Source organism: Choloepus didactylus, chromosome 25 (genome assembly GCF_015220235.1).
Source record: "Choloepus didactylus isolate mChoDid1 chromosome 25, mChoDid1.pri, whole genome shotgun sequence".
In the NCBI taxonomy this organism is placed as follows: Eukaryota; Metazoa; Chordata; class Mammalia; order Pilosa; family Megalonychidae; genus Choloepus; species Choloepus didactylus.
The window spans coordinates 1,557,855-1,623,417 of record NC_051331.1 but is presented as its reverse complement, the minus strand read 5'-3'; the positions used below and the strand labels follow the sequence as shown (position 1 = coordinate 1,623,417).

General features: G+C 62.2%; 8 protein-coding genes across 13 annotated transcripts in view; 6 read left to right on the top strand and 2 right to left on the bottom strand.

The window, feature by feature from the left end:
• Positions 1-3,034, top strand: part of LSM4 (LSM4 homolog, U6 small nuclear RNA and mRNA degradation associated) — a 6,710-nt gene extending 3,676 nt beyond the window's left edge. For 2 of the 3 annotated variants that reach the window (XM_037818040.1, XM_037818039.1), the window contains exons 3-5: positions 865-963; positions 2,008-2,191; positions 2,569-3,034. In XM_037818040.1, the coding sequence (XP_037673968.1) occupies positions 865-963; positions 2,008-2,191; positions 2,569-2,660 (375 nt within the window). In that variant the 3' untranslated portion in view covers positions 2,661-3,034. Of the gene's footprint in view, positions 413-864; positions 964-2,007; positions 2,192-2,568 lie in introns of all 3 variants that reach the window. The other variant, XM_037818038.1, reaches the window with a different exon arrangement.
• A 9,453-nt stretch (positions 3,035-12,487) lies between these two features.
• Positions 12,488-14,325, top strand: JUND (JunD proto-oncogene, AP-1 transcription factor subunit). Its single transcript, XM_037818002.1, has one exon. The coding sequence runs from the start codon at positions 12,633-12,635 to the stop codon at positions 13,680-13,682; it is 1,050 nt and encodes a 349-aa protein (XP_037673930.1). The 5' UTR covers positions 12,488-12,632; the 3' UTR covers positions 13,683-14,325.
• Positions 14,326-27,320: 12,995 nt separating this feature from the next.
• On the top strand, positions 27,321-39,369 carry IQCN (IQ motif containing N). The gene is given in 7 exon segments (XM_037817906.1): positions 27,321-27,596; positions 29,571-29,659; positions 29,661-34,899; positions 36,391-36,585; positions 36,766-36,927; positions 37,007-39,098; positions 39,100-39,369. Coding segments are annotated over 7 exon segments (8,004 nt in total). The 5' UTR covers positions 27,321-27,583; the 3' UTR covers positions 39,314-39,369.
• Positions 39,370-39,947: 578 nt separating this feature from the next.
• LOC119520202 (leucine-rich repeat extensin-like protein 5) lies at positions 39,948-43,787 on the top strand. Its single transcript, XM_037817905.1, has 5 exons — positions 39,948-40,053; positions 41,544-41,740; positions 41,798-42,392; positions 43,311-43,471; positions 43,577-43,787. The coding sequence occupies exons 1-5, from the start codon at positions 39,948-39,950 to the stop codon at positions 43,622-43,624; spliced, it is 1,107 nt and encodes a 368-aa protein (XP_037673833.1). The 3' UTR covers positions 43,625-43,787.
• Positions 43,788-47,338: 3,551 nt separating this feature from the next.
• On the bottom strand, positions 47,339-50,286 carry LOC119520201 (collagen alpha-1(I) chain-like). Its single transcript, XM_037817904.1, has 4 exons — positions 50,197-50,286; positions 49,599-49,725; positions 48,203-49,480; positions 47,339-47,647 (listed from the first exon to the last, which is right to left on the bottom strand). Exons 1-3 carry the CDS (start codon positions 50,284-50,286, stop codon positions 48,675-48,677), a joined length of 1,023 nt encoding a protein of 340 aa, XP_037673832.1. The 3' UTR covers positions 47,339-47,647; positions 48,203-48,674.
• A 2,129-nt stretch (positions 50,287-52,415) lies between these two features.
• Positions 52,416-54,129, bottom strand: LOC119520295 (atherin-like). Of its 2 annotated transcripts, none has more exons than XM_037818047.1 (2): positions 53,759-54,129; positions 52,416-53,533 (listed from the first exon to the last, which is right to left on the bottom strand). In XM_037818047.1, exons 1-2 carry the CDS (start codon positions 53,760-53,762, stop codon positions 52,941-52,943), a joined length of 597 nt encoding a protein of 198 aa, XP_037673975.1. In that variant the 5' UTR covers positions 53,763-54,129; the 3' UTR covers positions 52,416-52,940. The 2 variants fall into 2 exon arrangements, with proteins under 2 accessions (XP_037673975.1, XP_037673974.1); XM_037818046.1 differs by having other exon boundaries at positions 53,939-54,129.
• PDE4C (phosphodiesterase 4C) lies at positions 52,603-61,401 on the top strand. Of its 2 annotated transcripts, XM_037817986.1 has the most exons (14): positions 52,603-52,852; positions 55,009-55,185; positions 55,771-55,924; positions 56,038-56,086; positions 56,309-56,421; positions 56,507-56,600; positions 57,145-57,308; positions 57,471-57,569; positions 57,937-58,101; positions 58,187-58,286; positions 58,602-58,756; positions 59,333-59,455; positions 59,662-59,844; positions 60,168-61,401. In XM_037817986.1, exons 1-14 carry the CDS (start codon positions 52,737-52,739, stop codon positions 60,408-60,410), a joined length of 1,935 nt encoding a protein of 644 aa, XP_037673914.1. In that variant the 5' UTR covers positions 52,603-52,736; the 3' UTR covers positions 60,411-61,401. The 2 variants fall into 2 exon arrangements, with proteins under 2 accessions (XP_037673914.1, XP_037673913.1); XM_037817985.1 differs by having other exon boundaries at positions 58,187-58,756.
• Positions 61,402-64,074: 2,673 nt separating this feature from the next.
• Positions 64,075-65,563, top strand: part of RAB3A (RAB3A, member RAS oncogene family) — a 9,016-nt gene continuing 7,527 nt past the window's right edge. Inside the window, exons 1-2 of one of the 2 annotated variants that reach the window (XM_037818050.1) lie at positions 64,075-64,234; positions 65,204-65,431. In XM_037818050.1, the coding sequence (XP_037673978.1) occupies positions 65,204-65,431 (228 nt within the window). In that variant the 5' untranslated portion in view covers positions 64,075-64,234. Of the gene's footprint in view, positions 64,235-64,501; positions 64,539-65,203; positions 65,432-65,563 lie in introns of those variants that run through there. The other variant, XM_037818051.1, reaches the window with a different exon arrangement.

Here is a 65,563-nt window from a genome sequence, read left to right as displayed (position 1 = left end):
TCCTGCCCACTGGCCGCCTCCTCCCCCTCCCCTGCCAGCCCCCAGCACCAGCTTCCTGGGGCCACTCAGGCCCTGCCCCATGCTGCAGGGTCCCCTCTGGCTGGCCCTGGGAGCATCAACCCAGCATCCCCGGTGGAGTCTCACATGTCACACAGTGTCACGGGTCCCTGTGTTCACCTGTCTGGAGGGAGTGGATGGCGGCATCCGTGTGTCCGCCGTCTCCTTCCAGAACTTTTTCCCAGCCCAGACAGAGACCGCAGACAGACCCTGCGCCCCTGCAGCCTGTCTCCTCCCCTCTGGGAGAGCCCGCCCTGGGTGTTTCCTGCCAGCGGGGTCACGTCTTGTGGCCCTTCGCACTTGGAGAGCGTCCCTGGGGGGCAGCCACGTGGGTGCGACAGCTCCTTCTGCTCCAGCTGAGTGGTGTCCCCGGTGTGGAGGGACCCCTGCCCCGGCCCCCTGTGTGGAGGGACCCCCACCTCTGTCCCCCGTGTGGAGGGACCCCCGGCCCAGCCCCCCGTGTGCAGAGACGCCCTCCTCGGCCCCTGCCTGCCGCGGGGATCCTGGGCCAACGCTGTGTGACCGTCAGGGCCGCAGGTCTGGTGCTTTTCCACCCTGGTTCTGCCCTCGTGGAGCAGCCCTCCTGTGTTTCACCACAGGGGCCAGCACAGCTCCCAGCCCAGCAGCGGCATTCTGGAAGGACTTGTGTTTTTATTAACGTTTTATTCTAACTGTGAGAAGCGCCTGAGAAGCAGCAGGACGGGGCAGAGTGCGCCGCTGTGGGCGGGAGGGCGAGGGGTTGGGGGTGCACCCCATGGGGGGCTGTGTCCCGGGGCAGGCGTCCCTGCTGACCCGGCCTCTCCGCAGCTGGTGGAGCTCAAGAACGGGGAGACGTACAACGGGCACCTGGTGAGCTGCGACAACTGGATGAACATCAACCTCCGTGAGGTCATCTGCACGTCCCGGGTGAGCCAGGGCGGGGCCAGCGGTGGGGCCACCGGTGGGGCGGGGCTGAGATAGGGGTGGAGCTGGCTGAGGGGCAGGGCCGGGAGGTGGGGGTTCTCATTCTGGGGGTGGGGGCGGCCTTGGGGGACCCTGGGGAGGTCTGGGACCTGCTCCCCAGCGCTGCCCCCTCCTGTCCCCACAGCTCATGGAGGGAGGGGCTCCGGCACCGTCTGTCGGGGAGCACTGGTGGGGGGTGGTCATGAGGGGCCTCCCTGGCAGTAGGCACCTGGCGGGACCCTTCCCCTCGGGACCCCAGCTCCCGGCCCTGCTTTTCCCTTTGGAAAGTGCCCTGGGGTGGGTCCCCTTCCCGATGGCAGCTGGTGGTCCCCAGCCCCGAGATCTGGGTGACAGGAGGTCCTGGGACGTGGTTGACCCTGGGTGGGGACGGGAGTCCGGCCTGTGCTGCCAGCAAGACGGTCCCCTGGAGCCTGGGCCTCCGGGAGGTGGGCAGGAAGGGCCGGTGGGGGGCATGTGAGCAGGCCCAGGGCAGCCCCCCGTGCAGAGTCCAGTGTGTCCTCGGCAGGGAGGGCGTGCGGGGGGAGGGGCTGGGGGGTCGGTGGGGCTGGTCTGGACACAGCCGGGGGGGTGACAGATGGGGCCTGGCTCGCCCCGGGCATTGGCCGTGGGTCCTGACAGGTGAGGGGGAGTGGAGGGTCCCCGTTTGTGGGGTGAACTGTCGAGGGGCAGGAGGTGATGGGGCTGGCGGGGGTGTCTCACAGACGGCGAGCCTGGGTCCTGGGAGCGGGCTGCACGGATGGGAAGGGCTGAGGGGCGCTGCCCTCTGTTCCTTGGTGCCTGGCCGCCCTCCAGGCTGTGCCCCTGCGTCCCCTGCTGACCAGGCCTGGGGTGTTGGCAGCTCCTGGGCTCGGGAGGCCCCTGCCCCCGGCTGTGGTCTGCAGAGGGTCACCCAGGCCAGGTGGGGTCAGGTGCGGCTCCCAGCGTGCGGACGGGGGGTGTGCGGCCTCCAGGGGCATGGCCCCGTCCCCTCACACGCGGCCCCTGCAGGACGGGGACAAGTTCTGGCGGATGCCCGAGTGCTACGTCCGCGGCAGCACCATCAAGTACCTGCGCATCCCCGACGAGGTCATCGACATGGTCAAGGAGGAGGCGGTGGCCCGGGGGCGCGGGCGCGGGGGCCTGCCGCAGCAGAAGCAGCAGAGGGGCCGCGGCACGGGGGGCGTCGGGCGAGGTAGGCAGGTGGGCAGGGCCGCCGGGGGCGGGGCTGGGGTGGGGGGCGGCGGGGGCCTGGGACTCCGGTGCTTCAGTCACTGCCAGCCCTGCTGCACTCGCCAGCCTCGGTTTCCCCCTGCACGGCGGGTCTGGCTCGGCTGGTTGCAGGCCCTCTCCCAGGGGCCCTGCCTGTGGTGACGGACCCCGTGCCTGACAGGGTTGTCATGTGGTCAGTGTGGGACCCCCGGGCTCCGGGGGCGGGACTGTCCTCGTCAGCTCCCCGGAGTCTGCACAGACAAGGACACAGGCTGGGGCTGGGCGGTGGGCGATCGAACTGGGACCCCCGCCCCGGGCCCCCCGTCCTCCCAGGCTCCTGGCAGCTCCTCCCTCCTGCAGGTGTGTTTGGCGGTCGCGGCCGAGGCGGCGTCCCGGGCGGTGGCCGAGGGCAGCCAGAGAAGAAGCCGGGCCGGCAGGCGGGCAAGCAGTGAGCGCCCAGGGCTGCGGCGCCCCAGCCTCGGCGGAGCCCTCCCTGCCCGTGGTTGGAGGCGCACCCGGGACTGTTGGCTGGTGGCGGCTCCAGCCGCGCAGCCTCGGCTTCTCGAAGGCCCGTCTCGCGGCCCTGGGGAGCGGGGTGCTCCTTGCAGGTTTGTTTCACATTTAATGCCAGATCTGCATGGCGAACAGACAGAGGTTTTTGTTTTAAGCCGCAGGCGCTGAGCTGGACCCTCTTGAGGGAGGCTCCCCTTCAGAACTGCTCGGGACCTGTCCCCCGTTAGGCCATGTCCCAGGCCCCCTGCCGGGCCTGCCCCTCAGTGCCCCCCTCCCACCCTGTGTGACAAAATAAAGACGAATGCAGCTGCCACCGCCGAGCCCTCCATCATTGCAAGGGGGCGCCTGGGCAGTGGGGCGGCTCCCAAGACCCCCACACCCCCGCGAGGGAGTCCGTGCAGGGTGGGGGTGCTCCGATGGGGCCTGGGCGGAGCTCACCGTGTCGGGACCACCGTGTCCTAGAGGGTGGGGGGTGTGGCCCGGGTCAGGGACTGGGTCTATAGTGCCTGGCCTGGACATGTCCACGCTTTCTCACTTGTGACCCTGTTGAAACTTGTTTGGAGTGAAGATTTGAGTCTCACAGTTATAGCCGCGTCGACCTGCTGACTGGGGGGCCACTCCTGGCCTTGCAGCCTCTTGGGGGGTCCTGGTGTCCCACCCTGGGTGTGGTGGGGGGCACGTGGCAGGATGGAAGGGGCTCAGCTGGGCGATGCCCCCTCCCTGCGGGTCCCCTGGCTTCGGGGCTGAGCTCTGCCCCTGCCCATCTTTCAGCCCAGTGCTGACCCATGGGTGGGAAGCAGACGTTCCCCACTCAGCGCCCTGCGGGTGTGGGCATGGACCGGGGGCTCAGCCCGGACCCCGGCAGGGGCTGCGTCATCGGGCTCTGACCTGCCCAGTGGCAGCAGTGGGCTTGAGACCAGTTCCCTCCTGAGGGAGCTGCCCGCCTCCCCGCAGGGGCCCCGTGCTGGGGGAGCCCCGCTTTTGACACGTCTTCCTGGTGGATTTCAAGGAGCCTCTGCCTCAGCCCCTGAACCAGAAGAAACTGGAAGCACCCGGCTGAGTTCCTAAATGCAGGGCTTCCAGATCCTTCTGTGCTTTTGATGGTCTGTGGGCTGGAGCTGGGGAACCTGCCCCTGAGAGCAGTGGGAGCCCCCAGCTGCGGATGGTTCCCCCACTTCTCCTCCTGTGGAGTTTGCTCCAGCCCAGTTAGGCACCCACACTCGGGGGACACCCACGCTTTCGAGGCGACTGCTTTGGCTGTGATGTGACCCAGCCTCTGTGATGGGCCCTGAGACCCCTGCCAGCCTGGCAGCCCTGGGCCACTACTGGTACTGGCTTGGGGGCGGGTATGCAGCGGGCAGGACCCAGGTGGGCTCAGGGTTCAGAGGAGGGGGCACTCAGCGGGGGCCGGGGCGTGGGGGAGGCTCCTAAGCCCTCTGCCTCGGTTTCCCCACCGGTTCAATGGGCATTACTGCGGGCTCTGCCTCCTGGGGTGGGCTGAGGTTGCCTGAGGGGGGTCCCTGTAACAGTCTCGGGACAGGGCCTGGTATACAGCAAGTGCTCGATAAGTGCTTGAAACTAGCTGAGAGCACAGCGCCTGGAGCCTTCGTGTCCCATCGGCTGGGGGGTCAGCAGGTCCCGGACCCGGCTGGGGGCGTTGCCAGGGCACCCCACTCTCCCCAGCCTGCGGTGACTCACCCCTGTCCACCTCCTGCTGGAGCCAGGCCCCAAAATAGTCACCCACTCACAGGGGAGCGGCCCTGGAAATATCTCCGGGCTGCGATCAGCGCTTAAAAATACCCGGCGTGTCCTTGTGCCCGAACCCGCCCTCACTGCTCACTTGGGAGCACCCCGGGTCTGTCCTCCCGCACCCCCACCCCACCCCCAGTGGATCGGACAGCACCCGGGGTGGCCTCCCTCCCCGTTGCCACGGAGATGCCGATGCTGCATCCTCAGGCCAGTGGGGGGGCAGCCTCACCGCTCAGCGCTCCCTTAAAACATGAAAAAAACAGTTCTTGGTTCGTGTGTGCAACGGGGCCAGAGGCAGGCCCGGGACGTCTTTTCCCCACCCAGTGGGTGGGCCAGGCCCACCGGGGTCGCCTCCCGTGTCTGGGTCCCCGGAGCTCTCTGGGCAGCGGATGGGTGTGAGGGGCCTGTGGCACGTCCAGGCTCCCAGCAGGTGCTGGGGACACAGCCCCCCAGAGGGCGAGTCACGGAACCGCGCCAGGGGCCGCCTCCCCACCCCACCCTCACAGCACGTGTTTCTAATTAATTCACATCCCTGCTTTATTCTGGTGTCCTTAGCTTCTCTCGTGTCCTTTTAAGAATTGAGGTAAAATTCACATAACACGGAAGCACCCACTTTACACCTCCTTGCCATCTAGTTCAGTCACTGTCCAGTTCCAGAACTTTCTCGTCACCCCGCAGGGTCCCCATCCCAGTTCGTGTAAACAGGATCACACGGGACGTAGTCCCCGTGTCCAGCCTCTCGCCCTCGGTGTCATGTCCTCAGGGTTCCATGTAGCCGCGTGGGTCGGAACCTCACTCCCTTTCACGGCTGAGTGATACTCCACGGCACGGTGCACCTTGTTGATCCATCGTCTGCTGACAGACGCTGGGGTTGTTTCCAAGGAAGCATCTGTGGGTCTGAGCTTTTACTCCGGCCAGAGGCTGCTGGGCGTGCCTGGCCCCCGTCGAGGTGTGTCCCCAGCACTGGGCCCGCTTCACCTTCCACACTGGAGGAAAAGGGCGCAGGCACCAGCGGAGGCCCTCGGGCCAGCTCTTAGGCCTCCACACCCTGGAGACAGAGCAGGGCAAGAGAATGGGGAAACCGCATGGAGCGAGAGGAAAGCCAGGGAGACTGTTCCAGGCAGGGAACAGACCGTGCAGAGGCCCTGAGGTGGGGCGAGGGGCTGGGAAACAGCAGGGAGGCCAGTGTGAGCCAGGGGGGCGGGGACAGGGGCTGCCTGGGGTTGGGGAGTGTGAGGAAGGGCTGGGAGGGAGACCCCAGGACAGGAAACGGGGCATCAGAACATGGGCCCAGTAGGGCCTGGTCTCCCCCATCTCTCCCCACCCCAGACCCCTGGGTGCCCCATAAACAGGGACCAGGTCAGTATGTGGGATGAAGGGATGGACAGATGGGACAAGCTAGTCGGTGGGCCTGGGGGCCTGTCCCACCCCCCACCCTCAGGAGATGCCCGCGGTGCTGCTCCCCCACCCCCCAGGGCACAGGTGCAGTGGGTACCAGCTGCCGCCACTCCCTGCCCCTGCCCTGAGTCTGTCACCATGGCAACACGGGCCTGCTGGATGCTCCTGGGCACATCCCCCTCCCCACACCCTGGCTGCCCACCTGTCACCTTAGCCTCCCGCGGCACTGTCCTAGGACCCCCCCAAGCACGGGCCTGTACAGCCTGTACGGTGGGTTTGGGGCACTGAAGCCCCTGCCCCCGGCCCGCCCCAGCCCTGCCTCGGAGTCAAGGCCAGGTGTGGGGGCTGCCAGCCCTGTTCTCTCACAGTAATTTCAGTCCTTCCCAACCAGAGGGGTGGCGTGGCCTGTCCCATGTGACAGTGGCTAGACAGGCCCAGAGCAGGGCTGGGTGGGGGCCCAGGGCCTGTGTCGAGGGCACTGCTGTTGACAGCCCATGGGCAAGGCCTGGGTGACTGGAGGGGGACAGAGTTGGGGGTGACAGGGAGATGGGTCACCGCCGGGAGCCTCGGAAGGTGTGGAGGCCAGGGTGGCACTCACAGCGGGCTGAGCTGGGGTCCCAGGGAAACCGAGGCAGGAGGGCCATCTCGGCTCCCTTGCCCCTCCCACAGCCCAGCTCCAGCTGGTTCTCCTGCCGTCCTCCCTGCAGGAGTCGGCTCAGGGGCCACCACTGCTCCCCATCCTCTGTCCCTGCCTGATGTTACAGCCGCTAGTTAGGGCGCTGGGTTGGCCTCCCGGCTGCACCCCACCTCCGGTGCTCAGTTTACCCTCGGCACTGGTAGTGGCCAGTGTGCAGAGGAGAGGGGCCAGCTGGGTGGGGAGTGCCAGGGGCTGGGTGTGACCAGCTGTCCCCAGGCCACAGCCCATGAGCAGTCAGCATCAGGCCAGGAGGGTGGGGACCCTGAGGCTGCTTGTGGGCCGTGTCACCCCCAGAGCTGTGTGGCCCATGCCCCGGGAGGTGAGCTGGGGTGGGGGTGGGGAGCCTCAGCCCCTGACCCTGCTGGACCCCTGTCCTGCACACCCTGGGAAGGGGTCGCTTCCTCTCTGCAGGGGGTATTTGTAGGGTTCCCCCCCCCCCATCTGTGCCGCCAGGCAGGCGCAGCCCCCGCCGGGTCCTGGGGCGGGAGAGTGTTAGCTGGGAAACTAGGGTCCCAGCGGCTGCCCCTCCCCACCCCCGAGATCTGGTCTGTGTCTGTCTCTGGGGCTCGGTCTGTCTCCCCTCTTCCTCCTCCTCTGCCTTCCCCTCCCTGGTTTTCTCTTCCTCTTTCCGTGCATCTCCAGCCACCCTCCCCTCTTCTCTCTCCCTCCCCCCAGGAACCCCCTCGCGTGCGGGGCCTCTGGGTTTGTCCTGGGCCCAAAGCCGGGATTTGGTTGAGGGGGTGCGTCCAGGCCGCGGGCGTCGGTCTTCCTCTGAGCTGCTAGGGGCGGCCCCCCAAGGCCCCGGCGGGGAGGAGTTAACCGCGCACTCCCCTCCCCTCCCCCGCATTTGATTAGCGGCCCCGGAGGGGTTGCAGGGCGGGGGGGGGAGTGGGAGAGGGGCGGGACCCCCCACTAGCCCGCTGGAGGCCCGCCAGGGTCCTGCCGGGGAAACCGAGGCCCGCGCAGACGGGGTGGGGGACACAGCCGAGGCGTCTACTTGGGCGGTTTCGCGAGGGTCTCTCCGCGCGCGGGAGGAAGGTGGAGCAGATCCCGCCACAGAGGTCCGCGGCCTGGGGTCGCGGCCGAGGCCTGGAGGCCGACGGCCCGGGTGCGAGTCCCGGCCAGGCCCCGCCCCTCCGTGCCTCGGTGTCCCTCTCGGTCAAACCGGGCCGCCGGGCGCCAGGGAAGCCCTGGACTGGCCCCCCCCCCCCGGCTCCGCGTCTACGCGGACCCGCCTCCCTGACGTCGGCGCCGACGCCGCCCGCCCCTCCCCGCGGGGCGGACTCCCCCGCCGCCGGCCATGGGAGCGCCCCCGAGACCCGCGCCCTGGGCGTCGGCCCGCGCGCCCCCTCCTCCTGGAAGCCCCCTACCCCCAGCCAGGCCCGGGCGCGCTGCCTCCCCACTCCCGCCGGCCCTGCCCCTCCTCTGGCTCCCGCGCCCGGGGCGGGCCAGCTTCATCCGGGCGCTCGGGGTCAGGGGCGCTTTCTTCTCCCCATTTTCCAGAGGGGGTCGCCCCGCGAGGGGCCGCACCGGCCCTGCACAGCGCTGGCGGCTCCCCGCCCCCGCCCCAGGGGAAGTGAGAGTGGGGGTCGCCCCCGCATCCTCACCACTTCCTCCGAGGAGAGGCGGGACCAGCTCGCGAGAGCAGCCCGGGTGGGGGGCCCGGGAGGCCGAATCCGCCGCCTGCGCGTGGGGGCCGCGCTTCCTTCGCGAAGCTCTGCGCCTCGGTTTGTCCGTCCGCGAAATGGAGGCAGCCACCCCCCCCCCACCCCGCCCCCGGCCTGGCCGCTGCGGGATGGGAAGGGAGAAGGGAGGGTGGGTTTCCCGTCCCTGGAGTCGGGGAGCTTCTGCTCCTTCATTAATTCGCTCCTTCGTTCATTTGCTCATTTTCACGCACATTCAGTGACCCGCCCTCAACTCCGGGCCTCTCAGGAAGGTCACCGTGGGTGGGGATTATCCCCAGGCCGCCTAGCGGAGGAGGGAGCTTCCGCTCACCCGAGCGGCCGGGAGTCCCCCCCACCCCGTCTCGGTCTGTCGCCTCGAGACGGGTCAGTAGCTGTCAGGGCTGCGGGGAGCAGGAGCAGGTGGCGGAGCGGCCGCCACTGAGGCTCAGGGTCAAGCCAGCATGCGGCCTGTGGGGAGCCCAGAGCGGGTCCCCGCGGCCTTCCTGCCCCTCGGTGCCCAGCCCCCGGCTCGGGGCTCCCCTGCAGCACACCCCAGCCCAGGCCCGCTGAGGGCCCCTGACGATGGAGTGCCTGGACTGGTTCTCATTTTGGAGTTTTTCGATTTCCTTCTCTTTGTGGCGAGAGAAACTGGTTTTCCATCGTGGTGAACGCGAAAGTTCCCTTTTGAAATATATTTATTGAAGTAAAAACAGAAAAGGGGGGTTGACTTAAGGGATATGAGTGACGTGTGTCTTTGGGGTCTGCTGCTCATGGCTGACTTTCCTGATACCCCGCCCTCACCCCGGGAGCGTCAGCTGGTCCCCCACCCCCAGGACACAGCACAGGGAAGGGGCTGCTCCCGAGGGCCGGTGCCTGAGGTGAGCGAAAAAGAAAACCACAAGCCAACCTCTGAAGTGGGTCTGACGGGATCGAACTCAGGACCCTCTGATCATCAAACCGGGTTTCTCCTGATCAGCGCAAAGGGCCCAGCCAGGCTGGGCAGACAGCAGGTGCCGCCCAGGGCTGCTGGAGGACTGCCGGGGTGGGCCTGTCCTGGGGTGCTGGTGGGGTGTGGGGAGTTCTCATTTCCCCTCTGTGCCGAGGCTCTCACAGGGACTGACAAGTCAGTCAGCAAGTCAGTCAACAAACCCTAGCCTGAGTATCCCTTCTGGGCCTGCGGGAGCCTGGGGAGGCCACCGTCAGCCGGCTCCGCAGGGTGTCAACACAGTTCCATCAACTCGTGACGGACCTAGGCTGGGTCTCAGTTTCCCCATCTGTCAGATGGTTTGTGCGGCTGCCCAGAGGGCTGGGCCTGGGTTCCCGCTGTGCGCGGGCTCCCCGGAGGCCCCGGCTGCGGGCCGCTGGACAAACACCTGCAGCTGGACGGCCCCTGCGCCAGGCGAGGGCGGAAGTGGGGGCGCAGGGGAAGGGCCTCCGCCTTCCCGGGGAACCTGATCCCCAGGAATGCGCCGGAGCCAGACGCGCCCCCAGCCCGAGGCCCGCGCCCCTCCTCTCGGCCACCCCCGGGACCGCCCCTGGCTGGCCCCGCCCCCCTCCCCTCCCCTCCTCTCCGCTTCCTGCTCAACTCTCCTTTCTTTTTCTTCGGGGCTTTCCCCTTTATCAAGTGGATTTTGTTTCTGAGTTTTCAAATAAAGTCTAAAAACTAAACCAAGTTGCAGGTTGCTTTAAACAAGAAAAACAATCGCCTGGCACTGCAGGATGGGGGGTGGGGGAGAAGGGGCCAGAGCCCCACTCCCGGGGAACTGCCTCTGCGCCCAGGGCGCTGGGTTCGCTTCCACCTGGGCTGTGTGACCCCGAACAGCTCGCACACCCTCTCTGGACCCCGCTCTGGGAAGTGAGATAATGTCCCGGGACTCCCGTTGTGAGGATAAAATGGTGCCGAGCCGCCCTGGGGGCAAACCTACCTCCTCCGCCTGCGCCACTGCCTGCCTCATGCCCTCCTTCAGCGGCCTGCTTGTCGCTGCCGCCGGGGACTCTGCCCTTAGCTTTCCCTCCCGCTCACCCTTCCTTCAGCATCACCTCCTGGAGACCTTCCCGGATTACCCGAGACTCTAAAGACCCCCCCTTCCCCCGTTCTCAAGCAGGCTCATCTGCCTCCCCGCTCAGGCTGTGACCCCCGAGCACAAGCACCCCCATTTGTCTTGTTCACGTGGGGCCCCAGCTTGGCTCACAGTAGGTGCTCAATCAGCGTGATCGAATGAATGAGTTTTCCCTGGTTTATTTCATGGCCCAGGGGTTTAGGCTCCCCCTTGTTCTGGGAGGTCTCAGCACCACCCCCAAGGAGCCCCCAGTCTGGGGGACAGGACAGGACACAGCTGCCCCCAGCCTGTGGGCAAGAGGGTCCCCACTCCTCCTCTGGGGTCAGGAGTGAGCCAGAAGGGTCTTTGGGAGTCTGGGGGCACATGGTCAGGGAAGGTTTTTTGGCTGAGGAACAGGTGAAGTGGGTTTTGAAGGATGAACAGGAGTTTGCCAGAAGACAAAGGAAGGACATTCCAGGCTGAGGGAACTGCAGGAAGTTCAAGGGAACTTTGGCCAAATACCAAAGCAAAACAACTCTAACCAACCTATACTGAGCCCTTCCTATTTCTTCAAATCCTCCAACAGAAATCACTATGCTCCTTGATGGAGGCATGGCTATTCTCTCCATTGTCAGGAGGAGGAACCTGAGGCTCAGAGACGCAGAGGCACTGGCTCAAGGTCACACAGCCAGGAAGTGGCAGAGAACCGAAGGCACACGCCCTGGCTGCCGCAGCCTCAGTTTCCCAAGGCCTGTCTGCGGTGGGGCCGTGGAGATCAGACTGCTCTGCCCACAGCCCCCACCCGTCCAGGCCGAGCCCTGAGGGCAGGGCTCCGTGCCCACACCTTCCCACCTCCGGGAGGTGCACACCCCCATCAGACACGGGGACCCACACAGGACAGACACCCACCCAGAAGCACACACACAGGCACCCATGCAGACGGGCACACAGGCCCATGGACGGACACAAGGACACACGCGGGCACACAGACACACATGGCACAAATCCCCCTTCCCCCAACAGACACACAGACACAGCCCACACCTGTCTGGTTGCAAAACACCCCAGCCCTCTGCCACCTGCCCTCTGCCCTCCAGCCTCCCCTGCACCAGAGTGTGCCGGCCAGAGGACAAGTGGGCACAAAGGCCCAGAGTGAGCCGGACCTTGGGCTGGGAGGCCTTGGGTGGGAGAGGGGATGTGTGGGGGTCAGAGAGGAGGTGAGGCCCCCCCCCGCCTGGCTGAGGAGTGGGCTCTGTCACGAGGGCAGCAGGGAGCCCTGAGGGGTGAGAGCAGGGGTGGCAGCCAAACCCCAGATCCCAAGAATCCCTGAGGAGTCCTGAGGGGGAGCCCAAGCCTTTCCCTTCCCCCAATCCTTCCCCCACCCCTCCATCCACTCTGAATGGCTACTCCTTAAGCCCTGAGAGTCTACCCTGAAAGCAGGTAGCAATTACCAGCCCGGGACAGTGAGGCAACGGGGGCGGGCCCCAGAGAGGGGGACCCAAGCCCGGGGACCCCACAGCAGGCGCCGGAGGACTCAGGGTTAGCCCGTGAGCGCCTGGAAGAAGTGGCTACCTAAGGGCCTGGACGCCCGGGTTCCATCGGGTGGCTAGGAGCTCGGGCCCTCCCCGCCTCGCCGGGCCTCAGTTTCTCCACCGTAAAGGCAGGAAGTCAGACTGTCAGCACCAAGCCCCGCCCAGGACAAACTACCAGGATCCAGGCGCTTCCGGCAACTTGGGGCGGCCCCCGTCCCCCTCCCTCGTCCCTACGGGGCAAGCCCAGCGGTACCCCAACCCCGGCAAGCCCCCGCCAGCGCGCGCCGAGGGAGGCGCCAGGGAATTATTTATCGTCGGGGACCTATACCCCGCCTCCCCCGCCCGGCAGGGGCCCCACGCGCGGGGCGGGGTCTCGGGGCGGGGCCCGGGCGCCGGGTGGCTGGACCCATCACGCCACCCGGAACGTGCCTCGGCGAGAGGCGGTGCCCGGGGCCGCGGCTCTAAATAGCTCGCCCGGGGCGGGGCGCCCGGGCCGGGGGGCGCGGGCCGGCCCCATGACGTCAACCCACAAGGCCGCGCGCTGTTGTGCCGTGTACCTCGCGTCGCCGAGGCAACGGCGGCGGCGGCCAGGCCCCGCCCCGCCATGCAAATGAGCGACGTCACCCGCGCCCAATGGCGAGCGGGGGCGGTGAGCTCATCGCGCCCGGCCGAGGCCATAAGAGGGCGTGTGGGCGGCGCGGCGGCAGTCGCCGCCGCCAGCGGAAGGCAGGGCGTTGCGGCGCGGCCGGGGCGGGTGAGGCCGAGCGGACGGGGGGCGCGCGCCCCCGGCGGCCACTCCCCTCCCCCGGGGCCTGCACGGGGGAGGCGGAGGATGGAAACACCCTTCTACAGCGATGAGGCGCTGAGCGGCCTGGGCGGCGGCGGCGGCGCCAGCGGCGGCGGCAACTTCACGTCCTCGGGCCGCCTGTTCCCCGGGGCGCCCCCGACGGCGGCCGGCAGCACCATGATGAAGAAGGACGCGTTGACGCTGGGGCTGAGCGAGCAGGTGGCCGCGGCGCTGAAGCCCGCGGCTGCACCGCCCCCGGCCCCCCTGCGCGCTGACGGCACCCCCGGCGCGGCGCCCCCCGACGGCCTGCTCGCCTCGCCGGACCTGGGGCTGCTCAAGCTCGCCTCGCCCGAGCTCGAGCGCCTCATCATCCAGTCCAACGGGCTGGTGACCACCACGCCGACCAGCACGCAGTTCCTCTACCCCAAGGTGGCGGCCAGCGAGGAGCAGGAGTTCGCCGAGGGCTTCGTCAAGGCCCTGGAGGACCTGCACAAGCAGAACCAGCTGGGCGCGGGAGCCGCGGCCGTGGCCGCCGCCGCTGCCGCCGGGGGACCCTCGGGGCCGGCCGCGCCCCCCGCGGCCCCCGGCGAGCTGGCCCCGGCCGCGCCCGCTCCGGAGGCGCCCGTCTACGCGAACCTGAGCAGCTACGCGGGCGGTGCCGGGGCGGCGGGGGGCACCGCGACGGTCGCCTTCGCCGCCGAGCCCGTGCCCTTCCCGCCGCCACCCCCGGGCGCGCTGGGGCCGCCGCCGCCGCGCCTGGCCGCGCTCAAGGACGAGCCGCAGACGGTGCCCGACGTGCCGAGCTTCGGCGAGAGCCCGCCGCTGTCCCCCATCGACATGGACACGCAGGAGCGCATCAAGGCGGAGCGCAAGCGGCTGCGCAACCGCATCGCCGCCTCCAAGTGCCGCAAGCGCAAGCTGGAGCGCATCTCACGCCTGGAGGAGAAGGTGAAGACGCTCAAGAGCCAGAACACGGAGCTGGCTTCCACCGCCAGCCTCCTGCGCGAGCAGGTGGCGCAGCTCAAGCAGAAGGTCCTCAGCCACGTCAACAGCGGCTGCCAGCTGCTGCCCCAGCACCAGGTGCCCGCGTACTGAGCCCGCGCGCGGGGCGCATGCGCGGCCCCCCACCCGCAGGGGCGGGCTCGGGGGCGGGGGGCGCGGGTGCCCCGGGCCCCCGGAGGACGTCCAGGACTTGGAGAGGGCGCGGCCCCGGGAGCCTCCCTTGGGGGGCGCCCCGGACTCGGAAAGGGCGCCCCGGATTCGACAAGCTGGCCCCCCACTGCCCTCCGGGGGGCGAGCGCATGACCCCTCTGCCCTGGCGCTGCGCACCCCCGCGCTCCCCGCCGCCTGGGCCGCCTCGCTGCGGAGGGGGCTCCGCGGGGGTGCAGCCTGAGCTCCGCGATTCCTTTTCTTCTCCTTGTTTTTCTTTTTTTTTTTTTTTTGCCTCTGGAAGAGAGAAAAGAGTGTCCGGTTCTGCCCTATTTATGTTTCTATTCGGGAACAAACGTCGGTTGTGTGCGTGTGTGGTTTTTTTTGTGTTGGTTTTTTTTAAAGAAATGGGAAGAAGAAAAAAAAAAAACACCCTCTCCCCTCTCTCGCCCCCCCAATCATCTCCCCCTCCCCGCCCCCTCTCTTTTTGTTCTGGATCTTTTGTTGTTGTTTTGCTACGAGGCCGCATTCCTGTACGTAATCCTTGGTTCGCCCGGTTTTCTGTTTTCAGTAAAGTCTTCTTACGCCAGCTCGGCTCTCCGCCTCCTCCTTCCCCCGACGCGCGGGGCGGGGCCTGTCCGTGCCCCCCCCACCCCCTCCTCCCCACAGCTGGGGGGCGGGGCGCGCGCATCTGGCGCGCAGAGAGCGCCCTCTAGGGTGGGCGGGGGCGTCGGGAGCCAGCCAGCGTGGGGAACCAGGAAGCCCCTGGGGAGGAGCGCCTTTGTCTTTTGAGGAGGGGGCGCTTCGAGGTGGGAAAGGGACAGCCCCGGGCCGAGGCAGAAGGTTCTCGAGCCTTTTAGCCATCGGCTGTAAAATGGGAGGTCAGTTGTAATCGGCATCATAAATGGGGAGGATTAGAAGCAGTGTGTAGCAGCTTCTGTTCTGCTTGGGCGGGTGGGGGAAACTGAGGCTCAGAGAGGGGAGTTGGGTGGCCCTGGACCAGGAGGGAGGTGGCTCCCGTGGGAGCCCCCCAAGTGGCCCTGTACTGGGGGCCTCCCCAGATACGGGCTCAGTCCAGGGATTCCCGACACCTCCCTGAAGCCCCCGTGCCCAAGGTCCTGGTCTCCCCACTTTGAGGAAACTACAGTTCAGAGAGGCTCAGCAAGTGCTGGGAGGCCACACAGCATTTTTAGGGGGCTGTGCAGGGATGTTTGAGCCCCAGACTTCTCGTCACCAGGCCGCTGTGACCCCAGCAATGGGCTTCTGGTTCACTTGGACTTCCGAGGGATGCGTGCACGTGCTGAGCTCCGACTGTGTACCTGAGGTGCTGGCTGAATTGTGCCTGTTCTACAGATGAGGAAGCCGAGGCTCCGAGATGGGCCGCTGTGTGCCCCCCACTTCTTCCTGGAGCTCCTGGCCTCCCCGCTTCAAGAGGTGCTGTGACTTCTCTGAGGGCGGGGGCAGCGGCAGGAGACAACCTGCACGCACACGAGAGACTGATAGCCACATTTTGGAGGCAAAACCTCACATGTTGGGCAACGGTCTCCACTCGGAGGCCAGCCTGCTGCCTTGGGACCTCGGCTCCATCCTCGTCCTGTCTATCCTCTACCTGCCACACTGCGCAATGGGTGTGTTTGGGTCAGGGGCAGCATCTCCTGGTGAGAAGACCCTCAGGTACCAAACTGATGGAGTTAACAACAAGAAGCCGACTGCACCCCTGGGCAGCCTCCCAGGGTGGGGCCAGTACCCCCAATTCACAGAGAAGGGGGAGGCCCAAAGAGGTTGCAAGATTTATCCCCAGTTGGTGGAACAGGGTCCCAAACCCAGGTCTCTGTGAGGGGCCTGCTCGTCTTCCCGGCATTTATTGCCCCCTGCGAGCAGAAGCTCCCAGTCAGATGGGGGAAGCAGGCCAGCCTGAGCGGTCAGCTGAGGGGTTTTTCCAAAAACACAGCTCTGACCCCTCCTTGAAACCTTAGGAGAAAACATCCTTGACCCTCCACGGCTTGGGGCGGCTGCTGTCTGCTTCTGGCACTGCTCTCTCCACCCAGGCTCCAGGTTTCTTTTGCTCCCTGCCTCAGGGCCCTTGCATGGCTGCCTGCCACCTGCCATTGCCCCGGCCATCCCACTGAGTGGCACTTCAAGCAGTGGCTGCTCATGTCCTCAGAAGCCCTTCCAGGACTCCCCCAAGACAGGGCCAGAGCCTCCTGGGGCTCCCACAGTGCTTCGGGGTCCCCTATGGCCCTGAACCCTGGGGCTTTGCTGAGGGTACAGACAGAATCTGCTCTGGTCAACGCTGAAACAGAAAAAGACAAGACTTGTCCAATTTCAGCTTTCCTGGGTGGGGAATGGAGATGTGGGGGAGGGGGCAGCTGGGAGACCCAGGAGAGTGGAGAAAGACGGGGTCACTGCCAAGGGAGGCCTGGGGGCCCCACTGGCCTGCTGGGAGCCCAGGCCAAGAGGGCCCCCAGTGTCCCTGCCCCGGGGAGACCTCCGGGCTGGGCCACTTGGCCCCTGCCCAGCCCCTCTGAGCCGAGGCCAAGGTTTATGTCAGCCCTGTGCGGCCGGCGTGACTCAGCCGGGCCCCAGCCCAGTCCGGGAGGTGACCGGGGACAGCGGCTGTGCCTCCCCCTCCAGGGCTGGGGCTGGGCCAGCCGGGGAGCCCGAGGACCCTGGAAAGAGCTTGGCCTTTTAGGGTAGAAGACAGGCCCTTCCTCTCTTGCCCCAAGCCCTCCGTGGCTCCCCAGTGCCCTCTTTTCAGAACCCCAGCTCCTCAACTCTTCTCAGAGGCCTCAGGCCCCACCGCTGCCCCGCCCTCCCCTCCGACCCCTGCGGTCACACCAGCCCCTCCTAGTTCCCCTTCGGCTGCCGCCTCCTCGGCCTCCAGCTCTGGGCATCAAAGTCACCTCCTCAGGAAGGCCTCCCTGATTGCCCCATCGTGTCTCCTCTTTGGCACCTTCCTAGCAGTTTCCCAACCTGGAATTATTTGAGGTTCTGGGGGCAGCTCCCCGCCCAAGTGGTGACAGACCAAGGGGGTTCCCCAGACAGGTGGAAGGGCACATTTTGGGGTCCCCTCCATGTTCTGAGCGCTCACTTCCTGCTGAGGATGTAGGAACGGTAGGTGCCGGCTACCCGGACCCCCGGCCCTGCCCCGGCTTCTGCCCCCACCCCCGGTGCTGCCTTCTAGAACCCCCTCCCGCCAGGGGCTGGCCAGGCGGGCGGGCGGGGATTGGCTGGAACCTGGCGGAGTCACAAAAGCCTCCGGGGTGCCCGGGCTCTAGGGCTCACCATTCAGGCTGGTGGGTTCAGCGTCAGGGGCAGGTGAGTGGGGTACGTGGAGGGCCTGGGAGGGTGTTGGGGGTCCCTGCTGTTCTCCCCTGGCCCCCGCACCCTGAGGGTCCCCTGGGCCTTCCTGGCTGCTCTGAGCCATGAGCTAGCCCCTTGGCTCCTCAGAGAAGGGGATTGGGGGACCCCAAAGTCCCAGAGGTGGGTTTATTTTCTTGGGGAGACCCACCCTGGAGGCCCCGTCCTGTCTCTTGGGAAGCCTGGGGACGCAGTCTTAGCTCAAGTGGCAGGTGGGGAAACTGAGGCTCAGGGGGCATCTGGTTTACTCGAAATCCTTGAGCCAGCCTCTGACTTGTGCCCCGGGGGACCCCAATCCTCCTTCCCATCCCCCACAAACCGGGTTTCCCTCTCTCCGTTCATTTGCCCACTTGCTCTAGTTGCATCCTTCGAAAGGGTCTTGCTGTGTGGTTGCCCCTGCAGTGGACTGAGAAAATCCCGAAGATGTGTCCACTCGTTTATATAGTCATTCATTCATTCATTCATTCACCCACAAACATTTATCGAGCACCTACTGTGTGCGCTGTTGTAGGCGCCGGGGATTCAAAGGGCAGCCGGAGACAGAGGTCTCCACCCTCAGGCAGCTCATAGACCAACAGGGCAGGCAAATAGGAGAGCAGGAAACAGCATGAGAAGTAAAATGCACCAGGGGTTGGCTTCTCTGGGGGACAGTGGTTTGAGCTTCTGCAGCCTCGAGGCTGGCATTTGCTTGGCACCACACGAGCACGTCTGCTGTTGAGATTTGCTCAGATTTGTTTGGATGCACGTTCTGAACAGGCCTGGCTTGGGGCAGGAGGAGGCTGCACGTGCAGACACAGGGCAAAACGTTTACCGTGAGGGGGTCGGGAGAGCCCGTGGGGTTCTGTTGACGCTGGGGTCTGCGTGCACCGAGACCTGGAGGTGGCCGGGGAGCGGCAGGGAGAGCGGGAGAGCGAGCTGGCGGTGGGGCCTGCATGTGCAAAGGCCCTGAGGCAGGGCCAGTCACGTCCAATGGAGGCTGGAAAGGGGGCCGGTGTGGTGGTGAGGAATGAGGGAGGGGGACAGAGCCCCACTACCTCTCACCCCCCTATTAGAGCACAACCACCAGACAAATACATCTCATGCCTTGTCTGTTTACTGCCTGTCCTTTGGCACACACCCAGCAGGTGCTCCTCAAGTGTTTGTTGAATGAATGAGCGAGTGTAGAGTCCCCTGGACAAATGGTCTTTCGCCAAAACTCCTATGGGGGAGAGGGCACAGCCGGCTCTAACCCAGGCTGGCACCTCTAGCTGCCTCCCCTGGGCTGGAGTCCCCTGGGAGGGGAGCCACCCCCACATCTCTGGATGCCGTGTGCTGGGCGAGCCCCTCTTAGCACCCCAGATCCATTTTCCAGGTGGGGAAACTGAGTCCTGAACAGGCGTGAACTTGGCTAGGGTCGTGCAGCCACCTGGGGCAGAGAAATGATGGGGATTTTTGACCTCTTAATTATGAGATGTTTCAAATAGGGAATAACAAATGCTACCCCATTACTCAAGAGCTTTTAAAAAGTTGAGGGCACTGTGGAAACCCTGGTCAATCTCGGAGCACATTCATCTGTCTTTGATTTTGGAAAGCTCTCCACCGTTGGCTCTGTCCCTTCGTCACCCACAGCCAGGCGGCCTGTGTTGCTAACCACCGAGAATCACTGAGCTCTGTAAAGTAGACGCTCACCAACTGCTCAGGGCAGCAGATCTGAGCCTGCATGTGGCTCTCATGGAGACTGGCTGTCCTGTTACGAGCGTATGCTTCCATCTAGCACAGCTCCAAGAGTTGCTTTGGAATCACTGTCTGCTCTCTCCAACATGTGGGACATCTTGGGGTGACCCTCTATTTACTGCTTTTTCTCTTGAGAACGAGTTGCATTTTCCTGTTTACTCACATGTCAAGTAATTTTGGATTGTGCCTGGACAATGAATGTTACGTTCTCAAGGCTGGGTTCTGTTATATTCCTCCGAAGAGTTTTGATGTTTCTACTTTAGCAGGCAATTCACTTGACTGGACTCAGTGCAAACTCTGTCCCTTGGAAAGCAGCTCCAACCCTCCTTGGTTCTTTTGTCTTCTCTGGGCTATTTGGAATCTGCCCCACCTCATGTGAGATTTGAGCAGAGTTTATGCACAGAATCTGGGGCTCCCCATTGCTGACTCTTTGGGGATTGCCCCCCTCACAACTTCCTGGCAGCTGTGTTTGCTGCAACTTCTATTCTCTGGCTCTCGGAGCCAGCAAAGGAAAAGGGTTTTCTACCAGAGATTTAAGCTTTATGTGAGAAGCTGACTAGGGCCTGCCTTTAGGATAAAATCTCTGAAAAATGGGAAACTCCAAGTGTCAACTCCCTTAAGAATCTGCCTTTTTGCTCATTCTCCTCCTTCAGGTAGTCACTGTTTGCGTTTTGTCCAGAGTTGAAAGTGATCATCCATAGGAGCCGGCTCGGACACTCCCTCATCCCTTCAAACTTTCAGGACAGTTGCAAAAATAATACAAAACCCAGAGCACTCCAGCATACCCCCATCCAGATGCCCAGATCCACTAACTTTTAACATTTTGCCGTATTTGTCAATCCATTTCAATGGATTGACAGGTCCATCCATTGATCTAATATCTATCTGTCCATCCATCTATCCATCCATCATCTATATCTATCCATTCATCCATCCATCCATCTGTCCATCATCTGTCTATCCATCTATCCACCTGTCTACCCACCCATCCATCCATCATCTACATCTGTCTATGCATCCGTCTATATCTGTCCATCCATCCATCCATCATCTATATCTGTCTGTCTGAGTATCTATCCATCTATCCATCAATGTATCCAGCCATCCATCCATCCATCCCCCATCATTGATCTAATATCTGTCTATCTGTCCATCCACCTATCCATCCATCATCTATGTCTATCCATCTATCCACCTATCTATCCACCCATCCATCCATCATCTGCATCTATCTATGCATCCGTCTATATCTGTCCATCCATCCATCCATCCATCCATTCGTCTGTCCATCGATCCATCCATCATCTGTATCTGTCTTCTGAGTATCTATCTTTCTATCTATCCATCTATCCATCAATCCATCCATCATCCATCCATCATCTATATCTGTCTTCTGAGTATCTGTCTGTCTATCTCTCTGTCCATCGATCCGTCGATCCATCCATCCATCTGTCTGCCTGTCCATCCATCCATCCATCCCCCTATCATATCTGTATATCCACTCATCTATGTGTATCTGTCATCTGTATCTATCTTCTAATCTTGTGAGAACAGGTTGCCCACACCATGCTCCTTGAACACCTGATGTTTCCATGTACATTTCTCAAGGACAAGGACATTCGCTTATATACACTCGTTAGTAAAGTTATCATTTGTTTTAGTTTCCCAGCTGCTAAAACAAGTTCCATCTTACAGGCTGCCTTACCAACAGGGATTTGTTGGCTCCCGGTTTCAGAGACTGGAAGGCTTCCTCCTGGGGTTGGTGTCTTCTGGCCTCGGGGGTTCCTTGGCTTTCCCGTCCCGTGATGATGCACACGGGGCAGCGTCCTCTCTTCTCTCCTCTGGGTCCTGGCGACTTCTCCCAGCTACTTACGGAGGTGTCTCCCTCGGTGTCCAAGTTCCTTTTCTTATTGCATCCTTCTCTCAGCTGCGTTGATTTAGGCCGACCCTTACTCAGATTGGACGTACTTACCTCGTGTCCTGAAGACTGTTTACAAACCAGCTCCACCCGCAGCACCAGGGTTGGCACTGAACCTGCCTTTTGTAGGGACACGACTCAGTACACAGCAGCGTTCAGCGACTGTACCATGGCTATGAATTACAGTCTGCAGTCCACCTCTTCCGTATTTCCCAGTAGTGCTCGTTTGAGACATCTCTCCTCGGTGGCTGGGTCTTTGCAGGGCTGTGTGTGTCATTCGATGCCTTTGTCCCTTTACTCCCCCTCTCTCCCTCCCACGACACCCCGACACCCCGTGCTCTACTTTCCGCCTCCATGAACTCGCATATTCCAGCTGTTTCCAGAAAGTGGAATCACAGCTCTCCGTCCTTTCTCGTCTGCCTTGTTCCACTCACCATGACGTCTTCAGGGCTGTCCACGTTGCATGGATCTGAACTTCATTCTCTTCAGGCTGAGTCGGATTCCGCTGAGCAGAGGAACCCCACTGTTCACCCACTGTCTGCCGATGGACAGGGGTCGTGTCTGCATGGGCTGTGGAGAAGGCACCACTGGGGACACCGAGCGTGGGTCTCCGTCCAGGCCCTGCTGTCCATCCTGCTGGGTCCACCGCCGGGAGTGGGGCTCGGGGCACGTGCTGGCTCCACACTTGACTTCCCAAGGGGCCACCCGGCTGCGTCCCACCCCTCTCAGGCTGCCGGGATAGAATTTACTCCGTTTTCCATAGCCACCCTGTCCCATCGGTTCAGCCATCTCCCTGCGATGGACCCACCTTCTCTCCACTTTGGCTCGTTATCTACCAGAAGGCGGCAGGAGCAGGTACAGGTTCTGTGTCCCCTGCGCTCTCGTCACCACGGGGCCGGTTCCCACGGGGGCACAGCGGGGCCAGGGGCCGTTCGAATTCTAAATTTTAGTGGGTATTTTCCGATCACTTCCCCGAGCACGGAGCCAAGAATATTTCCTCCAAGCCTTTCCCGTGACTCCACGGACAGCGTGCAGGCTCGATGCCAACCCATCGCCAAACTGTGAGCGACAAGTTCATCTTATCACGGCTTCGGTTTTCTGTTTCCAGAACCTTCCAAGACAGAGCAATCTTCCCACAATGCATCTGACATTGGATCTGTCTGTGAATTCTCCATCCGGGATCTTTGTCCACATTTGCCTTCCTTAGGCCATTCGTAGAAACTTTTCTGTTCGCCGTTAACGCTTTATCACACACTTTGTGACTGTTTCCTAATCTTGGGTCTTTTGACCTTGTTTACAACATCATTGGCTGTACCTTTTTTTTTTCTTTGTGCAAAGTCAAAGAAGTGTATCTTTTTCAGAGCCTCTGGGTTTTCTCTTTCACTTTTTAATTTTTCCAGGCTTAATTAATTTGTTTATTTTTCCTGCATAAACCCCTACGTGGTGGCCCCAGCAGGCCCTGCTGCGGTTCTTTATGGGATGCTCGGTGACTCCCCGACGGGAAGACCCGATGCGCACAGCTTCTCTCCGTGGGTCTCGGAGACGGCCTCGCAGGTGGCCGTGGGAGCCGCCTGGGTGGCTGTGCAGCACCTGGATGAGCACTGGCCGTTGTCTGCACGAGGCAGCAGCAGCTCCTTGGATGCAGGGGACGGGGAGGAGGCCCCAACCCAGGGCCCCAGGAATGGGGCTGGCCGGCCTTGTCCCCTGGTACAGCTGCTGCCCCACGGATGTGGCCGCTGGTCCCCGACAGTGACAAAGGCTTGAGGAGTCTGCCTTTGCACGGGCGGACATCCAAAACCTCGTCACCAAGGGACGTCCCCGGGAAAGGCCAATGCCTTCGACTCCTTGATGGGCACATCTTCAGGAGCTGATCTTCAGGTCCTCGAGCGGGCAGCCAGCTTGGTGGCAGGGGCCACCCCTTGCCCCCGACCCGTCCTCCCTGCTGAAGCTGCCTGGAAATCGCCATGACCTCCCGGGCCCTCCTGCAGCCCTGGCGTCCCCTGCCATCGCCTGTTTTCTGGAAGAACGGGTTCTCTTTCATTTCAAAAGAACCGTCCGGTATACAGGGACATGCACCGTCTAATCAGGAGCCCGTCCTTGTACATTTAGGCATTTACTCTTTCTGGAATTCTTTAGTAGTCTGTGGCGAGAGTGGAAGGCCTTGGCAGCACTGGCTTGAACGCGTGATTTTTTCCTCTGAACAGAAATCCTGCGAATTCAGGGACGTGTTCCTGCTGTCGGGTCCTGGGTGGCGGCTGTGTTGGGGTGACCCCTGCAACGCTGGGGATGGCTTCACCTCCGCGGAGGTCAGCGGCTCCTTATGCTCCTTTGTTCATAATTTCCTTGGCTTTTCTCAAACATTCACCCTTTCACGTGCACACGCGGATCATTGCATCCAGGTTCAGAAAGCTCCGTGCCGCGCCTACCGGGGCACATCTGCCTTCGGAGAGTTTTGACATCTGTGCCAAAGTGGTGGTAGTAGTTTTTCCTTCCCAACACGGTGACACGTCTTTCCAATGTTTTTTGTCCTCTTTCGTGGCCTTTCTGTAGCTCCACAGCATTTGTGTAAAATTCGTTCCAGTGAATTTTATAGTTTTTGACATTACTCGGAATGATGTGTTTTCCCCATTTGCATGTCCAGCTGGAGTTTCCTGGACTACAGAAATGCTATCACTGGATTACTTTTTGTTTTGCTCAAGAAAGTAAATTTAAGCACCACATACCTTGGTTCAGGAGCAAACAATATTAACATCCACATAATATTGAAAATAATGGAATATGGATTTTACAAATAATGTGGTATAACTAAAAAAAGGGGACAGGTGAAGGGATAATTCATATCAGAACTAAAACCCACATCTGCCCCAGCAGGATGTTAGCAAATAAGTCCCAAAATGGATCAATCAAGACAGAATAGTATATGATTTAGAGATTATGGAGGCAAAACGGAAATACCAGGGTTAGAATAGAGAGCAACTATTTTTGTTGTTGTGAAAAGCTATTGGTTTTTGTTGCAGGCACTTTACCGAAGTGCTTTGGGAAAGATGGAAATTTTTAAATTTTTGTGTATTTTTTGTTAGTTTCTTGAATCTGCTGGTGAACAAGTGAGATGAACGCTCCTTTTCTCCTATTTACGCCGATCACCCGAGGTCCTGTCATCCAGATCTGCCCTCTGTGCTTAGGTACCGCCCTATCTGGGTTTTAGGGTTTTTAAGAGAAATAGCTACTGGATTCCAGAAAGTGCCATTTGGACACGATTTGAAAAGCAGCAGAGCTTTTGTCTAAACTGCTACATATAACGAATTCCCTTGGAGAGTTATAGATGTAGAGCCGTTCCTATCCCCCGGATAAATCCTGTGTGGCCATCACATTTTCTGTAGAATATTGGCACTGATATTGTCACTGAGCGCCAGATAGGGCCAAAGTGTCGGTAAATGTCCGGTTCGCTGTTTCTAATGTCCCTTATTCCGCATCCTTGATGGATCCCAAACCCCTAGATTCACAGGTTAACATTTCGTTTATTAAAGCCTCCCTTGAGCTCACCCCTCCCTCACACCCACTCGCACACAATCACACGCAGCTACACATGGTACACACGTGCACACACACACACACATTTTTCAAAACCAGGCCCATGGTGCATAGGGCTTTACAACCTGCATTCCTCTCGTAAGACCAAGCTGTGGTTGTGTCCTCACAGCACCACATACTCCTTGACAACCCTTACAAGTGTTTTAACCTCTTTTTTTTTTTTTTTTAGAATTTTCAGCCACAGCGTTTACTTCATAAATATTTGCAAGTACATTGAGAAAAACTTTGACTTCCTTGCCTACAACTCATTAGAAAATTCTGCATTCAGCCCTCCCAGATCACGTCACAACCCTACATTTCAATTTATTTTTCATTGATATTTTAGTCAGCGAAACCCTGAATTCATGGTTGAATTGCGTTGGGTTCTAACATTCTTGTTAGATGTTTTTCCAAGTCTGATAGTCCTGATGTGTACTCCAGCTGAACAATTTTTTATTTGATTTTAGGATTGACATTTCCTCAGTATGAGAAATGAAACATAGATGAATAAATTCAAAGCCACCAAATATTTTTCTTTATTTTACATATATACAGAGAATATTTTATAGAATGTGAAACTTCACGTATCTCCCACACATTGCCCTGTAAATAAAAGATTTCACACATTTCTTCATTGAATAACTATTCCATCAGTAATTATCTCCTGTTCTCCTAGGGTTTCCTACTACTGATAATGTCTCTTCTATCCAGTTTTCTGGCTTAGGAGTTATTCCTACTCTGAGCTATGCTTGTATACACCAAGGCTGGAGCCCAGCTGAAAACAGACATAGAGCTCCTCCCAGGATAGTGCAGTCATGTTATTTAAGGATCGATTGTAAAGAAAGGCATTTACACATTGGTTACATTGACAGAGATTTACAATCCTATGTGTTTTTTTTAATTTTTTAAAGGTAATAGCTGTGTCTGAAAACTCTTTGATATGCACAACGTATTTAATGAGTTCCCTGATGTTGCTAATGGCAGAATTATGTCTAAAAGTTTTCCCACATAGATGGCAGACATGTTTTCTCCCCAGTGTTAATTGTCTCATGTTATCTGAGGATCACTCTATCAGTGAAGTCTTTCCCACAAAAAAATGCAGACATACGGTTTCTCCCCATTGTGAGTTCCCACGTGTACTCTGAGCTTAGAACTACCAGTGAAGATTTTCCCACACTGATGGCAGACATGTGCTTTCTCCCCAGTGTGACTCCGCTCATGTTCCTTAAGGTTACCACATTGACTGAAGGATTTCCCACATAGATGGCAGAAATATGGTTTCAGTTTCTCCCCAGTGCAAGTTCTCATACTGTCTAAGGACAGAAATATTTCTGAAGGCTTTTCCACATAGATGATAATCATGTGGATCATGCCCAGTCTGAATTTGCTTATGTCCACTAAAGAACGACTGGTAATTAATAGCTTTTTGAAATTGTTCGTTCAGATAGGGGTTTGTTCTCATGTCAGTTAAAGCGGAGTGAATGAAACCTTCTCCCAGATCATTACTTTCAAAGGGATCCTCTCCAATGTTAGAAATCTGCTGCTTTGACTGGATGGTATATTTGTCCTTATTGTTGATATCTGGCGTGAATTATCATTTCTTCTTTTCTATGGCCATTTTCTCTGCTTGTACTCTGCCCTTGGAGAAATCCTAATCCTTCTCTCCACAGTTCCTCTCCTTGTTCCAACTGGGAAACCAATTCTGATTTGCAGAGCTGATACCCACAGACAGCAGATGATTGACAGTCTCCAGCATAACATGTCTGAACAGGTTTCTCTGGGTTGTGTCCTTCATTAAAGGTCACTGGTTCCTCCAAACTATGGACAAATCCAGATGGTTTCACAGGTGAATGTTCCAAACCTTCGCAGAACACATAATTCCAATTGTATGCCAAATTTTCCAGGCCATGTGACATCAGCATAATATTGATATTAAAGCCTGTGATCCACAGGTGGGTGCTGCAAGACCACTCCCACCCTACCCCCGCCCCCACTCCTGTCCACACAGCGGCCGCTCAACTGGGGGACTGTCTACACCACTAGTTGAGCCCATGACCCGCTCCCTCCAGCTGAGGGAGGCCCGCAGAATGGTGGACTCACATTGGAGAGCTATGATCACCGTGGCCATCTTGCCTCCATCTCAGCTTCCTTGCGACCCCCCAGGCTGCCACTCCCTCTGCAGTTTCAAGGCAATCAGGACGGTGGCAGAAGCTCCCGGGAGTATCTTGACCTCTTTTTGAAGGTCACGCATCGAGCAAAGCACCCAATTTGCAAGTGTGATGCATTTTCCCAAACCTGAGAGACTCACGCATCCAGCCGCCCGAAGCCCCTTCCCCACCCGGCCCCACGTGTCCCTCTCCTGGGCACCCAGTTGGGTGCAGCTTCCATCCTGAGATCCAATCTGAGCTTACTTCTCATCTGCTCTCTAAATTTTTAGTTTCCTATAAATAGAAACGCCAGTCTCTCCTTTTCTATGTCCAGCTCCCCTCTCTCAAAACGGTGTCTCAGATTCCTCCACACTGGGGGGCACCTGCTCCCTGTCGTGTTCCTGAGAGCCCACGGGGGGCCCGCCCGTTCCTCCATTGAGGCGCACTTGGGCAGGGCATTCTTCAGCGATTCACAAACATCCATGTTTTTCTTCGAACGGGCATGGCTGCCTTCCCGGGTCAGCTTCTGTGGACACTGCCCGTTTTGCAGAGTGGTTGTGCCACTTTGTGCTCTCACCAGGTGGGCTGGAGATTTCCCATTATTCCACGGCTTTGCCAATGCTTGGTGTGGTCTTTACTGGTCCAGGCAGCGTTTCCAAACGCGGGAGAGGGCACGTTCTCTGGATTGTCCATTGATTAACTTGAGCCACGCCTACTGATAAGCATTTGGGTTGTTCTCAGCTTTTAATCCTGTTACAAAGCGGTGACAATCACCCTTGAATGCGTTTCTTTGGGCACTTGTGACTGAGTCCCTGGTAATTTCCTTTCAATCCAAACAATCTCTTATTGGTTTTTTTTGTTTTGTTTTGTTTTTAACTACGAAATGACACTAGAATAAGTTTCCTTGATGTTCATCTTTGTGGACTTTATATATTTTTGGAGAATTTAGTTCTTGTTGGGTTGTTTTGTTGTTGTTCTGTTTCTTGCTTTTAACATTTCTTCTCATGTTGGTCTTGGGGATAGAGCCAGCCCAGGGCAGTGTCGCTGCACGTCACATAGGATGAAGGGCTGAAGACTGCCTCCTCTTACAGGCTGGCTTCCGAGATTGAACCTTTTCTTCTTGCTCCTCCTCCAAGTCTATGACCCTCCAAGGTAGGAAGGGGTGTGTCTGGTCTAGCCAGGGGAGGAGGGCTTCTGCCAGTCTCCAGGTTATATGGCAGGGTGGTCTAACAACCTCCCAAACCTCTGTGCAAGCACATTATTTCTGAGAGCCACAATCATTCCCTCATTCTTGTACCCATCCTTCCATCTGCCACTGATTCATCTGTCACCTGCCAACCATCCACCATCCATTCACTGATCCATCCATCCATCACACCATGTCCTATTCATTGATTTAGTTACCAATGACTTCAGCTTTTTTCATTCACACATCCATTGATCCACTCAGCCTTTATCCACCTTTTATCCATCAGCTCAAATAAAAAAAATCTTTCCATCCATCCATCCATGCACTTACCCATCCATCTATCCACCCATCCACCCAATTCCTCACCCACCCATTACTCTGTCCATCCATCCATCATCCATCCACACATCTACCCACTTATCCATCCATCCATCCATCCACACATCTACCTGCTCCATCCATCCACCATCCATCCACTATCCATCCAACATCCATCCATCCACACATCTAACCACTCCATCCATCCATCCATCCACCATCCACACCTCTACCTACTCCATCAATCCACCATCCATTCACCCACCCATCCATCCATCCACACATCTACCCACTTATCCATCCATCCATCCATCCATCCACCATCCACACATCTACCTACTCCATCAATCTACCACCCATCCATCCACCAACCCATCCATCCATCCACGCATCTATCCACTTCATCCATCCATCCATCCATCCACGCATCTATCCACTTCATCCATCCATCCATCTACACATCTACCCACTCCATCCATCCACCATCCATCCATCCATCCACACGTCTACCCACTTATCCATCCAGCCATCCATCCATCCATCAACCATCCACACATCTACCCACTTATCCATCCATCCATCCATCCATCCATCCATCCATCAACCATCCACACATCTACCTACTCCATCAATCCACCATCCATCCATCCACCCACCCATCCATCCATCCATGCATCTATCCACTTCATCCATCCATCCATCCATCCACGCATCTATCCACTTCATCCATCCATCCATCTACACATCTACCCACTCCATCCATCCACCATCCATCCATCCATCCACACGTCTACCCACTTATCCATCCATCCATCCATCCATCAACCATCCACACATCTACCTACTCCATCAATCCACCATCCATCCACCCACCCATCCATCCATCCACACATCTATCCACACCATCCATCCATCCATCTACACATCTACCCACTCTATCCATCCATGCATCTACACATCTACCCACTCCATCCATCCATCCATCCATCCATCCATTTGTGCATTTCTCTCTTTATTTATCTATTCATCAAGTCATTGAACTTCATTTACCCATCCCTCCACCCAAGCATCCATCCACCCTTCCATCCCTTTCACCATTCATTTATCTATTCATCTAGTCATGCATCAACCTCTCCATCCAACTTTTAATCTATCTACTCATTTACCAGTCAGGGTAGGCACCCATCCATCTACCCACCCTTTCAAAGCCTGGAAATGACTCAGTCCTTGTCCTTCCCCTCTAGAAATTCCTAGTCTACATGGGGAGGTAAATCACATGCACACACACAACACACACACACACACGGGAAATTTCCAAAATAGTGTGATCAGTGCTGTACTCAGCATATGTTCAAGATACAGAAGATTTAAAAAGCAGGTAGGTGGTTGGGTATTTGGGTAAAAACATGCACCGTGTGCCAGCAACAAAGTGGTCACAGAATGCTGAGGGAGAGGTGGGTGTCAACAGGTGGCCAGGAGAGAGGTGTCATGATACGGGGAGGAAGACGAATGCAAGGCACGAGGAACAAGAAGATATGAACCTGGGATGAACGTCTGCTCAGCGAGGAAACTTGTCTACATGCCCCTACTCCCTGACCACCTCCCTGCTGACCCCACAGGCAGAGCCAACCTCTCCAGGAACCGTGACAATGCAGCCAACGAGACAGCAAGACATGATGCACCAAATATCATCCAGTGGACCTGTTTCCTCTCAGCCCAAGCCCGCCCACTCAGTCCCAGACGAAGCAGGGACACCATCTGCCCAGCCCCAGGATCATCCCCCTGAGGCCACTGGGGCTGTTCGGCCACAGCTGGCCATTGAGAAGGAGCCACGCCGTGTCCCCCGCCTCCGGGCCTTGGTGGAGAGCCAGGCCTTCAAGAACGTTCTGGTAGATGAGATGGACATGATGCACTCTCGGGCCGCCACCCTCATCCAAGCCAACTGGAGGGGGTACCGACTGCGGCAGAAGCTGGCCTCCCAGATGATGGCCGCCAAGGCCATCCAGGAGGCCTGGAGGCGCTTCAACACCAAGCGCCTTGGGCGGTCCAGCAAGACGGGGGAGAAGAAGGTGAGCTTGGAGGACGAGGAGAACATCCCTTACCACCCGCCGCAGCAGGTGCGCTTCCAGCATCACGAAGAAGAGGACCTCCCCCCACAGAGCCTGCCCCTACCCCTCATGGAGAGCAAGGAGACCCAGTTCCCTTCCACCGACCGTCTCGTCCCCTGCACCTCCGAGGAGGGCTTCCGGAAGGCCCCGGCAGCCCTGGGGTCTGCAGAGATCAGCATCAAGGGCACGTGTACCATCGGAGCCCCAGGGGTCACCTTCCTCCCGCGTCAGACCATGGCCATCAGAAGTTCCTGCCTGGTTCGTGTGGAGGAGGACGCCATGGCCAAGACAACACAGACCACCCCCAGAGTCAGCAAGGCCAGAGTCCCAGGGCCAACCCCTCCGAGGAGGGCTGCCCAGGCCCTTGACGGGCCCCTCAAGGGCCAGACCCAGGTCCCCATGGAAGCAGAGGGGCCCAGAGCTCAAGCCCAGGCATACCTGGTGGCCTCAATGACCAGGACCCAAGGCCAGGTGTGTCCAGTGGCCTTGATGACCAGGACCCAAGGTCAGGTGTGCCTGGCAGCCTCAATGACCAGGACACAAGGCCAGGCATGTCCAGTGCCCTCATTGACCAAGACCCAAGCCCAGGTGTTCCCAGCAGCCTCAACCAAGACCCAAGCCCGGGTGTACCCGGTGACCTCATTGACCAAGACCCAAGCCCAGGTGTGCCCGGTGACCTCATTGACCAAGACCCAAGCTCAGGTGTGCCTGGTGGCCTCATTGACCAAGACCCAAGCTCAGGTGTGCCCAGTGGCCTCAACTAAGACCCAAGACCAGGTGTGCCCGGTGGCCGCAACCAAGACCCAAGCCCAGGTGTTCCCAGTGACCTCATTGACCAAGACCCAAGCCCAGGTGTGCCCGGTGGCTTCTATGACCAAGACCCAAGCCCAGGTGTGCCCGGTGGCCACATTGACCAAGACCCAAGCCCAGGTGTGCCCGGTGACCTCATTGACCAGGACCCAAGCCCAGGTGTGCCCGGTGGCCTCATTGACCAGGACCCAAGCCCAGGTGTGCCCGGTGGCCTCATTGACCAGGACCCAAGCCCAGGTGTGCCCGGCGGCCTTATTGACCAAGACCCAAGCCCAGGTGTGCTCGGTGGCCTCGATGACCAAGACATGCATGGTGACCATGATGGCCAAGACCCCAGCCCCAACGCACCCAGCAGCCTTGATGAGCAGGACCCCAGCCCCGACGTACACGGTGGCCACGGTGTCCAAGCCTCCACCCCAGGCCCGTTCAGCAGCCACAACCACCAAGGCCCCACGCCGGACACGCCTGGTAGCTGCGACAACCAAGCTTCCAGCCCAGGTGTGCCCGGTGGCCGCAACTGCCCGGACCCCGTTCCAGACGTGCCCCATGGCCACGACAACCAGGGCTGCACCCCAGACGCGCCTGGCGGCCATGGTGACCAAGACCCAAGCCCAGCTCCGCTCGGTGGCTACAATCTTCAAGACCCTGTGTCTGACCCCTCCATCAGCAGGGGGCCTCAAGTGTCCCCTCCAAGTGACCACGGCCGCCAGAACACCCAAGAGCTCGCCCCCCGAACACCAGAGAGCCCCAAAGGGAGCCAGGGCCACGGGCGGTGGCGAGGGGAAGGCCAGGTGTCCCCGCCAGCCACACCTGGAACCCAGGTCTCCCAGGGCTCTGGCTGAGCCTCGTTTGAAAGCCGAGAGAAGCAAGACTCCCCAGAAACAGGTGAAAACAGAAATATCCAGGACCAGTGTGGACACGGGCGCCTCCAGGGCTTCGTCCCGTGTTAAATTAGGAGCCGAAGAGGAGCGCAAGCTCCAAACACAGAGACGTCTGGAAATGGGCATCGTTAAGGTTCAATCCCAGGTGTACTTACCTGTAGAAGCTTGTGTGACTCCGAACCAGGTCCAGCCAGTCCCAGGTGTGACATGGGTCCCAGGTCAGCCTCAGCCAGCCCCACGAGTGACCAGGGCCTCGTCCCAGGCCCAGCTGACCACCGAGGCAACCAAGCCCCTCCTGCCAGCCCGCGAGGCCACTGACCTCAGCAAAACCCAGTCGCGGCCCCACCTGGCTGAGTGCAAAGCCACCATCCAGGCCAGCGTGCACCCCGGCACCCTGCCTCGGACCAAGGTCGACGACAGACTGACCCAGGTGCCGCTGCATGGCCACGGGCTGGGCGAGACAACGCGGGGCCCTCACCCGGCACCCTCAGGTGCCCAGGGCCTGCTGGTGCCACTGCTGACGCCCTCCGCTCACCCCCCGTGCAACGTCGAGTCCTGGGGGGACAGTGCGGCCGCCCGGGACCAGCCGCTGACGCACAGCCAGAACGCGCTGTGCCAGGAGGAAGTGACGGCCTTCCAGCTCGCCAGCCTGTGCACGGAGCTCGCTGCCATGCTGGGCTCACAGGAGGACCTCCAAACGCTCCTGGCCAAGGCCCTCTTGCAGGGTGAGGTGCGGGCAGCCCTGACCCAGGCCCTGGCCAAGGAGGCGCCAGAGGCTGCCAGGGCCAAGCCGCTGCCCCCGGGCATGCTGGGCACGGCGCTGGTGAAGGCCCTGTCCTGGGGCGAGCTGGGCGTCGCGCTGTCCCGTGCGCTGTCCCGGGGTGAGCTGCGGGCGGAGCTGGCCCGTGCCTTGCAGGGCAAGCTGGCGGACGTGCTGAGCAAGGCTCTGACGGACGAGGAGCGAGCCGCCCTGCGCCAGGCCCTGTGCCAGGGCGAGCTGGGCGCCGTGCTGGGCCAGTCTCTGTCCCAGGCAGTCCTGAGGTCGGGGACCATCCTCCCCAAGGCAGCGGCCAAAGCGGCGGGCGGCGGGATCACCGCTGTGTCGGCTCTGCTGGAGGTGGACGGCAGGGGGCGCCCACTGGCCTCGTGGGGGCCCGGCCTGGGTCTCGTGAGACCCCAGTCTGTCAAGGTTAGAGTCCCCGAAGATGGGTTCTGGGAGGGCTTCTCCTCGGGCCAGCTCGCCGGGCCCCTGGAGGCATTGGGGGTCGGGGCCACGCTCGAGGGGTCACCCTGCACACCTCGGTCCTCCGGGGGAGCTCCTGCGGCCACTCAGGCCATCCCCACCGCCCACCGGTGCCCACTGATGTTGGAGCTGAGCCCCATCCCCTCCTGGGGGGTCTCCTTGGGACTGTCCCTGGCCTCCATGGTCAGCCAGGAAGACGTGTCCCCATCCCCGTGCCCAGGCACTGGCAGCTCGGTGTCCGCGTCCCCCTCCGTAGCCAGGGACCCGGCGCCCAGCTTGCCGGAGCCCCCCATGCTGCAGCCTCACCCCTGCCCGTGGCAGCTGCTCGTTGCCAATGGCGCAGGCCCAAGTACCAGCCGGCCGGCCATCTCCGGTGGCACAGCCCCGAGCTCCCCCAAGCCCCACGCAGTCAGCAGGGTGGCCCCACAGCCACAGATGGCGTCTGGGGAGGGTAGGGGGGCGGCAGGAGGCCGGGCCTGGGGCTCGGGGGGCGGGGGGCAGGGCGCACATCCCCACCACCCCTCCGCCATCTGCAATCAGACAGCTTGTTGGTGCCAGGTCACTAGGACCACCCAGGGGTCCCCGGGTGGGTATCATCCATCCGTCGCCAGAGGGCCACATCGAATACCTGTGGTCCGCCAGGAGTCCCCCAGGAGGACTCAGGGCTCCCCAAATTCCAGGCAAGGATCCACGGTCCTAAGGGAGAGGGTCAGCAAGGGGTGCCCGGGCGTCCTGAAGGCCTCAGCGGGTGACAAAGAGCCCCAGAGGGCCGTGGCCCCTGGCCAGCGCTGGGCGTCCAGGAGGGAGAGCTTTGTGGTGACCGAGGTGGGACGCAGCGTGCTCCGGGCCTCCCCGGCCCCAGCTGCCACCTCCCGGCAGGAGAGGAGCCACACCTGGATCTCTTTGTCCACCAGGCCCTGTGCCCAGCAGGTCTCTGACCACGTGGCAGCCAAGCTTGTGGGACTCGTGGCCCGTTTGCCACAGGGTGCCGATGACAGCCGGGCCAGGGGCCTCTCCCAGGGGTCCGTGGCCTGTAGCCTGGACGAGAGCAACTCCCAGAGTTCCCTGCAGAGCTTCAGCACGCTCAGCCCCTCCACCCTGTCCGTGGCCAGCATGGCCGCCGTGGACCTGGTGGATGCCTGGGACAGCAGCTCGGACAGGGAGCTCCAGATGGAGCCCCTCCTCCCGGGGGATCCCCAGGAACCCAAGGTTGGGGGTGAGGCCCCCGAGGATGGGTGTGCAGTGCCCAGCCTCCAGCAGCCGGCCCCAATCTCGCACCAAGGTGCAGTGTCCAGCCATGTGACCCTAAGTGTCCACTGGGACTCAGCCAACAGGAAAGTGGCCTCAGCGTGCAGCTCCATGTCAAAACTCGAGGGCCTGCCACAGGCAACCCTCAGGCCTGGGCTGGTGAGATGCTTGTCGTTAGGGGCTCTGATCCCCAGCGGGCAGCAGCCGCCCAGTCTAGCCCAGCAACCTGTGGCCAGTAGGGTGGCTGCCCCCAGCCTGTCCCACCCATCAGTACCCAGTGCATTGGCCCTGAGCCTCTCCCAGCCATGCTTGACCTGTGCAGTTACCCCCAGCCTCTCCCAGCCAGGAATGCCCAGTAGAGCCACCTCCAGCCTGTCCCACCCATCAGTGGCCAGTATGGTGGTCCCCACCCTGCACCACCCATCTATGGCCAGTGGTGTGGCCCCCAGCCCAGCACAACCACCCATGGCCAGCAGGGTGGGCCGTAGCCCAGCCCACCTGTCAGTGGCCAGCAGAGTGGCCTCAAGTCTAGCTTGCCCATCAGTGGCCAGTGGCGTGGTGCCAAGCACAGCCCACCCATCAGTGGCCAGTGGAGTCACACTCAGCCCGGCCCACCGATCAGTGGCCCCCAGCCGAGCCCAGCCATCAGTAGCCAGTGGTATGGTCCCCAGGCTAGCCCATCCATCAATGACCAATGGCGTGGTTCCCAGGCTAGCCCATCCATCAATGACCAGTGGTGTGGCCCCCAGCCGAGCCCAACCATCAGTCGCCAGTGGCGTGGCTCCCAACCTAGTGCAGCCATCCTACCTATCAATGACCAGTGGTGTGGTCCCCAGGCTAGCCCATCCATCAATGACCAGTGGTGTAGCCCCTTGCCAAGCCCAACCATCAGTCGCCAGTGGTGTGGCTCCCAACCTAGTCGAGCCATCCTACCTATCAATGACCAGTGGTGTGGTCCCCAGGCTAGCCCATCCATTAATGACCAGTGGTGTAGCCCCTTGCCAAGCCCAACCATCAGTCACCAGTGGCGTGGCTCCCAGCCTAGTCCAGCCATCCCACCTATCAATGACCAGTGGTGTGGTCCCCAGACTAGCCCATCCATCAATGACCAGTGGCGGGGCTCCCAGCCTAGCCCACCCAACAGTGGCCAGTGGTATGGCCCCCTGCCTAGTGCAGCCATCCCACCTATCAATGACCAGTGGCGTGGTCCCCAGGCTAGCCCATCCATCAGTGACCAGTGACGTGGTCCCCAGCCAAGCCCAGCCATCCCACCTATCAATGACCAGTGGCATGGTCCCCAGCCAAGCCCAACCATCAGTCACCAGTGGTGTGGCTCCCAGCCCAGCCCAGCCATCCCACCTATCAATGACCAGTGGCGTTGTCCCCAGGCTAGCCCATCCATCAATGACCAGTGGTGTGGTCCCCAGGTTAGCCCACCCATCAATCACCAGTGGTGTGGCCCCCAGCCAAGCCCAACCATTAGTCACCAGTGGTGTTGCCTCCAGCCTAGTCCAGCCATCCCACCTATCAATGACCAGTGGTGTGGTCCCCAGGTTAGCCCACCCATCAATCACCAGTGGTGTGGCCCCCAGCCGAGCCCAACCATTGGTCACCAGTGGTGTTGCCTCCAGCCTAGTCCAGCCATCCCACCTGTCAATGACCAGTGGCATGGTCCCCAGGCTAGTCCATCCATCAATGACCAGTTGCGTGGCCCGCAGCCCAGCCCAGCCATCCCACCTATCAATGACCAGTGGTGTGGTCCCCAGGCTAGCCCATCCATCAATGACCAGTGGTGTGGCCCCCAGCCAAGCCCAACCATTAGTTGCCAGTGGTGTGGCTCCCAGCCTGGTCGAGCCATCCTACCTATCAATGACCAGTGGTATGGTTCCCAGGCTAGCCCATCCATCAATGACCAGTGGCATGGTCCCCAGCCGAGCCCAACCATTAGTTGCCAGTGGTGTGGCTCCCAGCCTAGTCCAGCCATCCCACCTATCACTGACCAGTGGTGTGGCTCCCAGGCTAGCCCACCCATCAGTGGCCAGTGGCGTGGGTCATGGCCTTGACCATTCAAGTTTGGCCCCTAGAATGGATCCCAACCTCCAGTTCTCAAGGGTGAATGCCATGGCCCCAAGTTTGCGCCATCCGTCAGCGGTGTTCGAGGTCTCCTCAGACAGGCCGTGCCCCTCTGGGGTGGGGAGCCTGGGCCGGGCCCTGAGCCAGCCATCTGTGGACACTGGGCTGGGCCCAGGTCGAGAGCCTCTGCCAATGGGGGGGCTGGGCTCCGAGTTCAGCAGGGGCCCCCTCTGTTTGCACCAGCCTACTGGTATCAGCAGGGAGCACCGAGGTCTGAGTCCACTTTCTGGGGTCACTCTTTCGGCACCAAATCTTTACCAGGCATCTGTGGGAGCTTCTAGTCCAGGCCAGGGGACCTGCCTGTCACAGGGGCTGCTGTTCAGGGGTGTGACTGATGGTGCCTCTCGGGGGGCCATGGCAGCCGATGTGCCCCCTGGTTTGCCCCTGGCAGCTCTGGCTGTTGGCGTGGGCCTTGGTCATCCCCAGCTGGCCGGGGGCGTGGGTTCTCTTGCGTCCCAGATTTCCTTGGCTGGTTCCCCTTTGACTCAAGCGTCCATGGGGACGGGGACGGGCGCCAGCTACTCTCGGGCCTCCCTGTCCAGCGTGGGCCCCAGTGTGTCGCAGACCAGGGTTGACCCCCCCATAACCATGGATTTCCGGCACCCTTCCGTGGCCACAATTGTTGCCCCCAGTTACCAACAGGCCAACATCATCCCCTCAGGACACCGGGACGGGTTCCTCTGGGGGTTTTGAGCCGGGCGCCGTGGCCTGTGGCATGGACCTTGGCCCGATCGCTGCGTCTGCTGGGAAGCTCGCGAGCCTGCCCCCGGGCTTAGTCATGAGTGGGGTGGCCCCAAACGTCCCCCCTGGGTCTCTGGCGCCTCTGAGGGCATCGACGGCAGGGGCTTTGGGTCAGGGCCTGGCTCTGGAGTCCACGGCTAGTGGGAGCTACCTGGGTATCGCTGCCGGAGGTGTGGCCCAGCCCCTGCCGCAGGGGTCCATGCTGATTGGCATCACCCCCCGCCCTTACCAGGGGGCTCTGGCTGGGGAGCAGGGCCCCCCGTTCCAGTCGCCCCATGCCCCTAGCCTGGTTCCGGCTCATTCCCAGGCCCTGGAAGCCGGGGTCCCAGTTTGGGAGGTCCCCCAGGCATCGACGGTCCTGGGAAGAGCTGCCCAGCTGGCGGAAGAGCCAGACATGGCGCTTTTGGTGCCTGTAGACAACCAGGCTGCTTTGAAGCCACCAGAATGGGAAGAGGTCCACATGCTGGATTCCGTTTCTAGCCATTTAGCCAACCCCTCCGTGGTCCTCGCTGCCACCCCCTGGATGCAGCACGATCCCGCGGGGACCGGAACAGACTACGGTCCCCAGCCCCTCGAGGAGGGACCCCTGGCTGGGCCCCAGATGGCTCTGCTGGGGGACGTGGCCCCCATCCCTTTGCAGGCCCTGAGCCTAGCCATGGACCCCAGGGCTGGCGGCGTCCACCGAGCTCCGCACGGGATCCCCATGGTGCAGCCGAGGCCTGTGCTTGGCAGAGCCATGAGTCAGCCCCCAGCTCCCGGGGCCACGAGGGACCCCATGTTTCTTCACCAGGGGTCCGTGCCTTATGTGGGACCCCAAAGCCATTCCCAGCAGACTGTGGCTTCGGCCGCGGTCCTGAGACACCCCCTGCTGTCCCATGGGAGCCCCGTGGCACCCTATTTGCACCAGAGCCTTCCCCCGAGTTTAGGGGCTCCCGGCTCAGCCTCCCACATGCCACCCTATCCACCCACGGCCAGCGGGACGGCGGATAGTGGTTTACAGATGGACACCACTGCCAGCGTGCTCCAGAGGCCTGTGGCCGGGGCCTCAGCCCAGGACAGGTACAAGGCCCTGGATCCCCAAAAATCCTACAGGTCCGTGCAAGGAAGCCTCGTTTCAGAGATGCTGGAGGGCTCTGGGCACACACTCGTGCCCCCCCAGCAGCCCCCGTTGGTGCAGGGAAGCCCCGAACGCCCTGAGGGCACACAGCCCCTGGGGGTGGCCGTGCATGGGTCCCCCATCCCCAGGCTGGCCCCGGGCATCCACAGGGTGTCTCTGGGCTACGAGTCATCGCCAAGCAGCTTCCTGAGGACCCTCCTCGACCAGGAGTCGCGGCCGGGGTCCCTGGTCTCTACCCACGGCGTGGCAGCCCCCGCGGGCGACCGCCAGCTGCCCCTGACCCCCGCCGTGCCTGCTGTGGTGGGTGGCGCGTGGGGGCTGGCCGGGCCGTGGGACGCCGTGGGGGACACAGCGCCGGCGGCAGATCCCACATGGTCGGGGGCCTTGTTGGCGTCCCTGCAGGTGGTGGAGGAGGTCATCGTCCGCGCCGTGGTCACCATCCAGGCACACGCCCGCGGCTACCTCGTGCGCCGCACCATTAGGATCTGGCACCGGAGCGCCACCGTCATCCAAGCGGCCTGGCGTGGCTTCCACGTGCGCCGCAGCATCACGCAGCTCCAGGGGGCCGCCGTGGCCATCCAGGCCGTGTGGCGCGGATACTGCACCCGGCGCCGGCACCCCGCGGCCTCGCTACTGCCGCCCGCCTGGGCCGGGATGCCGCCCGGGCACCGCTGCTTCCAGTCGTGCCAGCCGCAGGTCTGCGGCCTGTGCCGCTCGCTGAGCGCGGGGCTGGGCAGCCCCCCGAGCGTGGTGCTGCTGGTGGGCTCCAGCCCCCGCACCTGCCACACCTGCGGCCACAGCTGGCCCACGCGGGTGGTGCAGGGCACGGGCCGCGCCCCCCCCGCCGGGCCCCCGCCATCCCCCGCCGCTCCCGCCCCGGCACCGTGCGGCCGTCGCCATCCAGGCCGCGTGGAGGGGCTTCTGGACACGCCAGCGGCTGCGGCAACAGCAGGCAGCGGCCAGGACGGTGCAGGCAAACTGGCGAGGCCACTACACCCGCTCCTGCCTCACCACGGACGCGCTCCTGGGGCCCGGGGAGGCCTGCAACGGCCCCCGACACGTGCAGTGGCCTAGTTTCTAGGCCCGGCTGCGCAGGGGACGTGGCCCACGAGCCGGAATAAAGTCCTCCGAGCCTGAGCTGCGCGTGTGCGGGTTCATGGGGGCGTCGGCGGGGGTGGGGTCGTGCATGCCACTGTTTCCGTCCACGGCTGGTGGAGTGGCGTCTGGTAGCTTCTAGAAGGTCCCTCCGGAAACCCAGAACAGCCACTGGGAATCGCGGAGCCCTACAAAACCCAACAAGTCCTTGCAAGAGGGGCTCCTTCCAGAGATGGAGGGTCCCGGCCACGTCTTCAGTTTGGGGGACCCACCCTCCAGGAGGCCACATCTGGGGGAGACGCAGGACACCGGTGGGGGGTGGCTGTGCCCACAGGGGACTGGGGAGCCGGGAGAGGAGGGGGTGTCCCCAGGGCTCTCTTGGGACCAAGGAGGAAACACAGAGTTTGGGGGCTCCGGAGTCAGGGTCCGGGCCCAGGTGTTTAGGAGGGGTGGGGGTGTTCCAAGTGGGGAGACCGTGCAAATGGCCCCTCATGGGCAGCAGCGCCCCCTAGAGGCCCCGCCTCCACCAGCAGGGCACACACAGGTGTAAAGAGCACACACCTGGCCACACCTGGCCACGCACCTGCGTGGCGCCAGCTGCAGCCCCTCCCTGGGCGGGAATGGCGGGCTCCCCGCTGCCGCCGTGGCTCCTGCTGCTCACGCTGCTGCTGCGACCCTGTGACGGGAGCCCCTCCCCCTCCACTGTCACCTCTGCAGGTAAAACAGGTAAGGGGGACGTTGGGGTTCCTGAGCCGGGAGGAGGGCTCTGGCCCTAACTCTGGCATTTGGACCCCTCCATCCGGCCGTCCCCCCAGAGGGCTGCCCGTCCCCCTAGAAGCAAATGGGGGGGTCATGGGAATTCTGGGGTCCCCTCCCCTGCTCAGAGACCTGGCACCTCCTGAACCGGCTAGAGTCTGGGAGAGCCTCGCCCGGCTTGAGGCCCTGTTTCAGGGCTGTTTCCCTTCTCCCAGTCCCCAAAGAGAGTGTGGGGACCCCCGGTGCCTAGGGGATCAGGGCCAGGGCTCTGTTCTTGTCCAGCTTGGAGGCCCCTCCTTCCCGCGGGACGTTCGTGGCGTCTGACCCAGTTCCCTCTGCCCTATAGGACGGTTCCCACGGCGGGTGGGGGGGGACAGTTGATCTTGGGTCCCCTCCCCTCCCCCAGCCCTCTCCCCACACCGAGTCACGACTCTCAGAGCCTGTGTCCCAGTCCTGTCGTCTCAGGGCTCTGCTGAGCAGCTGCCCTGTGTGTCCCCGTTTCACAGCTCGGGAAACTGAAGCTAAAGTGAGCAGAGACCCCCAGCCTGTGCCAGCCCTTGATTAGACCCAGTCGGCACGGCCAGTGCATGCCAGCCTCTCCCTGCTCCAGGAGCCTGTGGGAAAAGTAAACTCCTGGCATGGGGTGTAGACACAGCCCGACTTTATCTTCCAGTTCATTCCCCAACAGCTCATGAGCGCCAGGTGCTCAGGTGGGACCCAGATTCTCCACGTCCTCGGGTCTTCCCGGTTCAGCTGGCCAGAGCTGTGGCTTGGCTTTGGGTCCTCTGTGGCCCCAAAGTCCTCTTCATTTCAGCAGAAACCTCTCATGGTCTGCCCGTGGCTGGGGTGGGGAAATTTCATGCACAAAGCTGCTTCTAGAATCTCAACCCCTGGTGGAGACCAGGGGCCAGTGAGGAGCAGGGGAGCCTCATGGTGCCCTGGCTCCTTGGAGGTCCTTAAGGGACCCCCTGCCCACCTTCCCAGTGGCCAAACCCTCTACTGCTGAGCCACAGGTTCCACCTGTAATATGGGGGTGACGTCCAGCTGACACTTCGTGTCTGTTCTAGACTCATCGGCCGTCCCCAGAGAGCCAGGGAGATGGGGTGGGGGCAGGGGGCGCGTGACCCTGCCCTGTCCCCGGCGATGCTGGCCGTTATTTCCGCATATCTGATGCCCGGGGTGAGGCAGGGGCAGCAACACAAAGGTCGCCAGCGGGCAGGGGCGGGGCGGGGGCTGGGCCGGAAATAGCCGGGCGCGGTGCCTGGGGTGGGGTGGGACATGGGGGGCATCCCGGGCAAGATGGGCGGGTGGGGGGCCCCAGAGACATGACCTCCTGCCCGCTCCTGGCACCCGGGCTTCTGCGTCCCCATGAAAGCCCTGGGGTCAGCCACCGGGACCTCCAGGCCGCGGGGAGAGGGCTGACCACTGACCCCTGCCCCCGGATGGCCCCTGCCCCCCAGGGAGCTCAAGGTGGGTCCCTGTGGCTCAGCTTCTCTGCCAGACCACGGTGAGCTCGCAGAGGCCCCGGCTTCCCGTCATCGGCTTGCTACAGAAAGGGAGACTGAGTCCCAGGAGATTTAAGAGACTCCCCAGCCCGGACTTGGACCCCGGCTGTGGGAGATCAGACAAGGGGCTCGAGCTCTCGAGGAGCCACATGGTGCCCAAACCCACCCGTTCTCCCTCGGAGGGGGGCGTTTGTTATCCGCGATGACAGGGGGAAGAGGGGCCCAGAGAAGGGCAGGGACTGGGCAGGGCCACCTGGGACGGACCTTCAGCTGCGATCCCCACCCTCCGCTCCCCACCCTCCATATTTTCCTTTCCAGATGTCACAACTCTTTCATCACTCTGGAACACGGGATCCGTGGAGACCCCACTTACCAACCCTCTAAATGCTTTGTCCCCCAGTAGCAGCACCCACATCCCCTCCGCAAGTTCAGGGGAGTCCCCCACTATCCACTTCTCCTCCCCAAGTTCAGGGGAGCCCCCCACCACACCCCTCCCCTCCACAAGTTCAGAGGAGCCCCCCACCACACCCTTCCCCTCCACAAGTTCAGGAGAGCCCCCCACCATCCTCCCCAGCCCCAGCCCCACACCTCCAGGAATAACCCCCACCTCCCCACCCCCAGACACAAGCACCCACCCCAGATCTGGCTCCCCAAGTTCAGAGCTCACCCCCACTGCCCACTCCAGCCCCCCGAGTTCCACCTCCTCAACCGTGCACTTGAGCCCCACGTCCCCCAGCCGCAGAACAGAGCCCTCCGCTGTGCCCCCGGCAGCCACGGAGAAGACCCCAGCAGCCTCAGACCCCCGTGAGTACAGGGCAGTTTGGGGGGCACCCAGCTGCAGTTCCAGGACTGGCCACCAGGGGCCGCCACCAGCCGCGAGGGCGCTGCAGAGCCCCACCCCCTCTTGCCTAATTCCATGCACATTTTGAAAGTTATTATCACAAAAGGTTGTAGGTTTTCCATGCACATTTTTTCAGCATTTAGCGTGTGCCTTGGATGCTGCAGTGCATGAGAGAGACAAGATCCCTGAGCCCAAGGAAAGATGGTTATAAATAAGTAAACCAGGCAAGGTAGAGCAGGGTTTCTGGGTGCAGGGGTTTGAGTTTTAAGAGTGGTCAGTGAAGGTTCCAGTGTGACAGAGGAGCAGCAGGGAGCCACGCAGATATTGGGGGGAGAGCAGCCAGGAGGGGGCCCGACCCGTGCAAACGCCCGAGGTGGGGGCTGCCTGGAATATATGGGGGGAAGCGAGGAGCCCAGGAGCTACAGTAGTGTGAGTGGGCTGTGAGTGGGGAGGTTGCAATGTGCAGAGCCCTAGGGGATCTAGAGAACTTTCTCAGATTCAAAATAAATACAGAGTCTCCCAAATGATCAAAGAAAAATGCCAACTTGAAGTGAAACACAATCTTTTGTTGAAAGTCGCAGAACAGAAAACATCCTTACAAAGTGTCAGGTTTCGCATCCACATCCGGAACGTCTCCGAGTTTGGCAGTGGAGCTCTAGCTGGGATTTTTCTCACTTGGCGTGAACCACCCAACATGCCCAGCTGTGGCCGAGGAAACATGGAAAACTTAGTGAATCCCTTTCAGGGAGATAAACGCCGAGGATACCCCATACTTTGGAAAGGTTATGGCAGACTGGGAAGGGAGAAGGCAAGAAAAGGCTCTGGGCCCCGATGGGTGTCTCAGCCTTGGGCCCGGGGCTGACCTGGGTGCCTCCCCACAGATCCGGGTAGCGCTGTGGCCCCCAGGTCACCCCGGAATCCAGGCGTGGTGGTGGCCGTGTGTCTGCTGTTGTCTGTCCTGGTTATTGGGTCCGTGGTAATGGCCGTGAGGTGCTCTCAGCAGGAGGCATCCAAGTTCCAGATGCTGGACAATATCTCCATGGTGAGGAGCGGTGGGCGGGGAAGGTCGGGGGGTTCCCCCCACCAAACTGGGAAACCCCTGCCGCAGAGCCCGCTGACAGAGGCGTGCCCCTCGTCTGTCCTCCAGGGAACCACGAGTCGGAGGTCTTCCGTTGCCCACTGCCTGCCGGAGTGATCCCCATGGGGCCGACGGAGAGAGGGGGGCCTCGGATTGGGCTGGGGTCCCCAGGAAGGAGCAGGGCTGGGGGAATAAAGTGCTCCTGCTTAGCTGAGGCTCCTGAGTCATTTATTGAGCACCTGCTGTGTGCTGGGGGAGACGAGCAGGAACTGGGGAGCCTCGTGGAGTCATTGTGGGTGGCCCTGAGGTGGCCACGTCACTGGGAGGGCAGGTGTGGTGGCCGAGGGGGAGGTGACGATGGGGGAGCCGGGCCATGGCATGGAGGAGCGGGGCACCCTCTTCCCATCGTGCAAGTGGGAAAGGGACGGAGGGGAGGGGCAGGTCTCAGGCTGGGTGCCTTTATCAGAGGGGTAAACTGAGGCAACTGGCTGTGCGACTTGGGCTGGGAAAGCGCTCCCACTCCCTGTGCGGCGATTCAGGCTGCAAAATGGGCACCCTCGGGGAGAGGCCACGGGATCAAGGTCACCAGCAGAAGCAAGTGTCACGCTCCGATGGTCCCCAGGGCGGCGGCAGGACGCCGGGGCCTCCCGGGCAGGCAGCAGCTGAGGTGAAACATTAACTCGAAGCTGCGGGGCCGGCTGTGTCCCTTCCCCCTGCCATCCCCGCTGTGTCCCCTCCCCGAGGGCCCCCACACCTCTGGCTGCGGCCCCAGCCTGGCCATTGGTGGATGGGATGTGGACCAGAGAAGGTGTTCTGTCTGCTTGGGGCAGCACAGCGTTCCCAGGGACCCCAGGGGACCACCTCCAGCCCCCCTCGGCCACACCCTATAAGTGTACCCACTTCTCCTCCCAGAGCTGCTCCACTTCTCTCTCTCCCTCCTCCCCTCCCACTCTCCCCCTCCTGTACCCCTCACCCCCACTCGCTGTCACACTGCTGACCCCCCCTCCCTCCCACGTGGTCTGTGCCCGTGGGGTGGGGTGCTGGGCTGGCACTCAGAGAGTTGAGGGGCTCTCAGCCGGGCTAGCCCTGCTCCCCGCTCTCCCTGCCTGCTCCCCGCTCTCCCTGCCTGCTCCCCGCTCTCCCTGCCTGCTCCCCAGGAGGCCCTCACCGCAGGACACAGACACTGGTAAGCTACAGGCCTGACCCAGGAGGGGTCCCCCAAAACTGCCAGAGCTGGGTTGGGGGCTGCATGGATCCCCTACGGGGCCAGGAATTCCCCTTCCGAGGGTGGCCTGGTGGGAGTGGGGAGGGGTCTCAGGGCTCAGGGTTGGCTGGAGGCCCCGGTGGGTTCTGGGACTGTGACCCCTGACAGAGCCCCAAAGACTCCAGGCGGGGCACGGGGTGTGGGAGTGAGCTCCCCGTCTGTGTGTCTGCAGCCGCGAGGGTGGGGGGCCTCACAGGGGTGTCGGCGGGCTCCCGGGGCCCTGGGGTCTCACGTCTGTTTCCCCCAGGCCCAGATCCCCCCGCAGCATGCGGTGCAGCGGGACGGCTGTCTCCTTCCTGCCGAGTGAGGTGCGTGCCTGGCGGGGGCTAGGGGATTGGCTGCGGCCGGAACAGCCCAGGCCTCGGGGCAGGGGGGCCCCAGGACCCCCCACTCTGAAGCACCCAACGCTGCCTGAGGACCAGCTTACAGATGGGGAAACTGAGGCTCGTGACTCAGCAGCATTGTGTTCACAGGGTGGCAGGGGTTCCCCGAGGGGCTGGAAGGGGTGCACAGGGGAGCGTTATGATGGAGGGAAACCGAGGCACAGAGGGGTCAGCCTCCCCCAAGCAGGATCTGAACCCCGGCCGGGGACCCCCAGTCCCAGGTCTGAACCCTGAGCTGTACCTTCCTCTTCTGTAAAAAGGGAGCCACCTGGGGCTCCCCCAAATACTCAGTTTGTGGCTTTCAGTTGTTCCAGCAGCGCGGAGGCTGGTGTGCGGTCGGGCAAGGGGGTGACGCAGTGACAGCCACTCAGGGGCACAGGCGATAAAGGACAAAAGGACAAGGCGAGGCACAGGGGCGTGGGGGCAGCCACTCCGCAGGGCAGGCACGGGGGGCTCAGAGGCTGGGGTGGGGGTGGATTTTGCTCCGGGGGCGCTGGATGCCCCGGGAGGTCAGGAGCCGGCGAGAGACCTTCCAGGGTTTGCCTTAGAGGCCGGACTTGGAGCAGCCACAGGGTCCCCCCAACAATAGGCTCTTGGTGACGTGGGGGGCACCCACTGGCTGCCTTGGAAGCGGGGAGCCCTTGCCCAGGCAGGGACCCCCCTCCCCTCCGTCCCCACTCCCACTTCTCCCTGCTGGGTGTCTCCAGTTCAGTCCTGACTTGGACAAGAAGACGCTGTAGCTCAGCACCCAGAGTCCCTGCTCACCCATGTGGGAGCCGCGGCCCTGCACATGGCCATCAGCCTCCGAGCCTCAGTCTCCCGTTCTGTAAAATGGGGACAATGTCCAGTAGCACCGTGGTCTCACGGAGTGAGCAGATCTGCCGGGACCCAGCGAGTATGTGGTACAAGTGAGCTATTATTACTTCATTATTGCTGCTAATCATTTGCTTTCTTGCCTCTTACACTTTAATAAATACAACCGTACAGCTCACCATTATGAATCCTATGGCTGTGATAACAAATATCATTAAATAGTAGGCGCTCTGTTATAGGTAATGACTCTACCATCCGTGGATTGATTCATAAACACATGTTTGTGCAATGCCTCTCGTGAGCCAGGCACTGTTTGCGCCCATGAGGCTGAGGTCAACATGCCCATTTTACAGACGAGTGACTGGGGGCTCAGGCTGGAGGCTGCTCTGCCTTGGGGTGAGCCTCAGAAGCGGCCCCAGGGTCCCCAGGACCCAGGAAATGGCTCAGCCCTTGCCCTTGTCTTGCCAGCGGGCCCGGGAGTCGGAGGATCCTGGCTCGGCCCCCGTTAGCCCCCTGGGTGGGGGTGTCATCCGGAGATGCTTCTCGGGGACGCCCCTGCTGCCACCGCTCTGCAGCCGCCTCAGGACCCCTGGCGAGGGTGAGCCCGGCCACCGCGTGGAGTTCACCATCGAGGCTCGAGAGTGGAGCCATGGCCCGGCCCCGGGCAGGTGAGGAGGGGGATGGGGACGTGGGAGGCCGGGCCTGGGAGAGGGAGCACCCTGTCTTTACTTTGTTCAGAGAACATTTATTAAGCACCTTCTGGGTGCCCTGTGCAGGGGACACAGCCATGGACAATGTCTGATGGTGCAGACAGACATGTAACCTGGAGGTGACAGTGTGGGGTGACCCAGCTGTGATGGGGAAAGATGGGGGCGAGTGGGAGCTCAGTGGAGGCTCCTGGCCCTGTGTGAGGAGGAGCAGAGAGGACAGCTTGGAGTAGGTGGGATCTAGGCTTAGTCTGAATGTGAGGAGAAGTCAGGAGGGGGCTCAGGGAAGGGCACACCAAGCAGAAGGAACAGAATGTTAAAGCCTGAGGCTCAGGGGACCAGGGTACAGGGGTCGTGGGGAGGGAGGCTGGGAGGTGGGCAGGGGCCACGCAGCTCCTCATGGGTGGTCTTTGGGGGAGTCCATTAATCCTGTTGGCAATTTTTTTTGTGCATCCTTGCGGCTCTGGCGGGAGAGAATCTGTCCAGGTCGAGGGTGGGAGATGCAAGAGAACAAAGAGAGGCTTGGGTTGTGTCGGGGCAGGAGAGGTGGTCCCTGGAGCAGCTGTGGGCTGGAACGAAGTGGGCAGATTTGGAAGATATTTATGCAGCAGATGCAGCAGGGGTTTGTGGAACTGGGAAGGGATGAGGGGAGTAGGGGGACCAGTGTGGACATGGGGCTCTGACACCCCACATGCAGCATCTCCTTTAATCCTTGCAACATTGTCAGGGGGAGATATCACGAAGGCCCGTGTCTCATCTCCCAAAAGGGAGGATGCTGGGGACTGAGCACCTCAAGTAAGGAACAGAGGGTGTTGCTTGTTTCCTAGTCACGTAGTAAGACGTGGCAGAGCTGGGGCTTGGACTGGCTGTCTGACTCCCTGGCTCAAGTGCATTCCATTTCTCCAACCTGGGGGTCACAGCTGTGTGGGGAGATGGTCTCCAGGGGAAGGGGCCCTCTTGAAATCTCCTGAGCCTGGGGAGAAGGTTGGGGCTCTAAGTCCCCAACGGACCCCCACATGCCTCTGCATCCTAGCCTGGAGCCACCAGACAGAGGGCCGAGGAGCATGAAGTTGCAAACGCACCTTCTCTACCCCTCGCCCACCTTCCATGCCCTGCCACTGTTCTCGCCAGCCCCCCTTGTCACTCTCCGGGAAATTACTCCCAGGACCAGGGTGCCTGGTGGGTGGGGATGAGCCAGGGAGGAGGGGCAGGGCTGGGATTTGAGGGCCGGAATCATGGAGCCTGGGGCACGATGGGGCATACAGGGTCCCCCATTTCTGCCGAGGGTCTGGGCATGGGTGTGGCTATAAAGGAGTGGGGAGGGGGTCTCAGGTGTGGCTGCGGCTTTCCCTGGGCTTCCGTGAAAGGTGGGTTTGCTTCTTGCCTGCCCACTCCCCCCTGTGGGTAGGGGGAGGTCTTGGAAGCAGAACCAGGGTGTTTATTCAAGGGACCTGGCTTCCCCTCCTCTCCTCTGTCCCCACCCCCAGCTCCTCCGAGCCCCAACCAGAAGCAGCCCCTGTGTGCCCACCCCAGGCCTGGGAGGGCCTTGCCGCCACACTGCCCCGTCCCTCCAGGATCTCTGCTCCGTGTGGGCGGGGGTTCCGGGGCTCCAGGGTCCCCTCACCGGGCACTGAACCGCTGAGCCTGCCTTCCTGGCCACGTGTGCCTATGTCCAGAGCCGGCGACTCTGACTCCAGCCTCCTCCTTGGCGCTGTCACCGGGGAGGGTTGGGGACCCGCCGCTGCTCACCTCTCAGCTTTCAGCACCTCCGTCGGGGGAGCTCCGAGCCCGGCCTCCCCGTCTGCTTCAGCACCAGGAGCGGGCGGACAGCTCCCCGCCGTCCCGCCACCTTCCCTTTCAGCACCAGCGGCAGGGACAGCGCCCTGGGCCGGGGGTCTCCCGCCCCTCCACTCCCTTCCCCTCCATTTCAGCAGCGGCCGGAAGGACAACTTCCGTCCCCCCCACCCCGGGCCGTTGCCTTGACCCCGTTCCATCCGGCACTAGAGGGGACGGCAGCCCGCCCCCGGCCCTGGGGACCCCGGCCCCGGCCACTTCAGAACCCCGCGGGCGGACAGCTCCCTGCCCTCGCCGCCACCCCCCCCGGCCTGGCCCGACCCTCGCTCCTCCTGCGGCGCATGGAGACCCCGCGGGGCGGCGAGGGGGCGCTGAGCGGCGCTCGCAGCCTCCGGGGCGTAGCCAGACCCCGGAGCTCCTGTGGCGGCAGCCCCGGCGCGCCCTCCACGTTCAGCAGCGCTTCCCTCAGACCCGGACAAGCGGGCGGGCGGCGGCGAGCGCGAGGGGAGCCCCCGGCCCGGGATTCGGAGGTCGCAGCGCTCCTGGACCACCCGGCCCTGCGGGCGGTAGGTGGGCGCGCTCGGGGCGCGGGGCTCTGCGGCTGGGGCCGACGCCCGCGGTTTGGAGCCACAGGCGGTTTCCGCGTCTGGACTGCGGCGGGTCTGGCTGGCAGGTCCTAGCAGCGGCGCCCGGGCCCTGAGCGTCCCGTCCACAGCCGGCGGGTCTCCGGGGGCGGCCCTCGCGTCCACCCACGCGGACCTGCGGCTCCGGATGCGCCGCGCCCGGCCGTGAAACGGCCTGTGTGGTTCCACTTGGGTCCGTGGGGGTCGGCTGAGTCTCACCGACCTCTCTGGGACCCCTTGTGTCCCTGAGGTGCCGGTGGCTGCTTGTGGGTGTTGACAGAACCACCGCGGCCCGTCCTGCTCCCCACACACCCCACACCTGCAAGCTGGAGCACAGGGTGTTTCCTGCGTGTAAGAAAGGACAGGCAGGGAAGTGGGGGGCTCCTTACCTCACTGAAATGGTTTGATTTGGGGGGAAGGCTCAGGGTCCAGGACCCCTAGGTCCCCCTTGGGTCCTGACCAAGGGCCCCAGGTTCGAGCTGGGATGGTTTGCACTGGGTGACTCACTTCCCCCTCCGGTTTCCTCCCCGCTGGCCACGGGGACTCCTGGGATCACCGGCTGCGACTCCATCAGCAAACCTGGCCCAAGGCCCCCAGCCTGGGCCGGGAGGTGCTCTGGGGCAGATGGGGTCCCCTAGGCCAGAGGGATTGGAGCTGTCCCCAGGTGACCCTGCAGGCCCCTTGGCATCCCCACAGCTCCCTCCAGCCCCCCCACTCCTGGTGACTCATGATTTTCCATCTTCAGGAGAGAACAAACAAGGATTTGGTTTGGGCCAGCCTGGGGGGTAGTGCAGAGGCAGAAGGGGGCTGTGTGTGCCTGTGAGCAGAGCGTGTGCGTGTGTGTGTGTGTGTGTGTGTCCTCCTGTGCACGTGCTGAGGTGGGGGGCGGGTGCTCAGCCTTGGGAAGGCTGGGGAAGCCGGGGTCCGAGGCCAGGCCCCCGCTGCAACATGCTCTTGAGCAAGTGGCTGTTCCCCCTGGGCCTCCACTTCCTGTCAGGGCAACACAAACAGATCTGCACTTCCTATATTTCGTCGCGACTGTTCTGTGTTGTTCCCCTCCCAGCCCTAGGGATAGGGGTGAGGTTGTCCCCATCCCTAAGCCAACCCCGGCAGGTCTGGACGTCCGCCGGTGGCTGTCTAGATGTACCGCCACTGTCTCTTCATTCCACGAGCACTTATTGAGTGCCTCCTGCATGCCGGCTGATGGGGGGATGGCGGGGAGCTTGGGAAACCTGGCCCTGCCCTGGCAGGATGCATGGCTGGTGGGACAGAAAGATGCAGATAAAAAATAATAATAAATGTGGAACCATCCACATGACAAGGGGATGCTGTGGGAGCATCTACTTGGCTGGTCAGGGAGGACTTCCCGGAGGCAGTGACCCTCCCACTGAGACCTGAAGGAGAAGAGTGTCTGGGCCACGGGGTCGGGGAGCCTGGCCAGTCTGTGGAGTAGCGATGAGGCGCGGGGGACTGCCACAGGGTGAGGCGGGGGGTCGGCAGGTGTCTGGCACACGTGGCCTCTGGGGAGGGGTGGACTTGAATAGGGGGCAATGGGGAGCTGTGAGAGGGTCTGGAGCAGGTGCAGGTGGGAACTGACACACAGTCCCATGTCCAAGTGGGAGCAAGGACTCGGCACCCCCCTCCTCCGCCAGCCAGGACCCTCCGTGGGACTTGGGGCCACTTGTCTCTCCTCCTTGGGCCTCTGTTTACTCACCTGTAAAATGGCCCTTAGCACTCACTTCCTGTGTCGCTGGGGCCACCTGGTGGCAAAGGAGAAAAGTGTCCCCCAGGGAAGGGAGGCTCAAGTGGGGGAACCCTTGGCAGTGGGGTGCTCCCACACAGCGCAGGGACATGGCCCCCGCCCCTTACCCCGTGGGTCCTGGCTTCCTTCCAAAGCACTAATAACACATTACTGTTCATGTAGTTGATAAAATATTTAAAAACTGAACCTACTAATGAAACATTTCTGTTAAAAGTCGGGATAAAATATTGATGTTAGCGGTACGGCCCCTGGGACCCTGGAGGGGGAAAGCCGGATAACTCATTAAGGGGCAAGGGGTGTCTGAGAAAGCCCCTGGCCCTGCTTACTGGCTGCGTGACCCCGCCTCCCTGGGCCTCAGTTTCCCCATCTGCAAAATGGAGATGACGTAACCCCACCTTGTGGAGCTGTCTTGAAAATCAAATGGCTTTTTCTTGGCTCAGCTCCAGGTGCGATGGAGATGCTCAAAGTATCATGTTTGGCCTTGACCTTCCATTTAACACCTGCAATTCCAGGGAAGTGACGGAAGCGCTCTGTGCATCAGTTTCCCCTTGGGGGCAGGGGACCACCGTGAGCCCCTCCCATGGGGCTGGGGAGGTCTCAGGGCTCCTCGGACTCCGGCTCCAGCAGCTGCACCAGGCCAGTCCTGGCGGCCCCGTCCCCTGGGAACTGGCTATAATTAGGCCCAGCAGCTACAGACATATTTTTGTCTTGGGGACAGTGAGAGCTGAGTCCCACCAGGTGTCCACCAGGGTGGGAGGGGGACGAGGAGACGCTCTGTCCTCCCGGCTGCCCCACCCCTCTTAGGGCCTCCGTTTCCTTATCTGTAAAGTGGGGGCGATAATGTTTCCCACCTTAGTGGGACGGGGTCGGAGTCTCCTCCCCACAGTGCCTCAGTTCCCCCGTCGAAGCCCTGGTCACCCCGAGTTGCATCTCAGATACCCCTGGGATTGCCGTTTCCAAGGAGACGGACCCGCAGGGCAAGGCTGGGCCAGGGGCTCTCCCACAGTAGCAGCCTCCTTGGCCTCAGTTTCCCCTACCTGTGACGTGGCCACTGCCACACCTCCCAGTATGCCGTCATCTGAGATTTGGTTTCCTCTGTAAAGCAAGGACCCCAGTGTTCTGAGGGCAGAGAGCCTGACTCAGACCCCCCCAAACCCTGCAGACCCCAAATGCCCCCCTTCCCAGCCGTGGGGCCCTGCAAGGGGAAGCAGGGGAGGGCACTTGGCTGAGCCGCGGGACAGAGGGCCTGGCCGGGTTGGAGACGGATGTTTGTCCAGCAGAGACAGCAGGGAGGTGAAGGAACCCAGAGATGGGTCTGGGGAGTGTCAGCGAGAGGAGCGGGTCGTGTGGGGTGTGGAAGGGGGGGCACGAAGCCCCAAGGCTGTTCCACTCTCTAAGCCTGTTTCCACACCTGGCCTAGAACTAAAGGTTTGGGGTTTCTGGGCATCCCCTTGCAGGCCCTGGACCTCAAGTTCCTCATGTGGATAATGGAGAGGGGGATTGGAAACAGGGTGCCCCTCCTCAACCCCCACTTGCTGGAGCCCAGGGCTGTAAACACCTCCCTCCTCTGACTTCCGCATCCCACTCTTCTCAGCCAAATTTTTGGTCCCACAGGTTGGCTAATGGGGGAAGTGCGGGCGGAGGGAAGTGGGCCGAGATCCGTGTTCCGGTCCCAAGGGGCGGGGCCTCCAAGGAAGGGCAGCGGGCACTCGCGCCCCACCGCCGTGCCTCAATTGCCCCACTTGTTCCGGGTGCGTGTGTGTGTGCGTGTGTGTGTGTCCGGGCCGCGGCCGGCCCCTCCCCGCCAGGCCCCGCCCCCGCGGCCGGCCAGAAAAGCTCCCGCGCACCCTGGCCCCGCGTCCCGCCTCCACGAGGTCTCCGCCATGCAGGGGACCCCCGCGCCCGGCTCCCCCCGCGGCTCCCCCGGGCTCTTCAGGAAGCTCCTGGTGACCCAGGGCAGCCGCGTGCAGCGGCGCTTCACCTTGGCGCATCCGCTCTGGTGAGGGGGCCCTGGAGCCCCTGGGACGCGCGCGCGTGGAGGCGGGAAGGCAGGAGGGGACAGCGGGGCCACCTCCCCGCCTTGGTCTTTAGCTTTCTTTCTGCACCCCGCAACCCCCGCGCCCGGGCTCTCTCGCAGCGGGTGACTCTGCCTCTCTCTCCATCTCTGTCTCTTCGTCTCTCGCCTCTGTCTCCACCCGCCTCCCGACGCGCGCGCCGAGGACCAGCCGCTTGTCCCCCCCCCCCAGCAGGACGGGGCAGGCCAGGCTGCAGTGCATGGCGCCCCCTGACACCCGTCGGACCCTCGGGGCTGGGGGAGCTGTCCTCCCCTCGCCCCCGGCCCCCCACCAGCAACGACGTGGCCCGGGGGCCTCCCGCCGAGCCCTTGTTGTCCCCGGGGCGTGCCAGGCAGGGTGCTCGGGGTGCGAGAGGGCGCGGCGGCGGCTGAGCGGGGAGCCGCGAGCAAGAAGCACCCACTCCGCGTGGTTCCGCGGGGTCGCGTCCTCCGAGGACTCCACGCGCCGCTCGGGTTCGAATCCCCGCACCGCAGGAAGCGCCTGTGCCCTCGGGCGGCGGGGAGGCGAGGCTGGGGTCGGAGGCGGAGCTCGCGGGCGCCGACTGTCGGCTGGCACCGCGCGCTCGGCTTGTGCCGCCTGCGGACCCAGTTTGCAGGCTGCTGGCTCTAGCCTCGGAGAGGAAAGGAGAGGTCGGTCACTTCTCCAGGGTCGGACAGGGACCGAGCTGGGGCGGGGGTCGTGACCGTGGTCCCCGAGGGCCACCCCAGCCCGCTGTCCTCCCCTCTACTCCCCTCCCCAAAGTCGCCTCGGGAGGGTGGGTCTGCAGCAGGCCGGACTCAAACCCAGGTCTGCAGCCCGGGGCCTCCGAGGCCCCTCGTGCCTCGGTTTACCCATCGGGCCGGTGGGCGGCCCCGCCGTTCCCACACCAGGCTGCCTCGCCGCGCGCCGCTCGCGTCATGGAACCGCGGCCTGACCCCGCCGCTCCCGGCTAAGTTTAGAGCAGAAAGAAAAACAGCTCCTTCTGCCCCGAGAGAACCCGTCCCAGCCGCCTTAACCCTCCGCACCCGGACCTCTGACCGCTCCCGGCCTCAGTTTCCCCAGCTGTCCATAGGCGCGCTTTCTCAGAATCCTTTGGGGAGAGACGAGGAAGGGTCTGAGGGTCGCCACCACCAGGTCTCCCCTGCGGAGGGCAGAGTCTGGGGGCATCTGCAGCCGCTAGCCCGCCCTTAAGGATCCTCTGGGCCGGTGGCTGCACCCCTTCCTGGGCAGGGAAGGATTAAGAACCCCGCCCCTCCGGGTGACGTCACGGAGCGGGGGGCGGTAGTCTGGGTGGGAGGCTTTCCGCGGAGTCGCGGAAGCAGCCGGAGCGGCCCGAACATGCCCGAGTTTACCCGAGTGCTGCCGGATTTAGTCGAATATGCCCGACCCCGACCGAGCGCCACCCGGACGTGCTCGTGGCAGCCCGAGTGCAGTCGGACATCCCCGAGCCCGACCGAACTCATCCGGAACAGGTCCCACCCGACGGATCCGACCGAGCTCAGCCACACCCGGGCCGGACTTGGCCGAGCCCGGCCGAATCCTGCCGAATACACCCGATTCCAATCGGAGCCAACCTCGGCGGCCCCGGGCCCCGAGCCTCCGACGGACCTCCGGGTCTGCGCCTGCGCACGCGACCCCCGCCCGTGGGCATCGCGGCGGCGGGGCTGGGGAGGTCCCGGGCCCGGAAGCTGGTGGACCCTGGCCCTTTGCAGAAGCCCCGAGGCCTGGGCGGCCCCTGGCGTCTCCGTGTCCTGCCAACCCCTCCTCCAAAGCCCGTGTCCCTCAGGCAGCCCCTCCCCTTGGTGATCAAGCCCCCCAACACCCGCGTCCCTGGCCAAGCCCCTTCCCACCTTTACTCTGGCTGCAGTTTGGAGGGAGGGACAGGAGGACCTGTCCCTGAGCAGGGGCCGTCGGGGCCTCGCTTCCAGAGGAGGGCACAGCCCGTGCATAGGCCCTGAGGCCGGCAGCGCGTTCGGGAGGGCAGGGAGCCCCTCCAGTCCCCCGGGACTTGCCGTGAGGTCCAGGCCTCAGTTTCCTCCTTTGTAACTGGGGCCTCCAGTCCCGGGACTCTCGACCCTGACCGCACCCCTTCTACCTTCAGCTTTGACCTGGAAAATGGACTCCCGTGCGGAAGGAACCCCCAGGACCTTCCTGGCCGGGTCACCCAGGCTCCTGCCGCGCACAGCCAGAGGCGCGAGTCTTTCCTGTACCGCGTGGACAGCGACTATGAGCTCCCCCCCAAAGCCATGTCCCGGAACTCCTCGGTGGCCAGTGACCTGTGAGTCCGGGGCGGGTGGAATGCCATCTCCTCCTCCTTCCTTCCTTTACTCCTGCATCCAGTCAACCTCCTTCAAGTGGCCATTTGAACAGGGCTTTGAAGTTTGAGTAGGAGTTTGCCAGGCAGATCACTTATTCCGTTGCTCATTCCACAGTGATCCCAGGCGATCCTCTGTGCTCAGCCTTAGGCTGGGGGAGAGCTCCGAGAACCATTAAGGCCAATCGACAGCCATAGAACAGACACTTTGATTTGAGCTTCCTTGTAGCCAAAGTGAAAAGGGAGTTACGATCTGTCCTGGCTCTGCTAAGACCCCTGAGGTCCCTGGGACCCACTTTCGCACTCATGAGACTGGAACTGATAGAGTGATTGGTGGAAGGGGCTGTGGGGGCCCTCAAGGGAGAGTTGAGTGGAGAGGAGCCTGGGGGACCCGGGGTGGAGGGGGTGGCACACAGAGGAAGGGTCCTGAGGGGAGGGCACGCGCATCAGAGGGTATGGTCTGGGTCAAAGCTCCTTGCAACCGACCTCCCTGATCGCCCCTCTCCCCGCAGACACGGAGAAGACATGATTGTGACGCCTTTTGCCCAGGTGTGTGCCGCCGACCCCCCGCCAGCCGCGCCGCCTGAGCCGCCCCCTCCCTCCCGGCGCTGACCGCTCCCTCCCGCCAGGTGCTGGCCAGTCTGCGCACCGTCCGGAGCAACGTCGCGGCCCTCGCCCACCTGCAAGGCCGCGGGGCCGCCAGGTACGCGGAGGGCGGGGCCGGGTCGCGAGGGTGAGGGAGGGGCCTGGAAGACTTGGGGGCGGGGCCAAACAGGTGGGCGAGGGCCACCCCTGAGCACACCGCCCCGCAGGCAGGCGTCTAGCGGGAGCCCCCCATCCGGCAGCCAGCCTCCCCCAACCACAGGTAAGGAGCCTGCCCCCCTCCCCATCTGACCGCCCCAGCCCAAAATAGCCCTTGGGGGTGGAGACCACCGAGCCCCTGTTCCAAAGTGGGGGGCCGAGGCCCAGAGAGGGGCCTGGCCCGGCTGCCCCTGGGGATGTTCTCTAAATCTGGGTCCTGAGCGGCCCCAGTGGGAGGCCCCGGGGTAGGGTCCCCGAGTGGGCACCTGACCGGCTTGGCCCCCAGAGGACACGGCGCAGCAGTTGGCGTTGGAGACTCTGGGCGAGCTGGACTGGTGCCTGGAGCAGCTGGAGGCGCTGCAGACAGGGCACTCGGTGGGGGAGATGGCCTCCAACAAGGTGAGGGGCCCGGCGCCGAGGTGGGGGGTCCCTGCCCACGGTGACCCCTTCATCCCATCCTCACCCCCTTGCTGTCCTCCTGTAGTTCAAGCGGATGCTCAACCGAGAGCTGAGCCACCTGTCTGAAAGTGGCCACTCCGGGAGCCAGGTGTCCGAGTACATCTCCCGGACTTTCCTGGGTGAGCAGAAAGTTGCCATGTTAGAAGGAAGAGAAAGATGGGCTTGGAAGATGGCGTTTCTCTTATAGGCTTTTCAAGGGCTGCTAGGGCCTGACACTGGAAGTGACCTCATTCTGGGACACGGCTGTTCCCAGCTCCATGGGGCAGGGCTGGGCCAGCGGGAAGAACAGAGGCATTGCCCAGGAGAAGGGGACATTAAAGCTAGGGTTTTGAGGCATTAGTAGAAGTTTGCCGAGGAGGAGATGGAGGGAATTAGACATCTAGGACTCTCGCTTGGAGGATGGAAAGGATCCATCCCCAGATATTGGGCTGTTTGGGGTTCTCAGGGGACCATACCCAGCAGAAGGGGCACTCAGACTGGCCACGGCTAGGGGGGAAAGGGGGCTGCACGTCAGACAAGGATGTGGCTCCAGGCTTGCTTTGGTCCAGGTAAAACGGGAATTAGGTTGATCCCAAGGCTTGACGCATTCAAGTCCTGGAGACGAAGTAGGACGACCCCAGCGGGTGAACTGGCTTCTCTGAGACCCCTGCCGCTGCATTACAGACCAGCAGACGGAGGTGGAGCTGCCCAGTGGGACCCCCCCAGAGGCCCCACGGCCCATGTCCCAGATCAGCGGCCTGCGTGGGCTTCCCCACAGTGCCAGCCTCTCCATGGCCACCCTCCCACGCTTCGGGGTCCAGACTGAGCAGGAGGGGCAGCTGGCCAAGGTGGGTCTGAGCCGTGGCTCTGTCCAGATGCCCTCTCTTGGGCCTCGGTTTGTCCACCTGTACATGGGGCAGGTGGGCTCAATGTGGGGTCCAGGGGATTGAGGCTACAGAGTCTGGGGGAGTTGGGGGGCTGGAGTGAAGCTCCAGTCCTTTGCATTTCAGGAGCTGGAAGACACCAACAAGTGGGGGCTTGACGTGTTCAGGGTAGCAGAGCTCAGCGGGAACCGGCCTCTTACTGTCATCATGTTCAGCATCTTGCAGGTACCTCCACTGCCTTTGGCTTCCAATATGACTCCTAAGGTTTTTTTTCACTCATTTCCACTCCATTCATTCTTCAGGGTCCTTCTGACATTTCTCAATGGGATTATTTGAGCAGGGTTTTGAAGGATGAATAGGAGTTTGCTGGCTTAAAATTTTCATTGTCAGCAAGCCTCAGCCCAGGGCCCAGCCCTGAAGAGACCCTGTCTGGAGAGAACAGTTGGACACAGGCACACCTGGCTCTGCAGGGTCAAAGGATGGGGAGAGAGGGAAAGCAGGGAGGGCATCCTGGAGGAGGGGGCTTTTGAGGAACGGATAGGAAGAAGAGTGGGAGCAGCGTGTCCCTGACCTGGGGCCTGTGGTGGACCAGGAGCGGGACCTGCTCAAGACATTCCGGATCCCGGCTGACACGCTCGCCACCTACCTGCTGACACTGGAGGGCCACTACCACGCCGATGTGGCATACCACAACAGCCTGCACGCCGCTGACGTGGCCCAGTCCACGCATGTGCTGCTGGCCACGCCCGCCCTTGAGGTAATGCCCTGCTGGGGGTGGGCGGCCTGTGGGCACGGGCTCTGAGAGCCCAGCCCTCACCCCCCGGGGCCCCGGGCCCACCCAGGCCGTGTTCACAGACCTGGAAGTCCTGGCCGCCATCTTTGCAAGCGCCATCCACGATGTGGACCACCCTGGGGTCTCCAACCAGTTTCTGATCAACACTCGTGAGTCTAATAAGACAAAGACTCAGTCCTTCTTTCAGCCAGCATCTAGTACACACTGCCCCCCATCATGCCTAGACTCCAAGGAGTTCCCCAACTCAGGGTTGTGGAGCTGGACACAGACACCCCCAGTCCCACAAAGTCAGGGCAGGAACAGATGGAGAGAGGGATGGGGTTTTGGAAGGCTTCCTGGAGAAGGGGCATTACAGCTAGGGCTTCAACGCATGCATAGGAGTTTGCTAAGGATTTTCCCCACACCTGCCCTTGAATGGGATGGGCTTGGCGGGTGGATCTTGAGGCTCCCAGCCTTCCCCATAGACTCCGAGCTGGCGCTCATGTACAATGATGCTTCCGTGCTGGAGAACCACCACCTGGCCATGGGCTTCAAGCTACTGCAGGTGGAAAACTGCAACATCTTCCAGAATTTGAGCACCAAGCAGCGGCTGAGTCTGCGCAGGATGGTCATTGACATGGTGAGGTCCCAGTGGTGGGTGGAGCTGGGGGGTGATGTAGCGGGGAGGGGGGAGTGGTTCCTGGGTTGGATCCATGAGGTTTCCAGATAAGTGGGTTTTTAACCTCTGTGCAAAGGACCAGACTTCCCTCCAAATGGCTGAATACCATCCTTGCAGCCACGTGGTAGCCAGAGGGACACTCTGAATAAAGCCCCATCCCTCCCTGCGACCTAGTCCCCCGTCACCCCTTGCTCCCTCCTTCCAGCCACACGCATCTCCTCCCTTCTCCTTCAACACCCCCAGCTCTGCCCTGCCCCAGGACCTTTGCACGGGCCTGCCTCATCCCCCAGGCCCAGTCCCCCTGCCCCTTGCCCTGTCCCACCCTTGAGACACACGGCCGAGCTCACCGACCTCGGGAAGGGACCGTGGACCGAGCCCCTCCCGTGTCCTGGGCCCTGGATTAGCAGCCACATCCGCCCATTTCCCGGATGAGGCCATCGAGGCTCAGGGAGCCCAGGGTCCCAGCCAGGGTGGTATCTGGGGGGGGGTGAGGGTGGGGGGTCCTGGACCCCTCACGCTCTGCTGCCCCCGCCCCAGGTGCTGGCCACGGACATGTCCAAGCACATGACCCTCCTAGCCGACCTGAAGACCATGGTGGAGACCAAGAAAGTGGCGAGCCTCGGTGTCCTGCTGCTGGACAACTACTCCGACCGCATCCAGGTAGGCGCCGGGCACTTAGGTAGTGCCGACTGCATGCCCGAGCAAAGGAGGCCCAGGGGTGGCATGGCTGTTCCTTGGCCACTCCTTGCCCTCCTGGGCCTCAGTTTCCCCCAGATGTCCGTGCTTCCAGCCCCTCCGGGGGCGGCCAGTCCTTTGGGGGGGGAGGGTCCGCCTGGCTGCTCCCTCCTGAGCCTTGGTTTCCCCAGGTGCTGCAGAACCTGGTGCACTGCGCCGACCTCAGCAACCCCACCAAGCCGCTCCCCCTGTACCGCCAGTGGACGGACCGCATCATGGCCGAGTTCTTCCGGCAGGGCGACCGCGAGCGTGCGCGGGGGATGGACATCAGCCCCATGTGCGACAAGCTCACGGCCTCCGTGGAGAAGTCACAGGTCCGCGGGTGTGGCAGGCCTGGGCTGTGGGGAAGCAGGACCTGAGCTCATGGGATTTGGAGAGGTGCGGTTGGGGTGATGTGGGGGACAACAGAAGAGCTCGCCATCTGGGAGACGTGGCTGGGGTCGGGGGAGAGATGCCCAGGGATTGGGGAAGCCCAGAGGGGGCAAGGGAGGCTTCCTAGAGAAGGGGTTATTTGAAGAGGGTTTTGAAGGATGAATAGGAGTTGGGAAATGGCATTCCAGGCAGAGGGAACAGCCCAGCCAAGGAGGGCTGGAGGCTGCACCGGTCCCAGCACCCATCTCTCCCCCGCCCCCCGCAGGTGGGGTTCATCGACTACATCGCACACCCGCTGTGGGAGACGTGGGCTGACCTGGTGCATCCGGATGCCCAGGGCCTACTGGACACGCTGGAGGACAACCGCGAGTGGTACCAGAGCAGGATCTCCCGCAGCCCCGCGGAGCCCAGCAGCCCTGAGCGGGGAGGCCCTGACGGGGTCCAGTTTGGGCTGACCCTGGAGGAGGCCGAGGAGGAAGAGGAGGAGGGCGAAGGGCAGGCAGCATGAGATGGGGAGGCCTCAGAGTTGCCCAACACCAAGCTCCTAGGCCCCGGGACCCCACCCCTGGACAACCAGAGGACTGTGGGCAAGCCCTGTGCGGGCCATGAGGACAACATGATGGCCGAGCCCTCTGACACCTAACGGCCCCTGCAGATGGACTTTCCAGAAAGAAGTCCCAAGAGGCCCCGGCCTCACACTCCCACCCCATCGAGCTTTCAGTTACAGAGAGGTCTCAGAGTCAGATTGGAGGTGCTTGGCTACGGTCCACTCTGACCACAGGCTCAGCTGAGAGATCGCTCTGAGGGGCAGGCTCTTGGGATCCCCCTCCTTGTCCTCCATCCCCGGTGTGGATGGGGGACACCTGCCAGAGGTCCCTTGGCCACTTTCTCTGGCTGTGACTCTTAAGCCACATCTATCACTTGATTGATCCTGTCATTCTTTATCACATATTTATTGAGCACCTATTGTGTGCCTGGCCTGTGCCTGCTTTGTGTCTCTGGGGTAGTGAAGCTGGCAGGAGTGGGGAGGAAAGCCTCTGCTGCTTTTTGTGCGAGTCACGGCCCCTCTGGGCCTCAGTTTCCCCCTCTGACCCCAGTGCTGGGACAGACTCTGCCTGAGGAATGGGCAGCGTGCGTTTTTCTGCAGTTAATTCAAGCCTTCAAGTCTTAACACAGACAGGGACCCCAAATTAGTATTGTGCCCATTTCAGGGTTGGGGAAACCGAGGCACAGAGGGGTCTGGACCGGAGACTCCCGGCCTCCTTGCTGGACGCCTTCTTCCCAGGGGTCCAGGCCTCGTGGAGAGCAGACAGCTTCCTTCCCAGCCACTCACCCCACATTCCTTCCAGCCTTTTAAAAGGTGGAGATTTATGGGATTTTCAGTTTGATTTTTTCTGTCTTCCCCCCACATCCCCTTTACTTATAAAGTATCACATGCTCACTGTAGAGCATTTAGGAAGGATGGAAAAGTGCAAAAATAAAATTCGGCTCTAACCGCAGCCCAGATCACCCCCCTCCAGCTTCTTCTCTAAGTGTTTATATGAACGTTAATTCCTCCCCGATGGGGCTGCTGTCGTGCCCCCGCCTCCCGCACACAAAGCACACATCCCACCTTGGGCCCTTCGCACATGCTGTTCCCTCTGCCTGCAATGCTTTCTGCCCTACATCCTCACCCTCTGACCTTGGCTCAGCATTGCCTCCTCCAGGAAGTCCTCCCTGACCACCGGCCCCATCCAGACCGTGATTCCCGGAGGGCTGGTGTCCCCTGCTGTCCACTCCACCCCCCAAGATGGCCTTTATCTGCTTCCACAGGTCCCTTAGCCTCCCGGTGCTGTAGTCACTTCATGGCAGCTGCAGCAAATGCTCCTCTTCTCCCCATTCCACAGGAGGTTTGCGGGGGGCAGGAGAAGCAGCGCCCTTCTCCCAGTTCCCGTTTCCTCCTCCTGGGGGCCCTTCCTGGGTCTTTGTGACCCCCTAGACCTGGAGGGGAAGCTGGGGGTGGTCCTCGGGGCCCTGGGGATTTTCAGCCCTGGGTGAGGCTCATTTGCCCTCAAATGGGAGGCCCTGTCCCTGCAGCCCTGTCCCCTGTCCCCCTCCCTGGGGCCCTGTCCCCAGCTCTCCCAGGCCTGCTCCTTTCTCCTCCCTCAGTCTCTGCCCCAAGGAGACCCCTTCAGGGAGGCCACCCTCCCCCCGCACCGTTCCTTCTCTCCTCCATCCGCCCTCGCTGGGCTCTTCCCGCGTCCTCAGGCCTCGGAGCCAGGCGCCCATCCTGGCTTTTCGGGGCCCTTGGTCGGCTCAGAGGGTGGATAAAGCAGCACGATCATTTCAGGGAGGAGAAAAGTGGCAAAGGGGGTGACAGCAGGAACCAGCCCGCCCGGGGGAGGTGGCGACTGATCAGACACATGAGGGGGCGAGGGCAGTTCCAGGCAGAGGGCGGGAAGCAGGGGTCAGGGTCCCCAGCTGCGCGGGGGCGTGGGACCCAGCCCCTCTCGCTCCCCAGCTCAGCCAGAGGCTGCAACTCAACATTACAGGCCTTGCTCTACGTTTATCTAAAAATAAAAAACCGTCAGTGCAGAAGGCGCTGAAAATGTCGGGGGCCGACTCCCCCACACCCCCTCAAATCAGTGGGTGTTTGTGAGCACCAACCACGGACCAAGCCCGAAGAGAGAGTGTTTGGGGGCAGGAGAGATGGGGGGCCGGGTGCCCCAAGGCCGGGCGTCCTCCCCTCCACGGGGGCCCCACCCCGAGCTGGGGACCCGGCCCCTTGTCCCCACGGGGAGCATGGGGGACGGGGAATGGGGCTGGATTTGTTTTTACTTTACTTCCATATTTTTCTGAGTTCTCGCCATTCTGCGCAGTGGAGAAGGTGGACAAAAGGTTACCCCCAGAAAAAATAAAGCTGCCAAGTGCAAGGGGGGCGGGGGGCGGTCCCCTCACTTCCAGGGCGTGGGGGGCGGGGGGCAGCCCCAAGCGCGAAGTTATTCTGGGCTCCCCGCGCCTGCGCAGCCGCCAAGCTTTTTATAAACGGGGTGAGCGCCCCTCCCCCAGCCTCGCCTCCTGGGGGGGTGGGGGGTGGAGTCAGGGAGTGGGGGCTGCCTGGGGCCCCGCTCACCCTGTGGGGTCTGGGGATGGGAAGGGATGGGGGGACAGGATCCGGATTGGGGGCTGGGGTCAGTCTCCCCACCGCGCCCCCCTAATTCTGACTTTTTTTTCCCTCAAGATTTTGGGGAACAGACGGCGACAGGTGTGGCCTCCCCAGGATGGAGAGAGGGGTTCTCCTTCAGTTTCTGCTTTTTCACCCAGAAACCAGGAGGGGGAACAGCTGGCCTCAGCCCCTTCCTCTTTATTCTCGGGTCTCCAACCCGAGGACAGAAACGCCGCAGCCGCCTTCGTCTCCTCCCCTTTTTCGGGGTCTTTAACCGCAGGTTTTTGGGGTGTAGGCTCTGGTCCCGCTCCCGCCTTTTCTTCGAATTTTTCTCCCAGTAAGGGCACGAGCAACGGAGGGTCCCCGAATGTCCCTCAGCCCCGTTCTCCTTTTAATCACAGAATTGGGGAGGGGAGGAGCCTCTACCCCCTCTTGGGGGATCTTTTACCCCAGAAACTGGACGGGGTGCCCCTTGACCCCCATATCTTCTTTCGTCCTTTATATTTATTTCGAATCTCATAAATGGGCAGTGGGGCACGGAGCATCTCTTGGGCGCTACACCCTTCTTTCTGAGATAGGGGGCGTTTAACAAGAGGTCACAGCACCCCGGGCGGAGCGGAGGCCGCGGGTGTGTGTGGGGTGGGTTCTTGGCCACTGGTGGGCGCGGGCGGGAAAGGGGCCCGGGCCTTTAACCGCCTGAGAGCCACCATTGGACAGGAGGAGGGAGGCGGCGGGCGATGATTGGGCCGACAGCACGTCGCTCGAGGGTTTAATCCAGTGAGGAGGCGCCGACCTGCCCCGCCTCTCTGATGGGCGGCCCCTTCTCGCCCTCACGCCCCGGAGCCCCGCCCTCGCACGCTATTGGATACGTGCGCTGGGCCCCGCCCCAGCCGCGCGCCTGTCTGCGCTGGAGCCCCGCCCCTCCTGGCCGGGCCTGCGTCAGCGGGCTGCAGCTCCTTGCGTGGCCACGCCCCTGCGGGCGTCACGGCTACATCTGCATGCGAAGCCCCGCCCCTCCGGCTGCAGGACGTCACCGCGGACTGCAGGGGCCGGAGCCGCCGCCGCACAGCCCCGCACAAGCGCTCGGGGGGTCCCGCCGCCGCCGCGCAGCCCCGCACAAGCGCTCGGGGGTCCCGCCGCCGCCGAGACAGTCCCGCCGCCAGGGCCGCCGCTTGGGTGCAGGCGAGGTGAGCTGGCAGGCTGCCCATGGGCCCCGGTGGACCCCCTCGGCGCACCCGCCGTTCCCGCAATGGACGGGCTGGCGGGGGTCGGCCCCGGGTGTGCGGGGCTGGGCGGGCGCAGGTGCGGCGGCCGCGGACTGGGAGAAGGGCGGATCCACCTGCCCGGCTCTCACCATCCACCCCCCACCCCCCCTGCTCTGCGGCGGAGGGGGAGGGGGCCGGGTGCCCTGCGGGAGGCTGTGCGTGCGCGTGCGCGCGGTGTGCACACGCGTGGACGCGCCCGCCCGCGCCGCGGGTCTGAGTGCACCTTGTGCGTGTGTCCCCGTGGGGGTCCGGGCCCAAGTGTGTGCGTGCTGCACGCGTGTCGGGGGGAAACGCGTGGACCGTGCGTGTGCATATGTGCACGGGGATGCATGTCCGTGTGGGGGACGTGTACATGCCTGCGTGGGTGGAGGGCGCGGTGTGCACGGGGAGGGGGTCGCTTTGCACGTTTGTAAGTGCGAGTGGGTGTGCAGACAAGGTCCTGTGCACCCGAGTGGGTTTGCACGCTCGCGTGCATACGCGCGTGGGCAAGTGTGCGTGTGTCCCCGCTACGTGCACGTGAGCGCATTCTACCCCATCATGTTATGCCATTGCCTCGGCTGCAGCGCTCCCTGCCCTGGGTCCGCGTGTGGGGATTATGGGGGCGGGGGGTGTCTGGGCACCGGGAGGTTTTGCGGACGCGCGTCCCCGCTGGGCTGTTCACGCGTGTGCACGTGCGCCCGTGCGGCTGGGTGGGAAGGGCGGTGAGTGCGTGATGGGGCGGCGGCAGGATTTGGGGTGCCGGCCCGGCGCGGGGCGCAGGGAACCCCCGGACTCTCCTTCAAGGTCACGGCTGCTCTCTGCCCCGGGCGCCCCCCCGTGGGTGGCGGGGCTCGCGCCGGGCGAGGGCTGGGGGTGGCCGCGGGAGCCCCCTGACCTGCTGCGCCCCCGCAGATGGCGTCCGCCACCGACGCCCGCTACGGGCAGAAGGAGTCGTCGGACCAGAACTTCGACTACATGTTCAAAATCCTCATCATCGGGAACAGCAGCGTGGGCAAGACGTCCTTCCTGTTCCGCTACGCCGACGATTCCTTCACGCCCGCCTTCGTCAGCACCGTGGGCATTGACTTCAAGGTCAAGACCATCTACCGCCAGGACAAGCGCATCAAGCTGCAGATCTGGGTGGGTGGCGCCCGGCTCGGCCCCTCCCCTCCTGCACCGGCATCCATTAGGCGCCTACTGCAGGCAGTGGGGGGGGTGGCGGGGAGGCTGGGTCCCTGCCCCCCTCGGGGGAGGGGTGGGGGAGCAAGTGCT

Bases quoted from the DNA above. Each gene is read 5' to 3' on its own strand.
- LOC119520202 (XM_037817905.1), top strand. From the start codon at position 39,948: ATGGCGGGCTCCCCGCTGCCGCCGTGGCTCCTGCTGCTCACGCTGCTG. The intron at 41,741-41,797 runs GTGCCCAAACCC...CCGCGATGACAG, and splicing joins AGCTCTCGAGGAGCCACATG to GGGGAAGAGGGGCCCAGAGA. The intron at 43,472-43,576 runs GTGAGGAGCGGT...TCTGTCCTCCAG, and splicing joins TGCTGGACAATATCTCCATG to GGAACCACGAGTCGGAGGTC.
- JUND (XM_037818002.1), top strand. From the start codon at position 12,633: ATGGAAACACCCTTCTACAGCGATGAGGCGCTGAGCGGCCTGGGCGGC.
- PDE4C (XM_037817985.1), top strand. From the start codon at position 52,737: ATGCAGGGGACCCCCGCGCCCGGCTCCCCCCGCGGCTCCCCCGGGCTC. The intron at 59,456-59,661 runs GTAGGCGCCGGG...TGGTTTCCCCAG, and splicing joins ACTACTCCGACCGCATCCAG to GTGCTGCAGAACCTGGTGCA. The intron at 59,845-60,167 runs GTCCGCGGGTGT...CGCCCCCCGCAG, and splicing joins CCTCCGTGGAGAAGTCACAG to GTGGGGTTCATCGACTACAT.
- LOC119520201 (XM_037817904.1), bottom strand. From the start codon at position 50,286: ATGCAGGAGGCACTCAATAAGTGCTCGTGGAATGAAGAGACAGTGGCG. The intron at 49,726-50,196 runs GTTGGCTTAGGG...CCTCTGGCCTAG, and splicing joins GGACGTCCAGACCTGCCGGG to GGGACCCCATCTGCCCCAGA. The intron at 49,481-49,598 runs GTGAGTCACCCA...CATTTCAGTGAG, and splicing joins GGAGGAAACCGGAGGGGGAA to GTAAGGAGCCCCCCACTTCC.
- LOC119520295 (XM_037818046.1), bottom strand. From the start codon at position 54,074: ATGCCCCCAGACTCTGCCCTCCGCAGGGGAGACCTGGTGGTGGCGACC. The intron at 53,534-53,938 runs GTCCGGGTGCGG...CTCCGAGGCTAG, and splicing joins GAGGCCGGGAGCGGTCAGAG to AGCCAGCAGCCTGCAAACTG.